Here is a 72,089-nt window from a genome sequence, read left to right on the forward strand (position 1 = left end):
TTGGGAGTGAGCATTGTGGATATAGAACATTTTAGTCTAAGCTTACCGTTTCCTGGCAGTACAATCTCCTCGTAACGTAATAGGCTGCAATTCCATTTGTTAACTGTCAGTACCCTTGTCAGCTACTACAGCAAAAGTTCTTTCCTCGATATAATTCTCAAGCTGATGCTGACCAACAATAGAAATGACATGGCTTTCTTGCCTCTTACTTTTTCACCTCTAGTAAACAATAGCCAACTGAAAACAAGTTGACAAAATAGGCTTGGGGATAAAAATCATATTCTTAATCTGATCAAAGCTTCAGGGCTCAATCATAATGGCCCTATGTCCCTCAAAGCCTTTTTAAATTTTATCTCATACCATTTGGTATCTAGAAACAATGGTCTTCCAAATGAACTTCTGGGTTCTTTCTATGCCTTCCATCCTGCTTATAAATCAACTGATTCTTTCTGGAGCCCCTCTTTTCTCTTTTAGTACTTTATCAAACACAGCCAATAACAACATACACACCACACTTCTATATTCTAATACTTGAACTAAAGAGCCTCTTGATGAAGGTGAAAAAGGAGAGTGAAAAAGCAGGCTTAAAACTCAACATTCAAAAAACTAAGATTATGGCATCTGGTGCCATCACCTCATGGCATATAGATGGGGAAACAATGGAAACAGTGAAAGACTATTTTCTTGGGCTCCAAAATCACTGCAGATGGTAACTGCAGCCATGAAATTAAAAGACACTTGCTCCTTGGAAGAAAAGCTATGACAAACCTAGACAGTGTATTAAAAAGCAGAGACATTACTTTGCCTACAAATATCTGTATAGTCAAAGCTGTGCCTTTTCCAGTAGTCATGTATGGATGTGAGAGTTGGACCATAAGGAAGGCTGAACACTGAAGAATTGATGTTTTTGAACTGTGGTGTTGGAGAAGACTCTTGAGAGTCCCTTGGACTGCAAGGAGATCCAACCAGTCAATCCTAAAGGAAATCAACTTGGAATATTCATTGGAAGGACTGATGCTGAAGCTTCAATACTTTGGCCACTTGATGAGAAGAGCCAACTCATTTGAATAGACCTTGATGATGGGAAAGATAGAAGGCAGGAGGAGAAGGGGACAACAGAAGACAAGATGGTTAGATGGCATCACCAACTCAATGGACATGAGTTTGAGCAAGCTCCAGGAGATGGTGAAGGACAGAGAAGCCTGCTGTGCAGTCCATGGGGTCTCAAAGAGTCAGACACAACTGAGAGACTGAACAACAGCAACATGAATTCTTTAGCAATAAGTCTGCCTCCCAACATATCACAGAAAATGTTTTAACCACATGTTTTTCTTCATTACACAGAAACCATCATTGCTGCCTGCCATGCAACCACCAAGGAGTGCCACATGTTCTAGGTTCCTGTTACAGCTACACCCATTCCAAATACCAACTTCTGTCTCAGTAAAGGTAATTCTAGCTATCGTAACAGCCAAATCCTAAATTCTTAGTGGCTTAATGCAATCAAAGTTCAAGCTAATGTTCTTGCTTGATGATCACCCTTTTACCTAATTACTCTGGGATCCATGCTCTTCCCATTTGTGACTCTTATCAATGGAGTTCTCTGCCTCCAGTCAGCAAAAGGGAAGAATGAATTGAAGAGCAAGAGTGGGTGATGTTTACAGGCCTTGTTGCTGTTGTTCAGCCACTCAGTTGTGCCTGACTCTGCGACTCCATGCACTGCAGCACACTGTCTCCCAGAGTTTGCTCAAACTCACGTCCACTGAGTCGGTGATGCCATCGAACCATCTCATCCTCTGTTGCCCCCTTCTCCTCCTTCCTTCTGCCTTTCCCAGCATCAGGGTCTTTTCCAATGAATTGGTTTTTTGCATCAGGTGGCCAAAGTATTGAAGCTTCAGCATCAGTTTTTCCAATGAACATTCAGGCTTAATTTTCTTTAGGATTGACTGGTTGGATCTCCTTGCAGTCCAAGGGACTCTCAAGAGTCTTCTCCAGCACCATGATTTACAGGCTAGGCTGGGAAATAGTACATGTCACTTCTCACAGCCCTTTGCCTGCAGCTCAATCAAATGGCTATATTTAAATGTAAATACTAGAAGTGCAGTCTAATTGTGCCCCCTGGATGAAGAGGGACAGGTTCTAAGAGCAGCTGTCCCGTCTCTGACACAGAAATAATCAGCATACGAATGCATATTTAAAAGCAGAAGATCTGATGAGATCATGTGGCAATAATTACAGATTAAGAAGACATCTGAAGACTGAACCCCGGGGCACTCCAGAATTTACAAGTCAGGAAGCTAAAGAGGAATTGGCAAATGAGCCCTAAAAGAAACAAAGGTGAGCTAGGAGGAAACCAAGGAAGTTAAGGACTCTCAGAAGTCAAGTGAAGACAGCTTTTCAAGGCAAACAGAGATCAGCAGTTACAAAATGCTGCCAGTAGGTCAGGTAAGATGATGAACGAAAGCTCAGCACTGAATATAACAACACGGAGATAGCCACTGCACTTGACCAAAGCATTTTCCAAGAAGGAAGATGAAAGCCTGGGTGAGGAGGGACTGGGACAGTGAGCATGGATAAGTCTTCCAGAGAATTCTGCAGTGAAAGAGAGAACATAAACGGGATGGGAATGAAGCAGGAGGTAGACATTTACAAGTAGCCTCCTGCTTATGCTTTGAGACAAGGATAATAACAGGATCAGGACAAGCAGTTGGACTTTGTCTCCTGTGGACGCGTCTAGATAACTGTAATGGCAGGAGCAGAGACAGGCTAATCCCTGCTTAGGTAAAAACAAGGAGGCCACATATTTCTCATTCTTATGGTCAAGGAGAACCCCTCCCCAGGCTACACACCTTTCTAGTGTGTAGAAAGGTTCTGAGGAATCTTTCTCAGCAGAGGGGGCACTGGCCCATAATACGGCCTGTCAACCTCCCAGAGACCCTTGCACTGAAACCCATCTTGGCTAAAAGATGCATGTGCACACAGGGTAGGGCCTTGAGTCAGATCAGATATAGGAGTGAAGCAAGATGGCTGGCCAGAGGAAAACAAAGACCCAGAAAACTCCCTACATTAGCAATCTAAGCCACCCCCATGGCATGTAACTTCCTCTGAGTCCTGCCCACGTGTCTGTCTGCACGTACTTTTCTAATAAACACTTCACCTGTTTCACTGTTTTCCACCTCTCTACTAAAATGCTTTTCACAAAGAAGACAAGAGCCAGGGTCCTGCTTCTAGCCACTCGTCCCTGGTGGTCTAATGGTTAGGAGGCAGCACTCTCACTTCCTGGAATCAATTCCCAGACAGGGAACTAAAATCAAGCTCCTAAACACCATGGTCATCCTAGATCTGTAGCAGGATTAAGAGTGTGTGGTCAAGTGAAGGTGTGGGGTTTGTTTTGTGTATTTGTTTTATCTGTTTATTAAGATAGGAACTATTACAGCATTTTTCAATTGATGCAAATGTCACAGGAAAAGGCAAATGTTATGATGTAGGAGAAAGAGGGGACTCTCACTGGAGTAATGTCATCTGATAGTGGAAACGGGACGAGATGTAATGCACAAGAGAAGAGGGCCCCTTAGGTAGATTACAGCAGCAAAAGGGAAGGCAGAGTATGTGAGACAGATTCAGGGACTTCTGGTTCCCAGTGCAGCATGGAAGGAGCTTGGAAGTCGTCACTCCTGTCCTCAATGTGGGAAAAGAGCTGAAAAAAACTGAAAACCAACAACTCTTCTTGGGTCGATCAGAGAACTGAGGTCAGAGGGCAAATCACTGTCCCCCGAACTGGGGAGACAGATAGGTAGATACAAAGAATCACAGCTTACCAGAGCAGAACCCAGGAGCAGAAATCACCACCGGAACTAGTAACAGGATTGGAAAACTTAAACTGTAAATGACAAAATGCTCGTGACTCTGTGTGGACAAAGTTGGGAGTTAAAAACCCCAGAAGGGCCCAGATTTATGGTGCTCCCATCTTTTATGTGATTTGCCTATAGAAGCCCTGTGAGGTCCTGTGCTTCTGGCCATGGTAAGGGAAAAGTAACCATTTCAAAATATACTCAGAACATTATTTTCTTAACAAGGCTCTTCCTCAAGGGAAATGAGGGAAGGGAAATACCCAACTTCAGCACCTTCCATCCTTCCTGACTCAGCTAAGGGAGAAAAAAAAAACAAACTGGGAAGCACTTGTGAAGATGACAGCCTAAGGACACAGCTCACTAAAAGACATACCTAACCACAGAACTCCTTGGAAGAAAGGCTATGACCAACCTAGATAGCATATTAAAAAGCAGAGACATTACTTTGTCAATGAAGGTCCTTCTAGTCAAGGCTATGGTTTTTCCGGTAATAGTGTATGGATGTGAGAGTTGGACTATAAAGAAAGCTGAGCACCGAAGAATTGATGCTTTTGAACTGTGGTGTTGGAGAAGACTCTTGAGAGTCCCTTGGACTGCAAGGAGATCCAACCAGTCCATCCTAAAGGAGATCAGTCCTGGGTGTTCATTGGAAGGACTGATGTTGAAGCTGAAATTCCAATACTTTGGCCACCTGACACGAAGAGCTGACTCATTTGAAAAGACCCTGATGCTGGGAAAGATTGAGGGCAGGAGGAGAACGGGACAACAGAGGATGAGATGGTTGGATGGCATCAGCGACTCAATGGACATGCGTTTGGGTAAACTATGGGAGTTGGTGATGGACAGGGAGGCCTGGCGTGCTGCAGTCCATGTGGCTGCAAAGAGTCGGACATGACTGAGCAACTGAACTGAACCACAGAACTATGGAACATGTCTCCTAACCTCACACCTTACTGCAACATCAACAGGGCTCCTGGATAAAACAAAGAAATACAGCAGAAAGAATTGCACATCTGTTCTCATTTAAGAAGAAGGTACTAGGAAAACTCAACGACACTAGGAGAGACAAAAACAAGGACATCAAAGGACATTTTACCTGTGATGCCTATAGCCACAGCCACAGTGAACACAGTCTAACTCTTAGCCAGATAAACAAAAAACTTCATGTTAAAGGTGGAGCCACCTCAGTTCTTTGGCCCAGTAAATATGCCCAGCTCACAACAAAAAATCACAAGTAATACTAAAAGACAAAAACACATCTGAGGAGACAGAGTAGGCGTCAGAACCAAACTCAGACACTGTAGACATTTTGGAATTGCCAACTGAAGAAAAATGCACTGCGTAAGAGCTGTGACTTAAGTTTTATGTGGGGCAAAATTAGGACTATAGCCCAGAAGGCAGCCTTTCAGAGAGCTCTAAGAAACTGCTCCAAAGTGCCAGAAAGGGAGGCCAGTATATGTGTGATTTTGGTGAAGGGAGAGTACATACAATCTAGCATGTGTTTTTTTTACAAAAGGCTTCTGCTACCCTCATGAAGATTACTGCTAGTCATGAGGAGCAGACATCACCACGAGAGATTTTAGTGCTTTTCTAGATATGAGATGTAAAAAACTGGGCTCATAAAATCATCTTCTGAAAATGTCTAGTATCTGAAGTATCTGAAGACTTGTTCTGCCAGTTTCTTCCAGAGCACAAAGTCTCATTTCTGCTCTCTACTCTGAACTTTCAGGGGGTGTTGAAGGTCAGCAGCTGTGGCAGCTCATAATTTAATCCTGTAGAGGTAGATGGCAAGTGCCAATTCATAGGTGACAAAATTATCAGACCAAGAATTTAAAACAACTATGATTGTTTAATATGCTAAGGGCTATAATGGGAAAAAGTGGAAAACGTGCAAGAACAGAGAGGCAATGTAAAGACAGAAATGGAACATTAGGAAAGAATCCAAAGAACATGCTGTTTTCTTTTTCTTTTTTTTTATTTAGAAATAAAAACACTAACAAAAATGAAGAATGCCTTTAGTAGGCTTATCAATGGACTGGAATGGACACAGTTAAAGAAAGATCAGTGATCTTGAACAGGTTAATAGAAACTTCCAAACTGAAAACACAAAGAAAAAAAAAAAAGAATGAAAATGGTAGAACTGTGAGATAATTACAAAAAGTATAACATAAGCATAATGGGAATACCAGAAGGAGAAGAAAGAAAGGAACAGATGCAAAGAATTTATTCACAGTGAGAGAGAGTGAATACATTCTCTTTTAATTTCTTCCATTCTCTCAGGGAAATATGCAGCAAGGTCATCATCTGGGAGTGAGGACAGAAAAGGTTTAGAGATATGAGGAGGAAGTGAGGCAAGTAGGGGAGGGAGGAGGGGAGAAAGAGAGAGACTTGGAGAGAGAGAGACTTGGAGAGGACGTACCACACATAAATAACCCAGAATCAAAATGGCATTCATGTTGCCAACCAGAAACTAGAACTCTTCAGAGAAATCGTTTACAACCTAGAGTTTTTAGCCCAGCTAATCAGAAATCCATCATCAGTAAATATCTTTTATGTACTCCTTCTCAGGAACTTTCTAGAATATATGCTTCAGAAAAATGAAGTAGTCCAAGAAAAAGAAAAATATAGGATCCAGGAAACAGGAGCTTGATGCTCTGTAGTGACCTAGATGGGGCGAATGGTGGGGGGCCGGTGAGGGGTGAGAGGGAGGTCCAAGAGGAGATATATGTATGGATATAGCTGATTCACTTCATTGTATAGCAGAAACTGATGCAACAGTGTAAAGTAATTATACCCCAATAAAAAAAACAAAACACAATGTCAGGTTCTGATACACAGATTTGTAGATAATAAGAATCTGTGGAGACTGGGAGCCACAGAAACCAATTTGAACAATTTTATCCAAAGATTCATGCTCAAAACAATGTCAGCTTTTACCATAGCGTCCTTCTAAAAGGACAGCATAATTAAAAGAACATGGACTTGGAATCAAATGATACTTAATTCAAACCCCAACTCTACCACTTTATAGCTATATGATCTTAAAGAAATGACATTGACATTTGTGAGCTGCAGAAAACTGAGGGAAGACACTTTGAATTAGTATGTGGATACATGAGATATTGTACGTATCACAACTGCCAACAGAGTAATAATAGCTATCTTTTTTTAGTGCTATGTACCAGGTGTTTTTCTAAGTGCTTTGTAAGAATTAACTTATTTAATCCTCGCCACAACCTTATGTGGTAAGGACTATTATCGTATCCATTTTTACAGAAGAATCTAGAAGGGGAGCTGTCCTTCAGAATCAACCCTCATCATCTCTGTGGAACATAAAACTATGTAACATATGTATCGGGCATTCATTACATATCTGAGCTTTACCTAGACCCTAGACACAGTCCGGTTTCTACCTCCCCAGTCTACAAAAAGTCTCACAGAATACTTACCAGCTTTAAAAATTAAGCAAAGGTCCAAACAGGAAGACAGTTATCTCACTCAGTTCTGCCCAAAGGCTCAGCCTCTTCTTGGCACTTTTTCTATATAAGATTTCTCCTACAATTACCATTTTCTCTGGTGTGTGCATGCTCAGTCGTGTCTCTTTGAGACCCCGTGGACTGTAGCTCGCAAGCCTCCTCTGTCCGTGGGATTTTTTAGGCAAGAATGAACGAGTGGGTTGTCATTTCCTACCCCAGGGGATCTTCCCGATCCTGTGATCAAACTCAAATCTCCTGCGTCTCCTGCATTTCAGGCATATTCTTTAACTACTTGATGCTGCATTAATAATATGCTTCCAGAGACAAGGGTCCTAAAAAATGCGTTTATTTGAACTCCTTCCTCAAAGCTTTGGATTTAAGTGGACTACTACCTACCAAAATCCTTGTGAACTCAGGCGCTACAGAAGATAGGAGGCCCAGAAGCAATGTCCCTGCCTACAAGTTATTCACAACCCCAAGGGAAAACAAACACTGAACAATTCGCTAATCTCTGCCAAAGAAGAGATATATAATTATAGGGAAGCAGACAGAGTACTGTAAGAGAAGAGATCAAAGAAAACAGATGAAAGATTCTAAACATAAAGGTTATGGAGACAAGAAACTGGTAGCAGGAAAGAGGGACAGTGGAGTAGAATGTGGGGACGAAGTCCACAAAAACCCACCTGTTGAAACTGAAATTATCAGAAGTTAACACGTAACAATTAAGATCAGCCACCTGGGGAAAAAAACACTGATCCTGAGAAGTGAACTTAATTCTTATCAAAGATCATAGTCCAACGGCTATACCAGATGCTCAGGATGGAAAACAACTGTCTTTTGCCATCGGGAAGTTTGTGGATAAGGAGGGGACATGAACAAGCACATCACAATATAATGCAGCACGTGGCGTGGAAGAGGCAAAAGCACCGGATGCCCTGGAGCACTTGGGTGGGCACCCAACCCAGGCTTGGGGGAGGGGAGAGGTCCTGCGGAGCCTTCTGGAGAGTGTGCCAGCTACCCTTGCATCTTGAAGATGTACAGTTGGCCGTTCATGGGGCCTCAGAGAAAGAGTAGGAGCATGTTCCACTGAAGGGTGTCCGCCAGAGGAGGATCCTAGTTAGATCTGTATTTCAGAAAACTCACCAGCTGCAGTATGAAGGATGAATCAGAGGCATAAAATAGTGCAGACAGGAGAGGTTATGAGACTGTTGTGGGGACAAGTCATCTGAACTAAGATAGTGTCAGTGGGGATGGAACATATGGATGTGAGTGGTGTTAAAGAATAATCATCAACTCTGAATCTCTATTTAAATAAACATATTATCTAACACTGTTTACAAAGTGTTTGTTATATGCTGGGCTCTGTTTCAAGTGCTTTCTGGGTAGCAGTGTGTTTGTCATTTACCGCAACCACACGAAGAGCAAACGGGGACACTGAAATGTCTGCTGGGACTCAGTCTGAGGCACTGGGTCCCGAGTCTAAGTGTATCTCCGCTACCCATATCACCAGGGTTGCACTAAATGAGTGCCTGGAAATGCAGAGAGGGGAACTGTGCCATATCTCGATACTGCCACGGAGACCTCGTGCCCAGTAAAGGAAGAAGCCTGGTCAGGTAGCAAGCTCAGCCCTCTTTCCCTCTGGTCATATTAAGTGGGGCATGCAGGAGTGAGATGATGAGGCAAAGGAAATGACAGAAGGTCGGGATGAGGGGAAAGAAGACTGTCTGTGATGTGATGTGGAGGAGTCAAAGATATGGTCAGACAGATGCAGAGATCCCCCTGGGTCAGAGAAGACCAAACCTGAGGAAGCAAAGATGTGAACCACGTGGGAAGATGGTCCCAAAATGCTGCTGAATAATAACATGTAAATTACAGGGCAGGAGGTGAGGGTGATCCCACGTTGGCTAATGGCAGTCATTTCTGAACTATGAATCTATTTTTTTAATTTTTCTTCCTTTTGGTTGTCCTTTTCCTAAATGACAAACGCATTATTTTGGTGGAGGTAAAATAATCTATACACTAGCTGGAGGTGCGGGAAAGGAAGATTGGGGCAGCTCTGAAGTCAGGGGGGAAAAGGAAGAAAACTGTCCTGGGGGTGAAGAGCTGACATTACTGAGGTCACAAGGAGGATAGTGTAATTAAACATGTGAGATTCAAGAAGGAGTAAAGGGTGAAGACCCAGATGCATGTTATAAACAGGAACTGTACCGACTCAGCCATGTACAGCATGGGAGAGAAATCATGGCAGGGGGCTGTCAAGGATTACAGTATCATCAGGGGAAAGATTATTTTTTTGTTTTTGTTAAGTCCCTTATTTAATGGCAGAAAAGCACATAGGTCTTCCCTTTGGCTCAGATGGTAAAGAATTCACTTGCAATGCAGGAGACCCAGGTTTGATCCCTAGGTCAGGAAGGTCCCCTGGAGAAGGAAATGGCAAACCACTCCAGTATTCTTGCCTGGGAAATCCATGGACAAAGGAGCCTGGTGGGCTACAGTCCATGGAGTCGCAAAAGTCAAGACATGACTTCGTGAAACTTTTCTAATGGCAAAAAAAAAAATCATAACACTATTATTTGCTATCCTAACCATTTCAAGCATACAATTAAGAGGTATTAAATATACTTACATTTCTAAGGAACATATTTCTAAAACTTTATCATCTTAAAAGCTAAAACTCTAAATCTATTAAATACTCATCCCCCTGATCTTGGCAACCACCTTTCTACTTCCTATCTCTATGATTTTGACTACCTTATATACTTCATGTAAGTGGATTCATATCAGTATGAGTAAAAGAATATTTGTCCTTTTGTGACTGGCTTACTTTGTTCATCATAATGTCCTCAAAGGTCATCCACGCTGTAGCATATGACAAGATTCCCTTCCTTTTTAAGGTTGTGTAATAGTACATCATATGTATATACCACATTCTCTCTATCCATTCATCTGTCGATAGACATTTGGGTTACTTCCACCTTTGGGACATTGTAAATAATGTTGCCATGAATATGGGTGTGCAAATGGAGAACACTTTTTTGTAATGCAAAAAAAAAGAAAATTCAAAGTTTGTGATACAAAGAAACTTGTTTTCAAAGGAGTGGTTATGAGTGAGAATCTGGATTCAGATGAAAACAGAACAAGATACCAAAGAGACACATCTACCTGTCCCTACTTGGAAGACTGAAATTTGTGCATCAAAATAATAATTCAAAGGCATCATCCTCATCTCCATCATTCAGGCTCAAAATGAAACTGTTTATTGCCTCCTCCAGCCAGTCAGGAATGATTCTCAAATTTATGAAATCTGGAGGGGGGTAGATAATGAAAAGGATAATGCATTTAGTAACAGAACAACTGTTAGTATAAGCAGACTTCAAAGTGCTTCAGACAAACCATTACTCATGCTGAAATTCGACAATAAAAGACTTAAAAAGGAATCTGTTGGTCCGTGTGCATTAATAACAATTGCATAGGCATTTATTTTAGTTCATTTCTCCAGATCTCTTATTATAAATACCCTAAGCCAGTGAAACAGCTGTTTACTTTCTTTTGATGTTCCGCATACACTATGAGAATGGTATCCGGCCTCCAACAGTGCCTCAAAATAGGAAATCAAAGAATTCCTGTAATGAGGTGTAAGGAGCTAACTCGTTCATCTGTCGGCTTAGATTTCTCTTGATTCTTTCCCTGACTAATTGTCCAAGGATGCAGAGTTAACTTTTTTCCAAGAGCCTCTCTCCATCCTCAGCCTCTGTAACTCGCATTTGGGCATGTTTGTTATGTGATACCTTATCAAGGCCATTTTCTTCCAATCAATACCACATGCCAGGTCTATCCTGTTTACAGCCACTTAGGAAAGTAGAAGAGGAACAGAGTTCCTAGAGAGACGCATTAGAGAGTCCAGTTGCGCCGTCACATAATGATCTTCTCTGCATTACAGCCAGTGTTTTAGGTAATTACTAAGTCACGTGTGAACGCGGCTCTGTCTAGCACTTGACTGAATGACGTACATATTCTAAAGCTGTTAAGGAGTGAAAATTTAAACCCTCTGTGGAAATTATGCTTTGGCGAAGTATCTTAATGGAATAGGATAAGTATTCAGCTCTCAAGTGGAAGAAATCCTATTTTACCATCTGCACCAACTTCCACAGATTTCAATAAAGTTTTTGTGAATTTCTAATGGTATTTCCAGTGACCGAAGAGCTGATGTTTTGGGTTATTGGAGAGATGGGCAAGGTAGACAGAGAAAAAAAGAGTCACAGGAGCAATTGTTATGGAGGAGACATCACAGTAGTAGCATATGACAACTTTGGTGCCCTAATTAACAGCAGGCCAACTCTAGAGGAGATGCAATAGACTCATATAGAGAACAGGAGGCCAGAGATCAAATGATACACTGGCACAGCCCTTAATGTCACAATATCTCAAGAAGCAAGAATGGAAAGAACACATTGACACCTTCAAGCATGTAATTTTCTCTACTCAAAACACCAACATGACCCTATTAATCCAAATCAAACCAACAACTTGTGACATTTTTCTCATTTGAAAGCTTAATATTCAAGCAGGCAACTTAATTTTTGACCCTGAATTCAAAAATTAAGAACTTAACCCTGCAGGGTTCAAGAACTCTGGGTCCTTTGAGGCAGGAAATGCAAGGCAGAATAGATTGCGATTCATTAGTCACCTCGCTACATCATGAATTCTCCCAGGGTGGCTGATCAAACCTAATTTCTCCTGCTAGACTCACCGCCAGGAAGGAAGGCCTGTGGACTCAGGAACTGCCCCGTGTGCTAGTGCTGATTCAGTTCGCCATCTTTCATTTCTCTTAATTCTATATAATGTTGATCTCTCTTTCAGATAAACACTTAATTCCTACTATGTGTTAGAGGGCTCCCAGGTGGCTCAGTGATACAGAACCCGCCTGCCAACACAGGAGACGCAGGTACAATAGCTGGGTCGGGAAGATCACCTGGAGGAGAAAATGGCAACCCACTCCAGTATTTTTGCCTGGAGGGCTACAGTCCGCGGGATCCCAAAAAGTCACAAACGACTAAGCATGCACACACTATGTGTTAGGCACTACCTGATTTCTGTAGATAAAATAAACACTGGGTTTGTTCAGTCACACGTTCTTACTAAGTCTTCCTGGCATGCCTTTGAGACTATGAAGACAAACTTCATAAATCCATTTACATCTCAGTACTCTAGTGCTGAATGCATTAACCGAATGCCCCTACTAAAGAAAATAACTAGTCAGAGACCATACCAATCACACCATTTGTACAGCAATATCCATAAACATATCAAGAAATGACACACTGTTAACTTTTAATTATCCACACTAATGAAGGGGAACAGTGGCATGGTTAATCCAAAAAAGTTTACAATCCAATAATAATGTCTATTAGGATTTGGAATTCATTATGTGACTTTCTTCCCAGAAGATTTGCCTTCTGATTATGTTTTCCATGATAAATATTCAAGTGAGAAACTTAATTTCTATCTTAGAGTTTTACAATTTGTAAGCTTCAGCCTCCATGCCAGGCTTATAAAACTAAGACAAAATGTCTTTCATTCAAGTTTATGATACTACCACAACTTCAGATAATCCCATCCTGAACTTTCCATGAATGATGAGTTATCATGAGGTTCCTAATGTCATGCTTTCCCAAGAAATATATGCACAAGGATTCCACTCATAACATTTGAGCTCTTCTCTCATAATTTTTTTCCCTCTCTCATTCTTTTAACTCATCCTTCTTAGTCTGTTTAGGGACTGGGTCACAATAAACATTTCTTTCTCATGGTTCTGAAGGCTGCTGAGTCCAGGATCAAGGCTCCAGCACGGTCACATTCATTGTGATGAGGGCTGTTTTCCTGGTTCACAGCTGGTACCGTCCAGCTGTCCTCACTTGGTGGAAGCGACTAGGGATTTCTGTGGGGTCTCTTTCATAAGGCACTAATTCCATTCAAGAGGGCTCCACCACCATCTTTGGGGGATTAGGATTTCAACCTATGAAATGGCAACCCCCTCCAGTACTCTTGCCTGGAAAACCCCATGGACAGAGGAGCCTGGTGGGAGACAGTCCATAGACTCACAAAGAGTTGGGTAGGACTGAGCATACATAAAGAATTTTACGAATTTGGAGAGAACACAAACATTCAGGCCATAGAATCATCTTGTTCAACTGTGTATTACTCATCCACATATTGATTTAAACCTTTGAGTCCCTATATTAGTCCATCATCCCTGTAATAATACTTAGTGACAAGCTACCTCAAAGCCCAACAACTTAAAGCAAGGATACTTATTGCTTGCACACAGATCCTCATATTAACTGAAGTCAGATCAAGCTCTAGACCTTGTTCAATTCTGCTCCTTGCGTGCCCCCAGCTGCCCCCAGTTCAACCAGCAGCTCCAGTGGAACACAGGAGCACAGGAAGACAAGACAAGTACCCAGGTGCATTTAAAACCTCTGTTTACATCATGTCTGCTCACACTCCACTGGCTAAGGAAGTCATATTGCCAAGTTCAAAGTCAATGAGGCAAAAAAGCTGTATAACACCCCCCACTCCAGAAGAAAAGAATGAAGGCAAATTATCGCTCAAAAACACTCCAATCTATCATTTAAAGTGTATTAAACTCTCCAGTAGACTCTGGAAATATCAGAATGAATAAGCCATGACTTCTGTCCTCAAGGAACTCACATTTTAGGGGAAGAAAGTACTAAAAAGACAATGTTAAAACTGCTAAGCAAAGACCCATCTGAAATACTATGTGAGAAGGGGGAACAGGATGAAGGAGTCCAGGGCCTCCTGAGTTGAGGGAACCAGCAAAGTCTTCACATCTGAGTGCCTGAGGTGATATTTGAAGATAAACATGAGTGTCCAGGGGAAAAGATAAAGATGCACGAGAGTAAATATTCTCTTCAGTAAACGATGGATCACACGTTATGACTAGAACCCAGTATATGTGAGGGTAGCTGAGGACAAAATCAGTCCTATAAGCTAATAAATTCAGGTTATGAAAGCCCTTATATTGATAAGTTCAGAATTCATCCTATTTGGCAATGAGCAGATAGCTGGACATCAGAGGAGCAAGAGATAGCCCAGATATCATCAGAACTTGATTTTGAGAAGACACCCAGCGGCAGGGCAGAGGCAACACTGGAGGGATGCTGGGGAGAGGAGAGGAGGGAGGGTCAGTGCAGGGGCTATGGCAGCAGTGCAGGCAGACCAACCCTGACCTGAACCAGGACAGCACCAGAAGCAAGGAAGGAGAGAGAGACAAATCGGAAAACATTTTGGATGTAAAATCAGAACCTGATTAGATGAGAGACAGAGAGAAGATGAAGGGGGCGGGAACTATGATTTCCCAAACTCATGCAACGAGTTGAAAGGTTAAGCCAATTCTTCTTTCTGCTTTCCAGAGCACCCTGCAGTACGGCTCCTCCTTTCTACATCCACTCAGGAGACAAAGAAGTCTGCCTCTCAGCCTAATTAAAAGTCCTAGGGCAGCAGAAGAGAAGAGGGGTTTAGGCAGAGGAAGAGTCGTTTGATGAGAAAAGATTGATATAAACCTTTCCACAATCAGTGGAACACAGGTGAGTAGATGGAGCAGGTTCTTTATCGAGTCCCTTTAATCACCTAACTCAGATCAATACCCCTTGAGAGGCACATAAATTAATTCTCCAAACAAATAGCTAATGCCTGTGGAGAGATGGCCACAGTGTTTAAACACTCCAGGTCCCCTGTGATGGGCAGTAATGAAAGAAAGACAGCTATGAACCCAGAGGCAGAACCTGTGCTTGGAAGTGTGCAGCGTCAGAGAGCAAAAATTCCTGACCATACTGACACTTCATCTGAGCTGACGCCGGTGGACAGTTACCCATAGATGATGCAGTCCTCCACTGGCCTTGAGCACTCAGATGCTGGAGAGAATGGCTCTTCTATTTCTCGGCCTTAAGCACTCAGATGCTGGAGAGAATGGCTCTTCTATTTCTCCACTGACCCCTTCCCATCTTTCCACACCCACTAGGTTGGAAGGAGAGGTAGTGAGAAGGGAGGAGCTTAATGTGTCTCCTAGAACTCCAAGCTCCCAACACAGCCTAGTGGAAAAGAGCAGAGAAAGACTGTGCTTCAAGGCCGATTTACCAGCCATGGAATGCTGGACAAGTCTCTTCACCTCTGAGTCCCCGTTAATGAAAGTTAATACCTACTTTTCCAATTATAGTGATGCTAGGATAAGATGATCCCACAGGTCTACACCCTCAGGTACACTGAAAACTGTTAGAATATTTTCTCCCTCATCTCATATATTCCTTTGCTAAACTGGGGCTGATTTACTTCAAGAATTGTCACACAAGATTGCTTACAAAACTTCCCCAAGTAGAAATTCTGCAGAGGCAACATATGGCTTGTATAATACAAACTAGCATGATATTGTTTCCCATCTTCAATCTTTCTCCTGCTACTTCCTCTGACGGGAAGAGCCAAAACAAAATTCTAAAGCTCAGCCATGTGTGCCGAGAGCAAGGCCAAGGGTTAATGCAAGCCTTTCTAAATGATCCTAGTTGTTGTGCTAAATAATGGTAGCCATTATCAGTATTAATAATAAAGGCTATTCCACCAAACTGGTATGTGTATGTCTTGCTTAAATGTGAGGCAAAGAGGTCAAGGCATGAATGATGAGACTGGATTTCTTTTTTCAGAGTGACCTCAGGGCAATTTCTAAGAGGTTCAACCAACACAGGAAATAGGCACACAGCTTCTTCCTGATCTGACATCATTTCTGCAGCCTACAATAATCCCCCGGATTGAGAATTAATATGCAAATTCCCCAATTACATGGCCAAGAATTGTACAGGTCTCACTGGGAGTGGTATATGATTTCTCAGGTCTCTGCCTTCCTCAATAGAGGACTCTGGGAACCTCAAGCTTAGGATTGTCACTGAAACCATTAGTGTCACTAAATTAACCAGCCCTCAGAATTAGCTAAGAGAAAGTGTATATTGATCTGATTTAGCGATGTGAGAACAGAAGCAGTTACTTTATGATTAACCTTTTCAGAGTCTTCTTAGGCTACTCATATTTCTCAGCCAGTAGAAAGATTACTGAGGAATCATTAAAACTTCTCTAGAACCACTGAGTCTTTGTGCCATTATTTCCCTTAAAATAAGCAAATTACTTATACCTTCAACTTGTAAGCCTTGTTTAGGTTATTTAAGGCAAAGATATGGAGACACATAAATGTAAAATAATGGTCCCTAGCCTTGAGGAAACTCAGTATTTGATAGATAAAATTATTATCCTTTTCATTCATGCTGAAGTTAACAAAGTGCCTTTCATATAATTTCATTAAAATGTTCACCACTATGAGAGCTTTATCCCTGATTTATATATTAGGACAAAGACAAGTAACACAACTGCCAGGAGTCTCAAAGTATTAAGAACCCAGACGAAGGAGCAATTAGTTCTGTAAAGATGGAGTGGAAGTATGAGAGATCAGGAAAACCTATGAGCATGGTGAGGTTCTGGGTGTTGAAGGGCCAGCAAAAGTTGGATGGATCATCTAAGTACTGTATAAAATATCTACTATGAACCAAGCATTATGCTTGAGACTGAGACATACAAACACAAGGCAGATGCCATCCCTGCCCTCCAGCAACCTACACTCCCGTAGAAGACAAGACCTGTCTCAAAGACAAGGTCACCTCAAACTCCACCTGTGATCTATGGGTAAAGCACAGCTTAAATCCCCAGTGGGCACTGTATACCTCCACCCTAGCCACCAGTTCTTCTCCATCCATTAAACACGTTAGTAACCAAAAAGGAATGGCCAATAAATCATCTGAAATTTATTACCGTCAGCCTAGATCTGAAACCTAGGTTGATGAAAAGAAAGGAAGGCAGAAAGGTGGCCCACACGCTGCGGGTCAGGAACCGTCCACAGCAACCACGTGCCTAGGCAGTCCTGGGCTCCAGGGATCACGGGCTAGAAGAGAAGACAGCAGAAGAACCATCTTAGAGACAGTACTTATGGATCCGCCCAAGATGGCGGCCTTGCTCTGGAGAGGACAAGAGGCCCCTGAGACGCGCCGGCTTGGGGGAGGGGGAATGATAAACAGCAGCGGCAGAGCACCTGCTGGAGCACCGAACTTTCACTGGTTTGGATCTCAACTCCAGCGAGGGCGTGCATGACCTCGGACAAGTTATTTCGTCTCTCTGACTAAGTTTTCTCTTTGGATCTCAACTCCAGTGAGGGCCTGCATGACCTCGGACAAGTTATTTCGTCTCTCTGACTAAGTTTTCTCTTTGGATCTCAACTCCAGCGAGGGCCTGCATGACCTCGGACAAGTTATTTCGTCTCTCTGACTAAGTTTTCTCTCCTGTAAAATGAGTATGCTTAATAATAAGTAGGCTTAAAAAGCCTACTTCAGAGAGTGCTGTTAAAGATTAAAAGACTTCATTTAAAAATGCCAAGCACTCACAATAATGCCTGGTGCAAAATAAGCACCATTTCAGTGTCAGATGCTTTTATATGTCAAGGCTGAGGGTTAGAGGGACTCAATCACTCTGACCTCCTTGAAAAGCATGTCATATAATCAATTAAATTCCTTATATTTGACTCTTCAAATAATTACTTCCAATATACAATTCAAATGATCACTCCGAAGCCAGTTATTCCTCTCCTTCAAGCCTGCTAAAGCCTAACACCTTAGGAAATATGACAGCTTCCTGGTGGGCATGATAATTTTTAGCAGTATTGTCTGATATTGACTCATGATTTGCTCTGAAACCTTCCATGACCATATGCACCCAGACACACACATTTACACACACACACACACACAGCAATATAGTGTAAGGTCTTTTGTGTCTGATAAACCCAAGTTCAAATCCCCTACCATTTATAAGTGTGTGATAATGGACAAATTGTTGAATTTGCTAGCCTCATTCTCCTCATCTTAAAATGGGAGCAATAAAACCCATTTTAAATAAAATGAGTTTCTGTCTATCAGCATGTAGTCAGGGCCTGTGACAAGGAAACATTCTATAAATGGCAGCTAAAAAGCACCCATAGAGCATTACTCATCTGGAAAGGGGTCTCATAGAAATGATGCAATTTTTCTTTACAATGAGGTTATCGATTCCCTTTAAGGAGACTCTCAGCAGGATAGATGACCCTTCATTATTTCCATGGCAGACTCCTGGCATTTGGGGGTTCCAAACAAATCTGATTTACCACATCTGTGAGTCGCAAAGGTCGATAGACATTTCTTTGTAATGGCAGAAAATTATCGCATCGATAAAAATTGACCATTGTTCACATACAGAAGTTCTCCAAAGAGCATTGTCTGGGGTCTTCTGAAATGCAGAAGGCAAGGTTGATTAGGATCCACCATCTTTATCCAGAGGATTCTTTTTTTTTTTTTTAATAAATTTATTTATTTTAGTTGGGGGCTAATTATTTTACAATATTGTGGTGGTTTTTGCCATACACTGACATGAATCAGCCATGGGTTTACATATGTTCCCCATCCTGAACCCCTCTCCCACCTCCCTCCCCATCCCATCCCTCTGGGTCATCCCATTGCCCCAGCTCTGAGCATTTGTCTCATGCATCGAACATGGAATGGTGTTCTGTTTCACATATGATAATATACATGTTTCAATGCTATTCTCTCAGAATGTCCCACCCTCACCTTCTCCCTCAGAGTCCATAAGACTGTTCTATGCATCTGTGTCTCTTATTCTGTCTCGCATATAGGGTTATCATTACCATCTTTCAAATTCCATATATATGCATTAGTATACTGTATTGGTGTTTTTCTTTCTGGCTTACTTCACTCTGTATAATGGGCTCCAGTTTCACCCATCTCAATAGAACTGATTGAAATGTATTCTTTTTAATGGCTGTGTAATATTCCATTGTGTATATGTACCACAGTTTCCTTATCCATTCGTCTGCTGATGGACATCTAGGTTGCTTCCATGCCCTGGCTATTATAAACAGTGCTGTGACGAACATTGAGGTACACGTGTCTCTTTCAATATAAGGGCAAACCAAACCAGGTACAGTCACAAAATAAACCAGAGTGTAGAAAAGAACAAATGATTCCCTGCCTCTAGAAAATCATCAACCCTCAACACTGCTTCTGCAGGGATCTCTTAAGAGCCATACTTAATTATGTCACTTTCTCTTTAAGATCCTTCAGTGGCGCCCCACTTCCCATAAGCTAAAATCCACCCTAACTCACTGCTCCTCTTCAGCCTCATCCTTTGCCATTCTCCCCGACTATATCCACAACCTATACTCCAGTCCCACCAATTCTCATTGTCAACTCATCAAATCGCTCCTTAGACTCATGAAAGTTTACACGTCACTTCTTTGAGTCACTAATGTTGTTGCCAGCCATTCTGACTGTGATTCAACAGACTCTGTGATGATTTATTATTTTGTTCACCTTTCAGTCATGCCAGATCAACAAGACTCTTATAGTGCGCAATGCTTCCATGTCCTTTTTTAAGTCATAACCAATTTCCCATCAACTCTGATACAGGGCTTATTATTTAACTTTACTGAACTAACACCCAAAAAAGATTCCTTTTCATTATAGAGGACTGGAATGCAAAAGTAGGAAGTCAAGAGATACCTGGAGTAATAGGCAAGTTTGCCCTTGGAGTACAAAATGAAGCAGGGCAAAGGCTAAGAGAGTTTTGCCAAGAGAATGCACTGGTCATAGCAAACACCCTCTTCCAACAACACAAGAGAACACTCTACACACAGACATCACCAGATGGTCAACATCAAAATCAGACTGATTATATTCTTTGCAGCCAAAGACAAAGAAGCTCTATACAGTCAGCAAAAAACAAAACCAGGAGCTGACTGTGGCTCAGATCATGAACTCCTTATTGCCAAATTCAGGCTTAAACTGAAGAAAGTAGGGGAAACCACTAGAACATTCCAGTATGATCTAAATCAAATCCCTTATGATTATACAGTGGAAGTGAGAAATAGATTCAAGGGATCACATCTAATAAACAGAGTGCCTGAAGAACTATGGATGGAGGTTCATGACAATGTACAGGAGACAGTGATCAAGACCATCCCCAAGAAAAAGAAATGCAAAAAAGCAAAATGGTTGTCTGAGGAGGCCTTAAAAATAGCTGAGAAAAGAACAGAAGTAAAAGGCAAAGGAGAAAAGGAAAGATATACCCATTTAAATGCAGAGTTCCAAAGAATAACAAGGAGAGATAAGAAAGCCTTTCTGAGTGATCAATGCAAAGAAATAGAGGAAAACAATAGAATGGGAAAGACTAGAGATCTCTTTAAGAAAATTAGAGATACCAGGGGAATATTTCATGCAAAGATGGGTTCAATAAAGGACAGAAATGATATGGACCTCACAGAAGCAGAAGACATTAAGAAGAGGCGGCAAGAATACACAGAAGAACTGTACAAAAAAGATCTTCATGACCCAGATAACCATGACGGTGTGATCACTCACCTAGAACCAGACATCCTGGAATGTGAAGTCAAGTGGACCTTGGGAAGCATCCCTACGAACAAAGCTACTGGAGGTGATGGAATTCCAGTTGAGCTATTTCAAATCCTAAAAGATGATGCTGTGAAAGTGATGCACTCAATATGCCAGCAAATTTAGAAAACTCAGCAGTGGCCACAGGACTGGAAAAAGTCAGTTTTCATTCCAATCCCAAAGAAAGGCAATGCCAAAGAATGCTCAAACTACCACACAATTGCACTCATCTCACACACTAGCAAAGTAATGCTCAAAATTCTCTAAGTCAGGCTACAATAGTACGTGAACCATGAACTTTCAGATGTTCAAGTTGGATTTAGAAAAAGCAGAGGAACCAGAGATCAAATTGCAAACATCCATTGGATCATCGAAAAAGCAAAAGAGTTCCAGAAAAACATCTACTTCTTCTTTATTGACTATGCCAAAGCCTTTGACTGTGTGGATCACAACAAATTGTGGGAAATTCTCAAAGAGACAGGAATACCAGACCACCTGAGCTGCCTCTTGAGAAATCTGTATGCAGGTCAGGAAGCAACAGTTAGAACTGGACATGGAACAATGGACTGGTTCCAAATCAGGAAAGGAGTATGTCAAGGCTGTATATTGTCACCCATCTTATTTAACTTATATGCAGAATACATTAAGTGAAATGCCAGGCTGCATGAAGCACAAGCTGGAATCAAGATTGCCAGGAGAAATATCAATAACCTCAGATACGCAGATAACTCCACCCTTATGACAGAAAGTAAAGAGGAACTAAAGAGCCTCTTAATGAAAGTGAAAGAGAAGAGTAAAAAAGCTGGCTTAAAACTCAAGATTTAAAGATCATGGCATCCGGTCCCATCAGTTCAGTTCAGTCACTCAGTTGTGTCCGACTCTTTGTGACCCTATGAACCGCAGCACGCCAGGCCTCCCTGTCCATCACCAACTCCCTGAGTCCACCCAAACCCATGTCCATCGAGTCGGTGATGCCATCCAGCCATCTCATCCTCTGTCATCCCCTTCTCCTCCTGCCTTCAATCTTTCCCAGCATCAGGGTCTTTTCAAATGAGTCAGCTCTTCACATCAGGTGGCCAAAGTATTGGAGTTTCAGCTTTAACATCAGTCCTTCCAATGAACACCCAGGACTGATCTCCTTTAGGATGGACTGGTTGGATCTCCTTGTAGTCCAAGGGACTCTCAAGAGTCCTCTCCAATACCACAGTTCAAAAGCATCAATTCTTCTGTGCTCAGCTTTCTTTATAGTCCAGCTCTCATATCCATACATGACCACTGGAAAAACCATAGCCTTGACTAGACAGACCTTTGTTGGCAAAGTAATGTCTCTGCTTTTTAATATGCTGTCTAGGTTGATCATAACTTTCCTTCCAAGGACTAAGCATCTTTTAATTTCATGGCTGCAGTCACCATCTGCAGTGATTTTGGAGCCCAGAAAAATAAAGTCAGCCACTGTTTCCACTGTTTCCCTATCTATCTGCCATGAAGTGATGGGACCGGATGCCATGATCTTGGTTTTCTGAATGTTGAGCTTTAAGCCAACTTTTTCACTCTCCTCTTTCACTTTCATCAAGAGGCTCTTTAGTTCTTCTTCACTTTCTGCCATAAGGGTGGTGTCATCTGCATATGTGAGGTTATTGATATTTCTCCTGGCAATCTTGATTCCAGCTTGTGCTTCCTCCAGCCCAGCATTTCTCATCACTCCTTTGCAAACAGATGGAGACACAATGGAACCAGTGACAGACTTTATTTTCTTGAGTTCCAAAATCACTGCAGATGGTGACTGCAGCCATGAAATTAAAAGATGCTTGCTCCTTGGAAGAAAACCTATGACCAACCTAGACAGCATATTAAAAAGCAGAGACATTACTTTGCCAACAAATGTCCGTCTAGTCAAAGCTATGGTTTTTCCATTAGTCATGTATGGATGTGAGAGCTGGACTATAAAGAAAGCTGAGCACAGAAGAATTGATGCTTTTGAACTGTGGTATTGGAGAGGACCTTTGAGAGTCCCTTGGACTGCAAGGAGATCCAACCAGTCCATTCTAAAGGAAATCAGTCCTGAATATTCATTGGAAGGACTGATGCAAAAGCTGAAACTCTAATACTTTGGCCACCTGATGTGAAGAACTGACTCATTTGAAAAGACCCTGATGTTGGGAAAGATTGAAGGTGGTAGGAAAAGGGGACGACAGAGGATGAGATGGTTGGATGGCATCACCGACTCAATGCACATGGGTTTGTGTGGAATCTGGGAGTTGGTGATGGACAGGGAGGCCTGGAGTGCTGCGGTTCATGGGGTCACAGAGTCGGACAAAACTGAGCGACTGAACTGAACTGAGGTGAGTGCCACTTGGGAAGCCCCACTTTACTGTTACAAGCTGGATATTATTATACGTTCTGATGTCACATAGCTAGTTAATAACTGTTCTAATCAACACAGACATCAGAATCAGACAGAAATGGGCTAAAGTCTGATTGGGGTGTCAGTTCAGTTCAGTCACTCAGTCGTGTCTGACTCTTTGCGACCCCATGAATTGAAGCACACCAAGCCTCTCTGTCCAACACCAACTCCCAGAGTCTACCCAAACCCATGTGCATTGAGTCGGTGATGCCATCCAACCATCTCATCCTCTGTCCTCCCCTTCTCCTCCCGCCTTCAATCTTTCCCAACATCAGGGTCTTTTCCAATGAGTCAGCTCTTCACATCAGGTGGCCAAAGTATTGGAGCTTCAGCTTCAGCATCAGTCCTTCCAATGAATATTCAGGACTGATTTCCTTTACGATGGACTGATTGGACCTCCTTGCAGTCCAAGGGACTCTCAAGAGTCTTCTCCAACACCACAGTTCAAAGGCATCAATTCTGCGGCGCTCAGCTTTCTTCACTGTCCAACTCTCACATCCATACATGACCACTGGAAAAACCATAGCCTGGACTAGACGTACTTTTGTTGGCAAAGTAATGTCTCTGCTTTTAAATATGCTATCTAGGTTGGCCATAACCTTCCTTCCACGGAGTAAGCGTCTTTTAATTTCATGGCTGCAATCACCATCAGCAGTGATTTTGGAGCCCAAAAAAATAAAGTCTGACACTGTTTCCACTGTTTCCCTATCTATTTCCCATGAAGTGATGGGACCAGATGCCATGATCTTAGTTTTCTGAACGTTGAGCTTTAAGCCAACTTTTTCACTCTCCTCTTTCACCTTCATCAAGAGGCTCTTTAGTTCTTCTTCACTTTCTGCCATAAGGGTGGTGTCATCCACATATCTGAGGTTATTGATATTTCTCCTGGAAATCTTGATTCCAGCTTGTGTTTCTTCCAGCCCAGCATTTCTCATGATGTACTCTGCATAGAAGTTAAATAAGCAGGGTGACAATATACAGCCTTGACGTACTCCTTTTCCTATTTGGAACCAGTCTGTTGTTCCATGTCCAGTTCTAACTGTTGCTTCCTGACCTGCATACAGGTTACAGGTTTCTCAAGAGACAGGTCAGATGGTCTGGTATTCCCAGGTTGGGGTGTACCACCACTTATTTGCCATATGACTATTTGAAAGTAACCTGTTCGTGTTTTTACTGCTGTATCATGACTGCCCAGCAGGTGCTTAGCAAATGTTTCAAGGAATTAATCAACCTCAGCTCGCTCTGTAAGATGGGCTTGATAACGGCACCTACTTCTAATGCTGCTGCGAGGATTACATAAGATGATCCAAACACTTAGCATAGTGCCCAACTCCTGGTAGGGGGTCAAAAAATGATAGTTTTTATTATTATGTTACTTGTCCCATTCCAATCTTAACCTCAAACACCACCTCCAGTCGAAACACAATGTTACCTTTACAATACCATAAACCTCCTGCGGAGAAGGTAATGGCACCCCACTCCAGTACTCTTGCCTGGACAATCCCATGGACGGAGGAGCCTGGTAGGCTTCAGTCCATGGGGTCGCTAAGAGTCGGACACGACTGAGAGACTTCACTTTCACTTTTCACTTTCATGCACTGGAGAAGGAAATGGCAACCCACTCCAGTGTTCTTGCCTGGAGAATCCCAGGGACGGGGGAGCCTGGTGGGCTGCTATCTATGGGGTCGCACAGAGTCGGACACGACTGAAGCGACTTAGCAGCAGCAGCAGCAAACCTCCTGCTTTCCAGTGTCCACCTCGCCCAGTCTCTTCCTGGTGAAACCCTCACATCAAGGGTTAATTTCCACTTCATTGAAGCAGATATTTTCTACTCCAGAAAAACTGTTTCATACTATTCTGCACAGACACTGAACCATCTCCAAATCCTCTGCACCAGGAAAACTGGGCCACACCCGTTCCCATAAAGACACTTTACGGTCCCCCCCTCTTCCACACCAGGAGAACTAGACCCCACTCCTTCCCATACACACAGCACATGGCTCCCGCATCCTCTGTACCAGGAAGACTGGACTCTACCTTTTCTTTCATGGGCATCATCTGGTTCCACATTCTCTGCTCCAGGACACTGGGCCCCACCTCTGCCCACAGGAACACTGCAGTGCTATTCTCTGTGCCAAGAAAACAGAGGCCCATCCTTCCAGCATGGATACCACATGGCTCCTGTACCCTCAGCTCTAGGAAAACTAGACACCAGCTTTCTGTACATGGACACTATATGGTTCCTACACTTGCATCACTGCAGAGTTTGGTTATATAGTGACAAACCAACCTGGATTCAACTCTTAGGAAGTCCCTTAACATCTCTGAGCTTTGGCAATAGCTGCACAGTGTAATTCTTAGCAAATGACCCAACGAAACACGATGAACAATTAGAGTGTTCTTGGAGGAAGCCAGCAGAGATGGCTGCCCTGCTTCACTGTACCTTGCCACGGGCTGGACAGGAGCTTCACCTCCAGAATAACACTGCCATCTTTTTGCTTTATTTGGCCTTATTGTTTCTCCATTTGGGAGCCAAGTTATAGCCTCATAAAACAGCAGGAGTGCCAGAGAAATTGCTTAAATACAGTAACCATTAAAACCTCAAACTGCTGTGCTAATTAAATTGCCTTATTGCAACAAATTTTGTAATACAAGGCAAGTAAAAATGCCAGTCTCTCTCTTTGGCAAGAGGAAATAAACCCTTCTAGTTACGCTCACACTTGACTCCAAGGCAGACTGCAGCCCAGGGAAAGAGTGTACTCTCAGATCAGCTGGCTGGATTTCCCTCTACTCCAGGGAGGCTTCTACTCAGTCAGTGGCAGTTACTCAGGGCTGGTGGATGACAACAGAAAAACAACTGCCACTGAGTAAGGATTGGTTGCTGGCTGGATCCAAGAGTTCAACAGAGAAGCTCAGAGGGTTTTGTGCAAACAACTAGTCAGCAATAACTGAGCACCTGGCATCTGCATGTGATATATTAAGTTATTAAGCCCCCTGGTGTCAAGTCCTTGAATAAAACAGAAAGACTGCCCACATGAAAAGGGTACACAATGTAATTCTTAGGTCAGGAAGGTTAATAATGCAGACTCTGGAGCCAGATTGCCTGATAGGCACTCTCGTCTACCACTTACTAGCTGAATGCCCTTGAATTAGTACTTAACCTCTCTATGCCTCATATGTAAGCCAAGGCTAATACTAGTGAGTATTTAAGAAGGCCAGATGAGAATTAAATAAGTTAATATAGGAGAACAGTTTAACATGGGGTCTAGCACGTCTATTTATTTACACTAAATTTGGGGAATATTATTACAGTTACTATCAGTGATCAAAATACTGATCAGGAAATCAGAATTCCAGTCTCAGCTCTTCCTCTTATCTGAGGCCATTCTGGTCTGTGTCTTTAAATTTATTAATTTGTAAACTAGAGGAATTAGAAGGGAGACTTGAATTTTCTCTAAATCTCCTTCCAGCACTAAAATATTATGACCAATTAGAGTTGTACTCAGTGAAGTGTGATATATCATGCCACAGTGCGGCATGGTACAGGACACCAAGGAGAAGATATGAATTCAAGTGTCTACCTCATAGGTGCCAGGCATTGTGCTAGGCACTGACTATTTGCCTGGGTCAGTAAAAGGAGGACAGTGGGTTGAGTCTATGTACATCAAAACATAAGCCCTGGTGGGAGGGACGTTCAATTGGGAGGGAACATAGGTAAACCCATGGCTGATTCATATTGATGTTTGGTAGAAAACAACACAATACTGTAAAGCAATTATCCTTCAATTAAAAATAGATAATTAAAAAAAAAAACCATAATCCCCTGGCTATATGAGCCTGGCTGTCTCCCCTCTGCCTTTCACTGACTCTCAAAGTCAAGAAAACATACACAATACACCCAACAGAGTCAAAGGAGAGAGGCTGCATATCCAATAAGGTAATTCAACAAGGGTTTACTAAAAGGACTGTTTACAACGGGCAGGGCAGTGTGTACAAGGAAACTAAAGAGGCCACTCAAATATTCCTGGGATTTGGGTTTTAGTGAGGTATGGTGACCAGGAGATCATTACCAATGAAAAGATAGTTTGTTACTCAGAGTTCGCAAGGGGAAGGGGCCTGCTGCAACATGGAGGGTCACATGGGGAAGCCCCAGGGCCAGTCAGGAGGCAGAAGGAGCAGAAAGAAAATGCGGGTAAGAGGCTTCATTGTGATTTCCTCAAGAGAGAACAGGCAAGGCAGGGTAAGCAGGTTTGGCAGATTCAGAATGGACTGGTTTGAATAATTTGAATGGCCTCTCACTCCAGAAGTGGGTCCTGGCTGTCTAGCTCCTGGTGCTGGGGTGATTTAGGGCAAGAAGTGTCAGGTCTCTCCCTGCAGGAGTTCTATGTTATAAAAGAAGGCAGTGAGGGTAAGGACTCCTTATTGGTTAGTTTACTTATCAAAGGCATGCTCCAGGCAAGTCCAAGAATTATCTCTAAGAATTAGCTAACTCAGAGAGGGGCAATCTCATCCCCTCCTTGGATTCACTAGGCTCAAATATGTTAAAGCATCATAAATATAGTAAATAAGAAACATGATTAATACACACTTGTTGACCTGAAGGGACAAGAAAGGAAGTGGTTACCGGAACCCCAAAACAGAGAATCACAAGGAGAGGGACCCCCTGAAAAGACCTGCAACCCAGTCAAAGATCAGTCAATCCATGGTGACCAAGCACAGAAAGTCACCAGCAAGAGAAATAAATACCTAGCCCCTCTCCTCCTTTCCTCTGACTTCTTGTCAGGGCTCCACCTTGGCCAAATCCAGCTAAAAGCCAGAAGGCAAGGGAGACCGTTGACATGGTCCACACCGGTCTGCCTGCCACAGACAGCAAGGTGGAGAAGGATGGGGAGTGGAACTGAAGGGGCAAAGAGAAGACATTGGCACACACACGAAATACACATCCAAATCAGGACTGGAACCACACCAGAAAAAAACTGAGAATGGCTTCCAATTCAGAAAGAACCTGCAAATGGCCTACCCAAAACACCTGGGTTGAAGACTGCCTAAGGTAAAGCAACCCAAGATGAAAGGAGACCTTTATTCCTTCATTCCAGCCCTTAGCCTCTTCCTTCGTCTCAGCAGAAAACGTGGAACACCGTGGGAGAAGCAGACATGATTTCATCCATCTCTCGACAGGAATCTTCCATGAGCGCATCCTTCGGGCACTAGAGGATATTTAAAAGCCTGCTGTGCAAGACTGCTGACCTCACCTCTGCTGCCAGGAAACCTGCGGCAGACTCTTGTGCCTGAGCAATCACATCCCTGCTGTCCCCAGATGATCCAGGAGGAAGCAATGGGCCAAAGCCAATGCCTATGGTTGGAGCAGAATGAGCACCTACCAGCACAAGGAAGTATAAAGCCCAGCTCTGACCCTTAAGGAGTGTTAAAAGAAGTGGCCTAGATTGGGCTTCCCTGGTGGCTCAGACGGTAAAGAACCTGCCTGCCAATGCAGGAGACCTGGGTTCAATCCCTGGGCTGGGAAGATCCACTGGAGAAGGGAGTGGCAACCCACTCTAGTATTCTTGCCTGGAGAATTCCATGGACCGAGGAGCCTGGCGGGCTACTGTCCAGGAGGTTGAAGAGAGTCAGACACGACTGAGTGACTAGCACACACACTACAGAAGATAAGGGCTTCAGCTCTACGGGCAGACTAGAGTTTGAACCCAAAACTCACCACCTATCATCAAATCACTTACCTTCACCCAACCTCAGGCCTTCTACGAAGTGGACAGGAATAACACCTACAATGTTGATAGAGGGCCCAGCCTGGGCCAGGAGGTGCTCGTAACAGAAGAGTGAATGAAATAGTCTCCTTCTCTTTGGAACTCAGGCTCTAACAGTATATTGACAATAAATACATAAATTAACAAAAGTGTCCTAGATTGTCAAGGAGTGGTAAGTATAGAAAAGGAAGATAAAGTAGATTTTAGAATGAAGAGTGGTAAGGAGTGCTGTCAGGGTTTCCAGGCAAGGGTTCTTTGAGGAGGTGGGATTTAAGCACAGACTTGAAGTGAAGGAATAAATCCTGCAAACATCTGGGGAAGCAGTCTTCCAGGAAAAGAGAACTAAAGGCAAACATCCTGAGATGGGAACATGCTTGGCATTTGGGGAGTGTTGCCACAGTGAACAAGGGGGAGAGTGGTAGGAAATGAAGTCAGAAAGTGAGCCATGGGCCGGGCTTTTACTTAAAGTAGGACCAGGGACAAGGACAGGAGAATGACATGATCGGACCTGTGTTTCAGGAAGGTACCGCTGGCTGCCGTGTGGGGGGTGGACATGGGGGCAAGGAAAGCTGAGACAGCACTTAGGAGCCTACTGATACAGGTGAAGCACTTAACACTATAGGTGATACAACAAATTTTCAATAAATAGGACCTTAAAACATCCACTGGAAGGCAAAGCAGCATGGAGAATTTTCATATCTCCTCCTGCATTTCCTGCTGCTCACATCAGGGCTGAATTCAGGGCCAAATAAAACCAGCGGTCCCATCCAATGTGATGTCTCATAATTAACATTTTATTCAACACTTGAAAGTTCTAAAATCCTACTCATCATCAGCTTCCCAAACTCCTTTTTTTAAGGCAAGATTTTTCTAAGCCTGTGGCACAGGCACTTACATCCTGGTGGTCTATGGCATCTTTAAAAAAAAAAAAAAAAAAAAACCTTTATTTTAAAATGGTATCAACTTAAAATGACCCTAGCTGATCAAGAAGATATTTGAGAGTTTCAAGAGGTGTCCATCTCACTAAGTTTTAAGCAAATATCAGCTCCACATCCCAGAGCCTGGAATACACAGTAGGTAATAACCTGTTGAATGAATGAATGAATAAATAAATAATCTTGGAACAAACTGCACCGTGGCAACAAAGAGCCTAAAGAAAGATTATTAACGTGTTTCTCTGGGGCTGTTTATCTCACAATTAGTAGAGAGTCTCTTCATGATGGTTTATTTCTAGAATTTAGGAATCAAAGTGATACCACTGGCTATAAAACCAACACTTGGCTATACACCTTTTAAATGAATTTTAATTAATCATAGTTTCATGGATGGAGATAATTATCCAGCAAGAATACTAAGTACAGTAATACCTATACAAGGTCAAGGCCTAGATTATACCAGATGCTCAATAAATATCTGCCATCTTATTTAGAAAGCATATGAATAGAATTTTGTTTAAAAGGATGCTTGTGTCATTTTCCTCAGGTTCCAATAAATTCAACTCCTATGCAATTCCTGGCATGTAGAAAAGACAGTGACTTTTGCTTCACCTGAAACCATTTTAGGAATGTGGTGGGCAAATAAAAGAAGGTTCCTTACCCATACTTTGTTCAGTGCAGTTCAGTTGCACAGTCGTGTCTGACTCTTTGTGACCCCATGGACTGCAGCACAACGGGTTTCCCCATCCATCACCAACTCCCAGAGCTTACTCAAACTCATGTCCATAGAGTCGGTGATGCCATCCCACCATCTCATCCTCTGTCGTTCCCTTCTACCGCCTTCAATCTTTCCCAGCATCAGGGTCTTTTCCAGTGAGTCAGCTCTTTGCATCAGGTAGCCAAAGCATTGGAGTTTTAGCTTCAGCATCAGTCCTTCCAATGAATATTTAAGACTGATTTCCTTTAGGATTGACTGGTTGGTTCTCCTTGCACTCCAAGGGACTCTCAAGTTCAGTTCAGTCGCTCAGTCGTGTCCGACTCTTTGCGAGCCCATGAATTGCAGCACGCCAGGCCTCTCTGTCTCTCCAAAACCACAGTTCAAAACCATCAATTCTTCGGTGCTCAGCTTTCTTTATAGTCCAACTCTCACATCCATACATGACTACTGGAAAAACAATAGCTTTGATGAGATGGACCTTTGTTGGCAAAGTAATGTCTCTGCTTTTTAATATGCTGTGTAGGTTGGTCATAGCTTTTCTTACAAGGAGCGAGTCTCTTTCAATTTCATGGCTGCAGTCACCATCTGCAGTGATTTTGGAGCCCAAGAAAACAAAGTCTGCCACTGTTTCTATTGTTTCCCCATCTATTTGCTATGAAGTGATGGGACTGGATAACATGATTTTAGTTTTTTGAATGTTGAGTTTTAAGCCAGCTTTTCCACTCTCCTCTTTCACTTTCATCAAGAGACTCTTTAGTTCTTTGCTTTCTGCCATAAGAGTGGTGTCATCTGCATATCTGAAGTTATTGATATTTCTCCCAGAAATTCTGATTTCAGCTTGTGCTTCATCCAGCCCAGCATTTCGCATGATGTATTCTATATATAAGTTAAACAAGAAAGGTGACAATATACAGCCTTGATGTACTCCTTTCCTAATTTGGAACAAGTCCGTTGTTCCATGTCCAGATCTAACTGTTGCTTCTTGACCTGCATACAGATTCCTCAGGAGGCAGGTCAGATGGTCTGGTGTTTCCATCTCTTGAAGAATGTTCTACAGTTTGTTGTGATCCATACAGTCAAAGGCTTTGCATAGTCAATAAAGCAGAAGTAGATGTTTTTCTGGAACTCTCTTGCTTTTTCGATGATCCAACGGATGTTGGCAATTTGATCTCTGGTTCCTCTGTCTTTTCTAAATCCAGCTTGAACATCTGGAAGTTCACAGTTCACGTACTGCTGAAACCTGGCTTGGAGAATTGTGAGCATTACTTTGCTAGCGTGTGAGATGAGTGCAATTGTGTGACAGTTTGAGCATTCTTTGGCATTGCCTTTCTTTGAGATTGGAATGAAAACTGACCTTTTCCAGTCCTGTGGCCACTGCTGAGTTTTCCATATTTGCTGGCATATTGAGTGCGGCATTTTCACAGCATCATCTTTTAGGATTTGAAATAGCTCCACTGGAATTTCATCACCTCCACTAGCTTTGTTCGTAGGGATGCTTCCCAAGGTCCACTTTACTTTGCATTCCAGGATGTCTGGCTCTAGGTGAGTGATCACACCATCATGGTTATCTGGGTCATGAAGATCTTTTTTGTATAGTTCTTCTGTGTATTCTTGCCACCTCTTCTTAATATCTTCTGCTTCTATTAGGTCCACACCAGTTCTGTCCTTTATTGTGCCCATCTTTGCATGAAATGTTCCCTTGGTATCTCTAATTTTCTTAAAGAGATCTCTAGTCTTTCCCATTCTATTGTTTTCCTCTATTTCTGTGCACCGATCACTGAGGAAGGCTTTCTTATCCTTCCTTGCTATTCTTTGGAACTCTGCATTTAAATGGGTATATCTTTCCTTTTCTCTTTTGCCTTTCACTTCTCTTCTTTTCACAGCTATTTGTAAGGACTCCTCAGAGAGCCACTTTGTCTTTTTGCATTTCTTTTTCTTGGGGAGGGTCTTGATCACTGCCTCCTGTACAATGTCACAAACCTCCATCCATAGTTCATCAGGCACTCTATCTATCAGGTCTAATCCCTTGAATCTACTTCTCACTTCCACTGTATAATTTTAAGGGATTTGATTTAAGTCATACTGGAATGGTCTAGTGGTTTTCCCTACTTTCCTCAATTTAAGCCTGAATTTGGCAATAAGGACTTCATGATCTGAGCCACAGTCAGCTCCCAGTCTTGTTTTTGCTGACTGTATAGAGCTTCTCCATCTTTGGCTGCAAAGAATATAATCAATCTGATTTTGGTATTGACCATCTGGTGATGTCCATGTGTAGTCTTCTCTTGTGTTGTTGGAAGAGGGTGTTATCTATGACCAGTGCATTCTCTTGGCAAAACTCTATTAGCCTTTGCCCTGCTTCATTCTGTACTCCAAGGGCAAATTTGCCTGTTACTCCAGGTATCTCTTGCCTTCCTACTTTTGCATTCCAGTCCCCTATAATGAAAAGGACATCTTTTTTGGGTGTTAGTTCCAAAATGTCTTGAGGGCTTCATAGAACCATTCAACTTCAGTTTCTTCAGCGTTACTGTTCAGGGCATAGACTTGGATTACTGTAATAATGAATGGTTTGCCTTGAAAACGAACTGAGATCATTCTGTCGTTTTTGAGATTGCATCCAAGTATTGCATTTTGGACTCTTTTGTTGAGTATGATGACTACTCCATTTCTTCTAAGGGATTCTTGCCCACAGTAGTAGATATAATGGTCATCTGGTCATATCTACAGTAGTAGATATAATGGTCACAGTAGTAGATATAACGGTCATCATACCTTGTTCACCAGGAGTCAATTCAAAAGGTTAATTGTGAGTACATTGGCAAGCCAAGAAATTCAATAATGCCCAATGGAAAAGCCTCCTGGAGTCATTCTTATTACTCTTAATAAAGGCAGTCAATTCCAGCCCTCTCTTCCCATCACAGAGGAAGGAACAAGGATTGATGAGACAGTACCTCGGCAGAACTCTTAACCATAAAGCAACAGGCTAAAAATGGAAGAAAGACTTTTAGATACATCTGTCTTTGAGAGACATCCCGTTTCCCACTTTTTCAAACCGAAACCAGATTAACTGCCTGGGATTAGCTAATTGGGGAGTTCCCAGACATCAAGGCCATTCCAATTTACATGCCCTTCCTTGACCCTACAGTCTGCCCTCCACTGTCACCCATCTTAAGAAGAGAATGCCTTCCCCAGTCTCCAACCAGTGGAAAATGAAAAAACATCTGACTTTCACCCCATATCTTTTTCATATTTCATCTTCATTATCACCACCAAAAGTACAGAAATCATTATCTTTACCATGATGAACATCCAATTAGCATTTCCCATATAAATTTCATATTATAAAGGAGCTTGTAATGGATAATGCAAATTGCTAATAGCCTTTTTCTCCTGAGCTGAAAAATTGAGGTGCTTAACAAAGTGAAATTAAATCTGAGCCATTTTCAAACAAGTCAAGAACTTTAATTACTTGACGGCAAAAGAGAAGGAGAGACAAACTAAATTTTTAAATAGTCATATTTTAAAGCAGCAGTTTCCCTTTCCACCACACTGCTCAAGCTATCCCTCTGTATAGCTAAATGCTTGTCTTGTTGTGCTCAATAGGTTTTAAGCTATTGTGAAAATTGTTAAATGTGACTTTTTTCATTAGCAGTACTATTCAGTAAGTCGGAAACTTATTCCAAATATGCATTCTGTTTGCTCGATGACATTTTAATGGGTTTCCATCCACCATCGTTCCTCAAAAGACAGATCTCATAAGTGACACCATTCCCCCCTCTAATTAGAACATGTTGATTTAAGCAACAACAGAAGACACTGTGGTTTAATGAAGCAGAATCCTAGCATTATCCAGTCAGATCAAGCTGGCCTATGTGTTAGGCAAGATGACAGTGGTTGAACATCCGTGCTCTGAAGCCACAAACCTAGATTCAAAACTTGGCATCACCACTTATCTCTGTTAATTAATCTCCCTGAAGTGAAATGAAAGCAACCTCTGAGAAATATTGTGAGAATTATCCACACACACACACACATATTTATATATGTATGAAACACTTAGAACAATGGCTGAAAAATAATATGCTCAATAAACAGTAGAGAGAAAAGGAAACTTAATTCTGACTTTAAAACTGAGAATGAACTATCTAGCCATTCAATAAATACGCATTGAGTTCAATATGTACCAGTCACTTGAGATATATCAGAGAAGAAAAAAGACCTACCAAAAAATCTCTGGGGAAATAAACAATAAATAATAAATATAATAAAGAGGCAAATCATGTAGTAAGTATCCCTCAAAGGAAATAAAAATAGAACCAGGTAAGGGAGATTAGGAATGGGGGAGATGGAGATGGTTTGCTAGTTGCAATTTTAAAATATGGTAACCAGATTTAGTTAGGGCAATTTTAAATAGGGTAACCAGAAATAGTTCTAACCAGAACTCTAGATTTTGAAGGTAGAATCAAAAAGATTTACTGAAGGACTGAATGTGGGATGTGAGAGAAAAAGAAGTGTTAAGGATGACTCCCAAGATTTTGGCCTGACCAACGGCAAGGATTGAGTTGCCACCAGCTGAGATGGTAAGGACTGAATGCATACTGCCAATCGACGGTGAGTGTCTATGTGTGTAGATATGAGATGTGAGAAAAAGAAGAGTTAAGAATGACTCAAAGTTTTTGGCCTGAGCAACTGCAAGGATGGAGTTGCCCTCGAGATGGGAAAGCCTAGAAGTGGTACCAGTTGAATGGTGAGTGTCTGTGTGTGCTATACCACCTCCCAAGCATCCAGAGATGGCAACTGCCTTGATAAGATGTTAGGGAAACTTCCAGATCTTCCATTCTATGATGTTTTTATTTGGCTCTGAGGAATGTCTCATTTTATTACCTCAGTAAAGGTTGTGGTTTCACAAAACTTCCTACTTCTGCTTTATAATGAAGGAAGGTAAATAGGCAGGGGGTACATATGCATTAAAAATAGTCAAATATATACAGGTATCTAAAAATGTGCCTGTATTACTAACTGGCTATTGGCAGTAATAAGTACTCAATACTTTTTATTTTAATAAGTATGACCACATGATGTGAACAATGAGCAGACATTAGCAGAGGGCCTTGAATGGTGCTCTGATGAGACAATATGGTACAGCAGAAGTTACACCCCAGGGCAGTTAGGGTGCAGCCATCCTGCTTCACATGAGACTCTCCTGGGTTTAGTACCGAAAGTTTCATGGTCCATAGAACTCCCCTGTGCTGTGCTTAGTCACTCAGTCGTATCCAACTCTTTGCAACCTCATGGACTGTAGCCCACCAGGCTCCTTTGTCCATGGGGATTCTCCAGGCAAGAATATTGGAGTGGGTTGCCATGCCCTCCTCCAGGGGACCTTCCCAACCGAGGGATCAAACCCAGGTCTGCCACACTGCAGGCAAATTCTTTACCAACTGAGCTACCAGGGAAGCCCAAGAATACTGCAGTGGGTAGCCTATCCCTTCTCCAGGGGATCTTCCCAACCCAGGAATTGAACCAGGATCCTGCATTACAGGCAGATTTTTACCAGCTGAGCTACCAAGGAAGCCCACAGAACTCCCCAGCTCCAGGCAAAGTAGGACAGCTAGTTATCCTAGCATGGGATGTCAGGTACATAATGTCTATTTGACGTTCAAGTGTTGATGTCAAGTAAACAGATGAATACGTGAAACTGGAGTTAAAGAGTGAGGAGAAATAAATCTGGTTGTTGCCAGCATAAAAACGGTATTTAAAATAATGAAAATGTATCATATCACTATGAGATTTTACAGTCAGTAAAAAGTATTCTCCAGTACAGATTTGTTCAGTACATACTGAATGCCAAGTACTAGGAATACAGGTAATAGTTCAAGCCCTTTCAACAGCCACAGACAAATAACCAACCAGTTCTAGCGCATTTTGATGTGTACAATGTCAGTGGTGGTCCCAGCAGGAACAGGATGATAGTGCAAAGGCTTTGAAGAATGAATAGGAGCTTTAAAAGGCAGATGAAGTGGTAGAAAGAGGGGAAGTGAATTCAGAGCAAAAACTACAGTACATATGATAACATGGAGAAGTGAAACAGCATGGAAGGTTTCAGAAAACTCAAGTTTGATGGTTTGGGCTCATGAAATGAAAAGACAGAAGTGGTAAGAAATGAGGTTAAAAATTCCCCATTTATCACCAGCAGGTAGGCACTTGAATTTCAGCACGACCAGAAGTAGTGCAGAAACACAGGGCACACTGACCAGAAACATGGCTACTTCAAAGACCTACTAAGTAAATGCAGCATGGCATTGCTGTTCAAACTTCACAAATCATTAAAAATATAAATGTGGGAAAGTAGTTTTCTCAATTTTTAGTTCTTTCATCTAAAAACAGAGCTAACAATAATCATGAAATATTTAGCCAAGTTTCTTCATGGATTCATAGAGGTAAGCAAACTGACAGATTTACAAGGATAACAATTCTTTTGTAAAAGTGTTGACTTTACCATTCTAAACAACGATACAAATCAACCATGCCCAATAGAGAAAGGAAAGTCATAACACAAGTGCATCTGTGGAAGTAAGGGCAGGTGGAGGCCCACATGAGCTCTGTCAACCACAGTCTGGGTAACATAAATCTGTAACATTTTAGAACTAGAAGAACACGTGAATTATGAGTTTGGCAGTTTTTAAACTTATTTTAGCAATAGAACCTGTGTGTCATACAGAATCCTATAGATAATCTCAGTTTATAAGTTTACTAAAAATAGAACTGTCCCAAGTGAGTCCTGGACTGGGAGAAGGGAAGACAGTTCTTTCTGTTCAACTTCCAAGGCTCTCCTCCTAGGCCACGAAGACATCACCCAGAAACTTGGAGCTCCACAGAACAGTTTAAGACAACTGCTGTAGATAATCTAACACAATCCCCTCATTCTGTAAGACCAACAGCCAAGAGAAGATTGTCATTTACCCAGAGTCACAGAGTTCGTCAACCTCCACTGCACCATATATTTCCCCACAGCACCATGCCTAAGGGCAAACATCGGAATTCTTTTTTTTTTTTTTATAAATTTATTTATTTTAGTTGGGGGCTAATTACTTTACAATATTGTAATAGTTTTTGCCATACATTGACATGAATCAGCCATGGGTTTACATGTGTTCCCCTTCCTGGACCCCCCACCCACCTCCCTCCCCATCCCATCCCTCTGGGTCATCCCATTGCCCCGGCCCTGAGCCCTTGTCTCATGCATCGAACATGGAATGGTGCTCTGTTTCACATATGATAATATACATGTTTCAATGCTATTCTCCCAGAACGTCCCACCCTCACCTTCTCCCTCAGAGTCCATAAAATTGTTCCATGCCTCTGTGTCTCTTATTCTGTCTCGCATATAGGGTTATCGTTACCATCTTTCAAATTCCATATATATGCAAGTGAATTCTTTACCACTGAGCCACCTGGGAAGTCAATGAACCCTAGGACTTCCAGCTAAAAGAGGATTGGCCACATAACTTTAATTACTATCTCTCTCCAGACTCTCAATATTACAGTATAAGGATCAAAAAATATAAATTCATAGTGACAAAGAGAATAAGAGAGATAGCAGGAAACGTAACAGTGTAATCCATTTCTGGAAGACAGAAAGAGGAAGAGACAGGGAAGTGAGAAGCGGAAGAGGTCACAGCTTAAGCACATGCAGAAGGGAAAGGGAAGGCTAAAAGGGCTTATTTTTCACTGAAGCTCAGAGAGGCTCAGTCAGGGATGAGAGTCACAGATACAGGTGATGTTAGCAAGGGGTTGCAGGCCTGAAAACAGGAAGATTGGCTAAATGTCAGCATTTGGAATAGTCTCCCTACCACACACCCACACACCCACACACACACCCTTGCAAAGAAGATTTGTGTTTTCATATTGAAAGGGCACACTGAGTACACACAGTAATAAGTGACAGAAGACTTCCTCATGGCACGTTCATGTGAAATTTCAAAATGTCAGTCATGAAGAAATGACCCTACAAGTTTCCAGAAATATAGAGAGGAATGAAAATCAGGAAGGCATCGAACTTTCCAACAGCACAACAGATTGGTAGATGACAAGACATATTTAAGACCCTCAAGGTAAAACATTGGGTCAAAAATTGATTTTTATGTGCAGTAAAATAATTTAAGTATAAAGGTAGATAGAGAATTATTTGAACATGCAATAATTAAGAGAACATTGTTTCTGTGATCCTTTCCTGAAGAACCTCTCATGGACCAAATGACTAGAAATAAATCCAAGGTCTAAAGGTGAACACAAATTTGTATTTACCTGTAAAACTAAGATTAAATGATGTTTACACAGGAGACAATATAATGGGTATATCCCCTTACAAAGTAGACATAGTACAACTATCAAAAAGTAGGATAGGATGGAGAGAGTGTCTGAAAATAGATTAAATTCACTTATTGTCTTATAGATATTAAGCGAGAATAAAAGAATACTACTTCAAATTAGGGGCTTCCCAGGTGGCGCTAGTGGTAAAAACCCTGCCTGCCAATGCCGGAGACCCAGGAGATACAAGTTCAATCCTGGGTCGGGAAGATGCCCTGGAGGAGGGCATGTCAGGCCACTCCAGTATTCTTGCCTGGAGAATCTCATGGACAGAGGAACCTGGCGGGCTCCAGTCCATGGGGTCGCACAGAGTGGACCTGAGTGCAGTGACACAGAACACCCACAAGCTCTTCAAATTAGATGCTTGATATAAAGAGGGAGTGGAGACAAAAGTCTGCCAGCTGATTTCAATACTGCTTATAGTTGGGAACAAACCAGAAACAGACCAAAGATAAGGAGACTAAGAGTACCACAAAAATGTCTTTGAGTAAAGGTTTCCACTCAAACAAAAATACAAATCTCCCAAAATAAATGAAAAAACATAGCCCCAAGAAGAGATAAATGAGATCAAGTAAATAAAGTAGATAATAAATCACTTTATGTGTGTGTGTACTTGTTTATGTACTTACATATATGCTTATGTTAAAAATTTTACATATATGCTTATGTTAAAAAAGTTAACATTTGTAAGTAGATACAGTTTTTAAAAAATTACCTACAGAGTTGAGAAGGAACAGACTGGAAGAGATAAGATTTGAAGCTAGAATTCTTAGAAAATATCTTGTGCTATAGATTATACTTTAGAATATTGTAAAAATTTTACATAATTATAAACATAAAATTAAACTAGGAGCAATTCCTAAACTTTAATTAAATAAATTAGCCTAACTATACACGATTAGTGGCATACCCACTAAAAAATAATAAGTGACTTTATAGTAACTTGGCTGTGCATTCCTAGTAGAAACACACAAAAATAATTTTAAAAATTATTTTGAGTCTTCCTATCATTGATGGTAGTTGTGGTACCATTACTCTGAGGCTGATTTCTGTGTAGTGCAGGATAAAGCAAATAAGTTATTGTTGTTACTGAGCATCAGGATTTGCACACTGGATGATAACATACAGACACAAGATTAACAAGATTAAGCAAATACCCTGTAATCCTAAATTTGAATTAAAAGAATCAATTATAAGACTATGAAACACTTTTTCACTGAAAATTTAAAATATATACTCCTTAAGCTTCTATAAATGCCTAGAAATAATAATCCGACCAGTAGTAATGAGCACTCCTAGTACCTACATGGGCTTCCCCGATAGCTCAGTTGGTAAAGAATCCGCCTGCAATGCAGGAGACCCCAGTTCAACTCCTGGGTCAGGAAGATCCGCTGGAAAACGGATAGGCTAGCCACTCCCTATTCTTGGGCTTCCCTTGTGGCTCAGCTGGTAAAGAATCCGCCTGCAATGCGGGAGACCTAGGTTTGATCCCTGGGTTGGGAAGATCCCCTGGAGAAGAGAAAGGCTACCCACTCCACCTGGTAGCTCAGTCAGTAAAGAATCTGCCTGCAGTGCAGGAGATGCGAGTTCTATCCCTGGTTTTGGAAGATCCCCTGGAGAAGGAAATGGCAAACCACTTCAGTATCCTTGCCTGGAAAATACCACGGACAGAGGAGCCCATGTGATCGCAAAGAGTTGGGCAAGACTGAGCAACTAACACTTCACAGTAACCACACAGAGGCCCCCCAAATTTTTTCCCACTAAAAGGAAACAGGTGCCCTTGCAGAAATGGCTGAATCTAGATCTAGGACTAAAACTGCTATCTCATCATTGAAAACAAAAATCTCCATATGGAAACATGGATTTTGTCATGGACCATGTCAAAAAGATTACAGAACCAAATGTGAATAAGCTTCCACTGGCCAAAGCTGGGACCATCTGAGTATCAACAAAGATAACTGCAATTATTTTAGACACATCATACCCATTTAAATGCATCAGATATTAATTCATTGGAAGGACTGATGTTGAAGCTGAAACTCCAATACTTTGGCCACCTCATGTGACAAGCTGACTCATTGGAAAAGACTCTGATGCTGGCAAGGATTGGGGGCAGGAGGAAAAGGGGACAACAGAGGATGAGATGGCTGGATGGCATCACCAACTCGATGGACACGGGTTTGGGTAAACTCCGGGAGTTGGTGATGGACAGGGAGGCCTGGCGTGCTATGATTCATGGGGTCGCAAAGAGTCAGACACGACTGAGCGACTGAACTGAACTGAACTGAAACACACAAAAAAGTTCATGGGTAACTTTCAGAGAATGGAAGGGACCCAACTCATTCTGTTAAAAACTGGTAAATAAAAGGAAAATACTAGGCAGCTATCCTGCCTTTTCTATATAAGTCTGTGGGGAAGTTGTCAAGTTGGGAGAAGAAAACCAGTACAGAAAGAGCAACATGACTAAGACCAAGATCCAGTAAAGCTGAGAAACAGAACCAGGGATAGAGTGACCAGCTCAAACTTTTCCTTGGTTATTGATGAAAGTTCCACACCTCAGGAAACCCCTGGGTCCTAGGCATTCCGGAACAGTTGCTCACGCCACCTACAGAAAAACTCCCATGGTCAAAACCTCACATGGATAGAGCAGCTAGGTTATAACCAAACTAGCCTAACACTTGCTTGAAGGCCTAGCTTCTGCACTTAGAAATACGACTTTGTTCATTTTAAAGGGGTTACTGGTACTGTTATAACTGGTACATAATGGTCCCTTTTGATCCATAATGATAACAATAACTTCTAATTACTGAGAACCTATCTTTTGCCAGGCATAATATAAGCACTTTACAAGGAATTTCTCACTGAGTATTAATGCTAACCATATGAAATTAGTACCACTTTTATTTCCATTTACAGATGAGAAAACTCAAGTTTCCATGGTTTAAGGTATTTTTCCTAACGTGGCCCCTCTCCTAAGTGGCAGCACCTGGATTAGACCATAGGTCAGTCTTGCTCCAAAATCTTTCCTCTTTATCATTACTCCACATTATCTCTTGCTTATTCTCTCTACCAAGCAAATATTCCAATCATCAATGATCAAGAATTAGATACAGGATCTTAAAGTCACCCATCCACTTTAAGATCAAGAAATGTTTTGGATAAGCTCAAATACAGAATATTTTAATAACTCAAGAGTATTATTCTCCTAACTACCAAATCTAGGTCTAGGCTAGCCAATTTCAATTTAATTTTGCTTTATGGAAGAATCAAAGTAGGGTCTTAATAGCCTACAAATCTAATTGGTATTTGACTCATCAAAGCCCATGCGATCATATGGGAGAGGACCAAAGTTTTACTACCATACCAGATAAATAACCCCAAAATTTTAAACTCCCTGACGGAACAAAAAAGACAACTGACAAGTGAGAATCAGCAGCGAAGTAGTAATAGATTCTCTAAATTCATTCATTGTGTTGTCTTAATGGTGACTGGCAAGTCACTGCATTTATGGAGGAAGAGATGTGAGCAAGGAAACCTCTTTCAAGTTCCTGACTGACAGCTAAGGATCCAGTTTCTTAAAATACAGCCTTTACAGGAATTAATAAAATCTACCCATCATAAAACTAGAGACCATCTGCAATGAGGGAAATCAAACTCTGAGCCTAGGGCTCAACTGAGGCTCTACTACTACCAGGGTTATAGCTGTAGATAAATATGCAGAGAACACAGCCAGGATAAGATTAAAAGAAACCATTAGAAAGAAATTAGGGGGAATCCTAATTTTACAAGTATTTAAGCATCCTTTAACAAATATGTGGGAATCAGAGTATGATACATAGTATACAAAAGTATACAAACGTTAGACCCACACAGACCCAATATCTCATCTTACTCTTCCAGTTAGCAGTAATAATTACAATTTTACTATTGCTAGCATGTATTAATTGTTTAGTATATCAAGCTTCGTAATAAGTATCTGACTTATGTTCAAATTAAGGACACACAGGAAGTGAGACCTGCATTTTAATCGGTCCATTTGACTTTAAAATCTACTCCACAAGGAAGTGAGACCTGCATTTTAATCGGTCCATTTGACTTTAAAATCTACTCTTCACACCACAAAGACCTTCGAACAGACAGATGCCTGGAAGATGCCAGCACTTCCAGAGAGGCTGGATTTCTTCCTCTCTATCCTTCCCACACACAGCCCTCATCCTCACCCAATGTACTTAACAGATATGGGAATTGGGGGAATTGCTATGGACCCTCAACTTCATCTTCCAAGTGTGAATAAGCACTTGCCTCTTTGGGCTGTTAAGAGAATTACATGAAACCATAGCTCAATAGCGGAGAAGGAAATGGCAGCCCACTCCAGTATTCTTGCCTGGAGAATTCCATGCCCATAGGGTCACAAGAATCGGACACGACTTAGAGACTAAACTTCATTAGCACCACCATAGCCCAATAGAGGCTTATCTCACCATAGGATTAGCTCACCCAATAGAGGCTTATCTCACTGCAGGACTTTAGTTAAGTGTGAGCTCCCATTGTATACAGCTGTGCTAGGTAGTAATGTGAAACTCCAAAATTATAAAACCCAGCCCTTGCCCTTAAAATATTTACAATCAATTTCATGTCATCCATAAAGTGGAGCAACTATTCTCAACTTACTAGTGGTGACTTGATATCCACCTTAGGGCAATGTTCCGGGCCAGATGATGTACTGATTTGATTCGATGTAACATTTCATTTGCCCTTAGTTCTTTAGCTTGTACAATGCCCTCCCTTCAAAGGTTTCCTACCTATGAAGATGAAAAGACTGTCCAAAATCTTGCTCTAAGACTTAGTTTCGATCAATGGAAATGCAGCAAACTTCCTGTCACAACCATGACCCCCACTAGATACTGTGTGGGCTTTAAAATGCTGATAGCAGAAGTCCTGAATGCAGTATGTCCTCATTCTTGTGGGGACACAGTCACAATCCATTATCAATAACAGTTAAAATACCAAAATCATCACTGCTTTTTTTAACTAATATGAACATCATCACAACAATTAATATAGTATAACTCTTATTGTTAACTTTCTAATACATCTCGCTGAGTGAGAAAAGGGTGGGATTATGGCTGACCCACTAGAAATTATTCACATGACGATCATCCAACATAGACATTATGTCAGAAAATTAGTTTGAGAATTACTGATCTTTGGGGGTGAAAATGAAAGGGATATTTATCTTGAACAAGGATATCACGATATACATAATAGATATGACATCATTGGATATCACTAAGCACTTTTCTAACGGATTGATTCAAATTAACACATAATATTAATGGGGTGGATGCCGTGACTCATGAAAAAGGAGCAAACACCAAGTGCTGCCAATTTCCAAGCAGGGACAGGTTCATTCCGTTGAGGCGATCAAGAGGGGCCTCATGGAGAATGTGACATTCCAGCTTGGCCTGGAGACATGAGTGATGATGGACAAGGAGAAAGACCAGGAAAGGAGCACTGCAGGCAAAAGACACATCATGAATAGAAGCAAAGTAAAGGGAACGTCAGTCTTCCCTGGTGGCTCAGACGGTAAAGAATCTGCCTGCCAATGCAGGAGACACAGGAGACGTGGGTTCCGTCCCTGGGTGGGGAAGATCCCCTAGAGAAGAGAAAGGCAACCCACTCCAGGATTCTTGCCTGGGAAAGCCCATGGACAGAAGAGCCTGGCAGGTTCCAGTCCATGGGGTCGCCAAGAGTCGGACATGACCGAGCGACTAACACACACACAACACACAATAAAGGGGGTGTGAGAAGTACATTCTGGAAACACAAGCAGTGCGTCCTGACTAAAGGACAGAGACAGAAATACAGTTGGAAAGGAAGGTGCAGGTTAGCTTGTGGAGAATTTTAAACTTCAGACAAGCTAAGGGATTTAGACTTTAATTAGCAAGGACATTCAGAAGAAGCCTTGGAGTGCTTCTTAAGCGGAAGTAATCTTGTGAGTAAGGCAGAGGTCCCAGTCAAGGGTGATAGTTTAATAAATTTCTATTACTATTATCACAGAAAAATCAATAACCCTACAGTGTATTCCACGCTGGAATCATGTCTGCTACCTGTCAACAGGCCCAAGAGAAATGACTTCTGGCAACTCGAGTTGAAGGAAAATGTGTTTATCGATGCTTAGTTTAATTTATTGCTGCTTCAAGGGGTTGACAAAAAGAGAAGGCAAGCTCAGAGGAAAATTGCAAGGGTGGTAACGTTGCCCAGATCATTTTAAGGAAATACAGAAATATTGTATTCTCTCAAACTATCAAGACACAACATCGAGTTACTATTGAAGCCCTTCAAGGATTCACAAACTGAAAGGGATACATGAAATCCATCCAGAGGTTCCCAAATCAGGCTCCCCAGGAGCAGTTATTCACTCTTTCATATCACAGCTAATTAAATAAAAATATTTGAGGGTACAAAGTCAAAGAAATCTAAGACTTCATAAAGCACTGAAATTACATACAACTCTCACTTAGCTTCTTGTAATATTAGTCAGGGCTCTTGCAGCTATTAAGTGACAGAAACTTAACTCAAGCTAGCTTAAATAGAAAGAAACTAACTCACGCAGCCGCAAAGCCTAGGAATTTAGACAAACATAATTCCAGGTGTGCAAACGGTTTAACTGTCCACTTTTACCATCACTCATCTTTGCTTTTCTCTAGGTTGGCTTTATTATCTTCATAAGGAATAGGAATAGCCACAGCAATTCCAGTTTATGTTAATAATATTAACATATTACCTTTATAACTTACGATTCTCTCCAAATTAAAATACCATATCTCTGTGTCACACATCAAGTTTCCCAGAATGCTCAGATTAGTCTGCTTAAAACACATGATCACTCCTTAAATTAATCACAATGGTCAGTTAGAATATGTCCAGCCTGCCCACCTTTATTATTAAAGGTAACACCCTTGTACCAGGGTATCATAACAACCCTGAAATCTCAAAAACATGAGAAGCTTATTTCTTGACCAAGCATGAGTTCAGAGTGAAAGAAAGTGAAAGTGACTCAGTGGTCTCCAACTCTTTGTGACCCCATGGACTGTACAGTCCATGGAATTCTCTAGGTCAGAATACTAGAGTGGGTAGCCTTTCCCTTCTTCAGGGGATATTCCCAGCCCAGGGGTTGAACCCAGGTCTCCCACATTGCAGGCAGATTCTTTACCAGCTAAGTCACAAGGGAAGCCCAAGAATACTGGAGTGGGTAGCCTATCGCTTCTCCAGGGGATCTTCCTGACCCAGGAATCGAACCAGGGTCTCCTGCATTGCAGGCGGATTCTTTACCAATTGAGCTACCAGGGAAGCCCAGAATGGATGTTCCTAATTAGCACGACCCAGATAATCACGATGGTGTGATCAATCACCTAGAGCCAGACATCCTGGGATGTGAAGTCAAGTGGGCCTTAAAAACCATCACTACAAACAAAGCTACTGGAGATGATGGAATTCCAGTTGAGCTATTTCAAATCCTCAAAGATGATGCTGTGAAAGTGCTGCACTCGATATGCCAGCAAATCTGGAAAACTCAGCAGTGGCCACAGGACTGGAAAAGGTCAGTTTTCATTCCAATCTCAAAGAGAGGCAGTGCCAAAGAATGCTCAAACTACCACACAATTGCACTCATCTCACACACTAGTAAAGTAATGCTCAAAATTCTCCAAGCCAGGCTTCAGCAATACGTGAACCGTGAACTTCCAGATGTTCAAGCTGGTTTTAGAAAAGGCCAAGGAACCAGAGATCAAATTGCCAATATCCGCTGGATCATCGAAAAAGCAAGAGAGTTCCAGAAAAACATCTATTTCTGCTTTATTGACTATGCCAAAGCCTTTGACTGTGTGGATCACAATAAACTGTGGAAAATTCTGAAAGAGATGGGAATACCAGACCATCTGACCTGTTTCTTGAGAAACCTGTATGCAGGTCAGGAAGCAACAGTTAGAAGTGGATATGGAACAATAGACTGGTTCCAAATAGGAAAAGGAGTACGTCAAGGCTGTATATCGTCACCCTGCTTATTTAACTTATATGCAGAGTACATCATGAGAAATGCTAGGCTGGAAGAAACACAAGCTGGAATCAAGATTGCCAGGAGAAATATCAATAACCTCAGATACGCAGATGACACCACTCTTATGGCAGAAAGTGAAGAAGAACTAAAGAGCCTCTTGATGAAAGTGAGAGAGGAGAGTGAAAAAGTTGGCTTAAAGCTCAATGTTCAGAAAACTAAGATCATGGCATCTGGTCCCATCACTTCATGGCAAATAGATAGGGAAACAGTGGATACAGTGTCAGACTTTATTTTTGGGGGCTCCAAAATCACTGCTAATGGTGATTGCAGCCATGAAATTAAAAGACGCTTACTCCTTGGAAGGAAGGTTATGACCAACCTAGATAGCATATTTAAAAGCAGAGACATTACTTTGTCAACAAAGGTCCGTCTAGTCAAGGCTATGGCTTTTCCAGTGGTCATGTATGGATGTGAGAGGTGGACGGTGAAGAAAGCTGAGTGCAGCATATTTAAAAGCAGAGACATTACTTTGTCAACAAAGGTCCGTCTAGTCAAGGCTATGGCTTTTCCAGTGGTCATGTATGGATGTGAGAGGTGGACGGTGAAGAAAGCTGAGTGCCAAAGAATTGATGCTTTTGAACTGTGGTGTTGGAGAAGACTCTTGAGAGTCCCCTGGACTGCAAGGAGATCAAACCAGTCCATCCTAAAGGAGATCAGTCCTGGGTGTTCATTGGAAGGACTGATGTTGAAGCTGAAACTCCAATACCTTGGCCACCTCATGTGAAGAGTTGACTCATTGGAAAAGACCCTAAATGCTGGGAAGGATTAGGGGCAGGAGGAGAAGGGGACGACAGAGGATGAGATGGTTGGATGGCATCACCGACTCGATGGACATGGGTTTGGGTAAACTCTGGGAGTTGGTGATGGACAGGGAGGCCTGGCGTGCTGCAGTCCATGGGGTCACAAAGAGTCAGACACGACTGAGCAACTGAACTGAACTGAATTAGGAGAAGGGATCCCTGTTCCATGAAGTCAGTCAAGTACATGTGTATGGACTTTACATATATTGGAAAAGAAACAAGATCTGATGTCTTTGTTGTACAAATAAGGAAGGTATATCGTATGTCTCAAGGATCACAGTTCCAGACCCAGAACAGCAACTTGTTCACTGGGTACCCTAGAATACCTCTCTTCATTTGATCTGAGAGTCGCCTCTCTCATTTGTAAAATGAAAGCATCAGGCCATGTCACTACTTTGCTCCAAATCTTTAGTTTTTAAATATCAACACAGTGTATGTATACAGTACTCAGTTCTTCTTATAAAAATTAATGCATCTCTTCATAATATAAATAGTTGAGACTCACTATGACACAGTGAAGGGGATGGAGGGAGTGAAAAGACTGTGGGAGTTTGATCCTAGCCAACCTGGTATCAAAAACAGAGATGATGCTGTTCTCACAAGATAGAAATAATGTTTCCTACACCCACATCTTGACATATGGATGTGGATGTGTATGGTGTTGTGATGGGAGTGTGATAAGTTATTGTAATTTTAAAGTTTATATAATCTTGTGAAAGCCTTATTCTCTGAGTCAATCTTGGATGAAAAAATGTTACCAATAAGATCTCTTAAGATTCTATCTGCCAGAAAAGTACCTTACTCATCTTATGACTCCAATGAACTATAAATACTGGTAACAACAAGGGCTCCTGGGGCTTGAAACATCTAGACTCTAAACCAGTACATTCTATTACCTAGCATAGATGACGCGTCAATAAATGTTCAGGAAAGGAAGGAAGGCGTCAAAGGGAAGGGGGAGGGGGAAGACAGAAGGAGAGGAGGGAAAGGTTGGTGAGGTGAAGGTTATATAATGGTTGGAAAGGCTTACTTCAGTGCTCACCACACACACACTCATAGGTACTCACTCACCCTTCGCTGCAACCATAAAACATTGCCATGTGCCCAAAGAAACCGCTTTCAGCACCCTTCCCCCATCAACTGCTCTCAGAAACCTTTCCCATCAGAGATGAAAGGGAATTGTGGTGGGAAATAAAAAGGCCCATTAAATATATTCTTGTCTGGCTGTGGTGGTTTAATCCCTAAGTCATGTCCAATTATTGTGACCCCATGGACTGCAGCCCTCCAGGCTCCTCTGTCCATGGGATTTCCTAGGCAAGAATACTGGAGTGGGTTGCCATTTCCTTCTCCAGAGGATCTTCCCTACCCAGGGATCGAACTGGGTCTCCCACATTGTAGGCAGACACTTTACTGTCTGAACCACCAGGAAGCCCATAATCTTGCCTGCGTGCACCCATTTTGTGCAGATTACGTTCCCATGTGTGTCTATTATGGAGATCAGTCAGGAGGGAAATATTTTGTTTTTGATGAGCACCCCTGTAACGTTTAAATATCAGTCAAAGGGGGTTAAATGCTATAACAACTTCAAATGTAAACAACTTAACATAGTAACAGGCAAGTTTTCATATCACAGTCTAGACTGGGAGATGGCTCATTCAGCGACTCAAGCTCCTTCCATCGTGGGGATCCACAGTCCTCTAAGTCCTTGGAATCCTCCCAGTTCAGCTATAAACTTGGGACAAAGAATGGGGAATGACTCATAGGAGGTGGGCCAAGCCTAGAACTGCCCGCTGCTGCTAAATCGCTTCAGTCGTGTCTGACTCTTCGCGACCCCATGGACTGCAGCCCACCAGGCTCCCCCATCCATGCGATTTTCCAGGCAAGAGTACTGCAGTGGGTTGCCATTGCCTTCTCCCTAGAACTGCCTAGAATCTGCCAACAGTCAATTGGCCAAAACTCAGTCCCATGGCCCCACTTACCCGCAAGGAAGGCTGGGGATGTGATCCAGCTGTGCTTTGGAGAAAACAGAAAATGGTTTCACAATAGTCAGTCTCTGACACAAATTACACGTCACTTCACCACTAATTCCAGATTTGTGCTGCATTTCCATGACTTTCAAAGCCAACAGATTTTTTTTTTTATAATTTTGATGCTGGCTACAGTCAGCACTTCCACCATCCAACTCCCAATTCAGCAGGATTGTTACAAAAAACAGTAAAGAAAAGAAAACTTTTGGGTTGCCAAGGTGCACATCCCACATTGGCCAACTGGTAGATCCTGGTCTCCAACCCCATCTCCAGCCACAGTCTAGGTGGGGGCTCCAGAAACGTGAGTAGCCTTTATAACTGAGTAGCTGTTTATTTCATATTTCACAGAGCTTACGTGACTCCTCCCAGGTATTTCTGCTTGGGAGTAAAACCAACTGTCCTACCTGTCATACCTATGAGTTTGAGCAAACTCTGGGAAATACTGAAGGACAGAGAAGCCTGGCGGGCTGCTGCAGTCCATGCGGTCAGAGAGAGTCAGAAAGGACTTAGCGACTGAACAACAATCTATACTACAAAGTAAAGTCCATTTACCTGTAAGACCTCTTCAGAGAACCCGTCCAGTTATAAAGAAAAAAAATATCCTCTTGGACCAACTCAAGTAAAAGGGTAGTTGGTGGTAAATATCCTGTGATATCTCATGGAAATCCAGGGAAAGTTGAGCAACCATACCTCAAAAATAGCAGAAATTTAAGAAGCTGCAAGGAGCAGCTACTCTTGGTCTCCATCATTCCTTCACCTTCCTGTTTCCCTCTTTCTAGCCTGAAGTCTTCTCACTTCTTTCTCGATCACATTTCCCTGAGCACCATTCTCTAAATAATTGGTGTTCTTGCCTGGAGAATCCCAGGGACAGGGGAGCCTGGTGGGCTACCGTCTATGGGGTCGCAGAGAGTCAGACACGACTGAAGCGACTTAGTAGCAGCAGCAGCATACGTTCCCGTAATGACTGTCCCAACACAAATATTATGTGACCTTTAAGTACAAATGCTACTGGCAAGCCTCCCGCAGCCCTTTTTCAAATTTCCAGAGCGTAAATATTTTTTAAAGCTATTACACATACATCATGAGTCATTAGCTATATACTATAGGTTTCCCTACCTACCCCAAGAGTTTCCCACTCCTAGCTGTATTCACGGTGGCTGAGGGGTGAGGCCTTGGAGCTGGCTGTCCATTATCTGAGACACGAGAGAATCAAATCATTCCATTTCCCAAGTTCTAACCAGCTGAGACCAGCACAAGGGACAAAATCACCATTAAGTTAGAGTGTCCTCCTTATTACTGGTACACCTAGGCTGCAAATCACAGCTGGGCTTCCCCACGTCCACCTGGTCTCTAAACTTAACCACCCAATTACAAAATCAGAGAGCCTAAAGCAGAGAAAGTACAGGCCTAGGTAGAAGCATGGAGAAGGCAATGGCAACCCACTCCAGTACTTTTGCCTGAAGAATCCCATGGACGGAAGAGCCTGGTGGGCTGCAGTCCATGGGGTCGCAAACAGTCAGAGACGACTGAGCAACTTCACTTTCACACATTGGAGAAGGCAATGGCAACCCACTGCAAGGCAATGGCAACCCACTGCAGTGTTGTTGCCTGGAGAATCCCAGGAATGGCAGAGCCTGGAGGCTGCTGTCTATGGGCTCGCACAGAGTCGGACACAACTGAAGCGACTTAGCAGCAGCAGGTAGAAGCAGGCTCCTTCTGGCTAATTACCAAGTGGAGACCAGAAGGGAAACTAGCCCACCCCCTTGAGCACATGCTCTCCAAAGAAAGAGCAAAAGTGAAGTGCCTGGTTCTGGCAAACTCTTGGAGACCACACTGGCCACCGGGAACAATCTTATTAGCCATTTCTCCTCCCAAGAAGAGGGCCAAGTAAGGAAGTGAAGGAAATGAAGCAAACAAACAAACAGATTCCTCTCCAGACTTCAGAAGAACAGACGTGCTGGTTGGTAATGTGGACTGAAAAAGGGAAGAGCTCCCCTACCGACTGATCGGGGCCTGGAGGCAGGAGCTCCCTGGCTTTTGGGCTTTTTCTGCCCTGCCTTGGGCAGGCTGCAGGGTTCTCAGCAAAAGAGTTCAATTCCCTGAACACCCCCCTGCAAAAGAATTCCTTCTCTACTTATGGCCTGAGTGATTTGTCCTGGCATTTGCCCACAGTGGTGATATTACTAGTTCTAAACAGCCTCTTAACACACAGGGAGCTCTGCCTGAACAGATCACCCATGTCCACAGACGGGAGGGGTAAGGAAGTGCACCATTCAGGGTCAATATTCTCCTCCTGTACTCTGGGGTCCACTCCAGTGCACGTGTAAAGGAACAGCACACACCCCAAAATCATATGCTAAAAAGAGCACTGTGGGTCTCCGACAATGTGGGAAAAATGAAGTAATTCAGTCATTCTTTTATTTGTTCTTCATTCAACTAGTAGTTATCAAGTGTCTACTACGTGCCTCCAGATATTATAAAGTTCATATACACACCAAAAATCCTTTGTAGACTGAATAATATATTCCTTTGCATATTCATGAATGACTATTTTTAAAGTATTTAGTGGAAACAAGAGGCCACTCTTCTGCTGTCTTTTCAACTCCATCCTGCTCCAAGTCTCACATATCTTCTCTTGACATCTGTCTATTCCTTGGGTGATGTCACCTAATTTCATTGCTTTCAAAGCCATCTGTTTCAGATGCTTCCAAAATTTCTATCTCTAGCTAGGACCTCTCACTGAACTGGAGCCTCGAATATTCCATTCCCTGATTGGTATCTACATGCTTATGTCTCTGGACTAAACATGCCCCAAACTAAGCTGCTGATCATCTTCCACCAAGCATGTTCCTTCCATGGTTCTTCTTATTTGACGAATGGTTACATCATCTCTCAAAGTGCTCATCCAAAAGCTTAGGACATCTGTATACCATTTCTCTCTTAAGTTACCAGAAGTAACCAATCAACAAATTCCACCAGTATTACATTCAAACTTTTAGAAACTCCAACCACTTCCTACCCCTTTCACCACCAAACATCCCTGGACCAAGCCACCTTCAACTCTCACATGGATTATCCTGTCTCCCAACTTACCTCCCCAGGTCCTATCCTTGGTTCCAAGACAATGACCAGAGAGATCCTTTAAAAACATCAATCAGATCAGTTCACTCCTCTGTTTCAACCCTTGCAAGAGCTTCCTCTTTCATGTAGAGTTTTGGTTTCCCCAGATGTGCATAACAGATACAAACATCTCTACACAATGAGAGATACAAATAAGACCATAAATCCTTTCAGTGACCCTTAAGGCTCTCCTTGATATGAATTACAGCTGTCACACTCCACCCGACTCCTATACATTTGCTTTAATAAAGCCACAGCAGTCTCTGCTCTTCCTTGAAACAGCTAAGCAGACTTCTATCTCCAGGCCTCCACGCTTAATGTTTCCCCCTCCAGGAACACTCTCCTCTAAACCAGCAGTATGGCTCACTTCCTCACTTCCTTCTGATATGTCAGACTGCATATAACATTTTGTATGAAATAACTACTCTCCTTCAAGACTCCTTACTCCCTTCCCTTGCTTTATTCTTCCCTTTGTCGTATTTTTTCCTTATACTTTCACTATATTACGTAACAAAGTACTCTTGTTTATTTCTCTCCATAAAAGCATAACTTTGTTTCATTAACTGGTATATTCCTAGCACCTAGGACAGTCCCTGAAAAAGTGCAAGTGTTAACCACTCAGTCATGTCTGACTCTTTTCGAGCCAGGCTCCTCTGTCTATGGAATTCTCCAGGCAAGAATACTGCAGTGGGTTGCCATTTCCTTCTCCAGGGGTTCTTCCCAGCCCAGGGATCGAACCCGAGCCAACAAGAACAGTCCCTGACACATAGTAATTCCTCCGTAAGGAAAATGGTTGCATTACTTGATGCATGAATAAACTGTTTTAGGAGCTGGTAACAGTATTTCTCTTAGAAAGAGAAATGACTTTATTGGTAACCCTGATAAGTCTTTGAGACAGAAGGTGAAGCCTTGGGGTCATGGGTGTAAGTAAGAGCCAAGAGAACAAAGAAGAAACTCATGAAATAAGAAGAATCTGGTTTTTCTTCTTGAGAGAAATGGAGAGATAAAAGAAGGGACAGATAAAGTAGGGGGAGCTACAGAAATGGTGTGTATATGAGGACTAAGAGAGGTAAAACAACCAGCGGAAAAACTCTACAAAGTGAAAAACAAAACCTGTTATAAACAGAGGTATCCAATGTTCAGTTTGAAGTTGTTTCGATCAACTTCTCATGTTTCCTCAATGCACAAATCTTGTTACACGTGTATATTGCCTTATGTGCATCTTACATAGGCATGGCAACAACTCGTAACACTGAGCTCTTTCACCTGGACAGATTGAGGGAACCAGGCAAAAGGGGCAGGAGGTACAATCAAAAGACTAGAATCTGAGTCCTGGTGCCATCACTTCTTAACTATAACTCTGTGGGCATGGCTCCAAGCTTTGGTTTTTCCAGACAATAGAACTACATACACTGGAGATACAAATACAGTCACATCACTTCTATCAGCTTTATGAGCAACAAAGCCAGTATCTCCCTCTTGAATCTCCTCATTCCCATGAATTATCCAAGAAACTCAAGGGGTTTAGAAGCCCATAAAAATGTTTTTCTTACCCAGGGGAATAGAAAATAGAGTCTGATCAGCCAAAAGGCCTGCCTTCGTTTCTTTGCTGGAGCTGGTGCTTTACCAAAATTGCCGTGGATCCACTGCTGTGATATCAGCAGGGAAACACTGCTCCAGATTCCAGCACAGCCTGCAGTCATTCTTCGAAAGAAGTGAGTCTCAGTCCCTTTAAAGTTAGGCTCAACCACCAAAGCTGCAAAGTTGGAATCCTGCCAGTTACAGATCTAATGACCAACACTTGTAGTTCCCATATTTAGCCACTTTCCAAGGAACTATCCAGCCCCAGGATCACTGGATCACTCTTGTTTGTTTATCTCTGTCTCTCCAACCCAGAACCACCTGTTCACTTTCTTTCCTCACCCAGGAAACAGGATGCTTTTCTTCTGACGCTCTCAAAACTAAAAAGGTCTGATTACAGTCACTGCCTCCAAAATACGGAACTGCTCGTCTACCCGTTTTTTTAACTTGTTTTTGATGAGAAAAATACTATAATTTGAATGTGAAAATAGGCATACCTGAATCAGACAATTAACAGAGGAAATATAAGTGAAAAACAACATGGGAAAAGGTTTCAAATCATTAAAAACCAAACAAATTCAAAGTATAAAAATAACACCAAATTTTTCTCATATTACACTAATGAAAAGTAGAACAGTTAATATTCACAAGCATACAATAGTCCCATGTATTACTGGCTCAAATGTAACTTGACAAAACTCTTTTGAAAAACATTGGTTTATATGTTTGAAAGTTTTAAATATTCTTAAATTTACAACCTCCTTACATTTACAACCCCCTAGGTTTACTATTGGAGAAGGCAATGGCACCCCACTCCAGTACTCTTGCCTGGGAAACCCCATGGACGGAGGAGCCTGGTAGGCTGCAGCCCATGGGGTTGTGAAGAGTCGGACACGACTGAGTGACTTCACTTTCACTTTTCACTTTCATGCACTGGAGGAGGAAATGGCAACCCACTCCAGTATTCTTGCCTGGAGAATCCCTTGGACGGACGAGCCTGGTGGGCTGCCGTCTACGGGGTCGCACAGAGTCGAACACGACTGAAGCGACTTAGCAGCAGCAGCAGGTTTACTATTAAACAACAATTAACATTTGACTATATTTAGCTAAGAATATATCCATCAATTTATTCTTCCTCTATACATCCATCAACAAACTTTGATGCATTTTGGAATTAACTTCAAGTCTCATCTCTAAACGTTTCAGCACATATATAATTAACTAGCTTGTCTACCCTTTTAAGAGGGGCTTCCCAGGTGGCACTAATGGTAAAGTGCCTCCCAAAGCAGGAGACGTAAGAGACATGGGTTTTATCCCTGGGTCAGGAAGATACCCAGGAGGAGGGCATGGCAACCCACTCCAGCATTCGTGCCTGGAGAATCCCATGGACAGAAGAGTCTGGCGGGCTACAGTCCATGGGGTTGCAAAGAGTTGGACACAACTGAACCAACTTAGCACACACGTATGCACTCAGGTACTTGAGAAACACAAGCCCCACCATCCTAAGTAGAATAAGCCTTTATGGCTTTAAACACATCACATATGAATGTGAGAGGTGGACTATAAAGAAAGCTGAGTGCCAAAGAACTGATGTTTCTGAACTGTGGTGTTGGAGAAGACTCTAGAGAGTCCCTTGGACTGCAAGGAGATCCAACCAGTCAATCCTAAAGGAAATCAGTCCCGAATATTCATTGGAAGGACTGATGCTGAAGCTGAAACTCCAATACTTTGGCCACCTGATGCGAAGAGCTGACTCACTGGAAAAGACCCTGATGCTGGGAAAGATTGAAGGCAGTAAGTGAAGGGGACAGAGGATGAGATGATTAGATGGCATCACGGACTCTATGTACATGAATCTGACCAAGCTCAAGGAGTCAGTGATGGACAGGGAAGCCTGGCGTGCTGCAGTCCATGCGGTCACAAAGAGTTGGACACAACCGAGTGACTGAACTGGACCCTTCTAAAAGGATGCTCCCTATGTGATATTAAAGTGATCACACTGAACCAGAGGGATCTGCATGTGTTGATTCCAAACTGATTTGCTAGAAGCCAGAAAAAAAGTCTCTTGGGGGCCACAGCACTGTATGTCCAACTTTGTTTTTGGAAGGATTATATGTGATTAATGTTAAAGTGCCTCATTAACCATGGTGCATTATACTGACATTAGTTGTAGTCATAAACTCGGATGAAAAAGTCTAGCATAGAGCAAAGAATATAAGCCGCAGAGGAAAGCAGACTAGAAGAACCCAACTCTGCCATTTACTATCTGTGCAACTTTGCACAAGTTACCTACCCTCTCTGAGCATTCATTTGTGAAATGGGAATATTATATGAATATTATGGTAATAATATTCATATATAACAAATACTATAGTAATAATATTACTATATTACATCAAAAGTATTATATTGATAATTGTCTCTTGTAGTTATAAGAAATATCAATCAGAATATAAAAGAGGCAAACTATCTACATTAGATTCAGGCAGGGAGTAACAAGTTCTCAGTAAATTGTAGCCATGATTATTATATTTATAGCTCCAAATGATAACGTTCATTAAATACAAGATATAATGAAACATACTTATGCCCATACTGGGTGTGTGCACGGGAGCTAGATCACTTCAGTTGTGTTGGACTCTTTGTGACCCTATGGACCGTAGCCCACCAGGCTCCTCTGTCCATGGGATTATCCCAGGGAAGAACACTAGAGTGAGTTACCACGCCCTACTCCAGGGGATCCTCCCTACTTAGGGATCGAACTCGAGTCTCTTACGTCTCCTGCATTGACAGGTGGGTCTTTACCACTAGCACCTGGGAATCCCCCAGCTGCCGGTAACACAACTAAGGCTTGGATAACACAACTAAGGCTTGGATAACACAATTAAATAGGGTGGTATGTTGCCAGAACTGTACTAAAAGAAGGCAGCAGGGTGGATATTTGTATTCAAGTGTTCACACCAGCGACATAACAAACTACTTCCAAGCTCAGCAACTTACAACATCAGCGTTTATGCCAAAGCTCAGGAATGTGCAGGTTGGTCGACTTTGATTCAGCTGATATGCTACCCTCAGCTGCAGACCATAGATCAGCTGCATTGTCTTACTCTGGATCCCAGGCTGAAAGGAGAGTGGCTACCAGAACCATGTCCTTCTTATAATGGGTAACCAAAGCACAAGGGGGCAGACCCAAGCACACAAGCATATTTCAAGCCTCTGCTCCCATCGCCTCTGTTCCCATCATCCCTGCTACCATCCCAAAGCAGGTCACACGCAGCTAAGTTCAACACCAGTGTAGAAGGAAGTATAGAACTCTACAGAGATATACAACAAGAGAGGAATATTTTCAGAACAATAATTCAAACTGTCACATCAGGTCTCACCAGCTCCAGAATCTGAGCTCTCATTGTCCTGCAAATACCTCTCTACTGTTCTGAGCCACTACCAATCTAACCAAATAATCATTATTAAACTTCTCACGATTGATCTGCACGGATTCCCAGGTTGTTCCTTTTACTTATTACGTACAGTCACCTGGCTTGGCTCTTCCCAACAGCTGAGAGAGCCCAGCTGGAGGGTAAATGTAAAGTTGATAGCCCATCACTCCATGCTCATAGCAGAAGCCAGACTGTGCAGCCCCAATAAGCAACCTGCTGGGTCTACAAATTTGCCATGCTTCGCTCTGTTAAAACTTTATTGGGCACAGTATGGTAACTCAATTAATAGTGAGAATGACACAGGGAAGTGTCACTGGAATTGCAACCAATTATTTTTTCCTTAATATCTTTTTAAATCACAAGCTGACCAAGCTCAACAGGAGCCATGTCCTTCCACAGGGCATATTTAGTCTGTCTCTGCCTTCCTCATTAGCCTCCATTGCCAGGGTCCATCCACTATGTCACCAGCTACAAGCCTCTCTCTTCTCCCAACAGCAGTACAGCTTCCCCCCAAAGGAGCTAATTGAAAACACAAATCAGGCTGTTTGGCAGGATTTTTGTGTTGCTGGTAGATTTTTGTTTTGTTTCCTATAAATCAAAAATTTGCTGATTTTATTCCTCCTTCTTACAGTGGTCCCGATTTAGAAAACACAAACAGAAATGAACCCTGAAGTCAACCTGAATTACCACCTAAAGAAATGCATGAGGACGCATTTAAAACCACCAACATCTGCCCTGAAAAACCCATAGGTACCTTGCCTTCCTGGACTCCAGCTGTTCCATCAGACTTGACATCTTCAGTCCAGATTTGGAACTTGTTTGGCTCACAGTAGTCAGCTGGGCTGCATATCCTCATGGCTAAAGGTCAAATGATGACTAATTTTATGCATAAGCAATTGGCTTGCCCATTTATGAATTTTTTTAAAAAAATTCTACCATACATAAAGTTCAATCTAGACAAGTCTCATGACTGGGAGTTGTTCCAAACCTTTTAAGCTAAAGTCCAGATAGGCAGGGGATGACTCTATATCAAACACATATTTGCCAAGGTTGAACAAGCCCATGTCATCAGAAAAGAGAAGATATATGTACATACGAGTTTCTCCCAGAAACAAACATTCCATCTTGTCTCTTGGGATTGGATTCTGAACATTATAGACTGAAGAACAGCCACCTGAATGGATGCTGGTACACTCGTTGAAATACTGCAGGATCACCCATCCCCAATCCTGGTATTCCTTGTCCCCACTCAACAGTACAGATAGACACTCTCTGGTCAAAGCAGATTGAAACTGTCTTCCGGCCATGATCCCAATATCCTTATGGCTAGCTTTGGGGTTAATGCTGAAGTACAAAATCTCTGGACTCAGCTCACTCCTAAGCTGATGATACATCTGGTAACAGGTCACCATAAAAGCTTCAGGGAGCTCCACGTGGTCAGCAGTCAGTCCATAATCGTATACCCAGAGCCAGGGTTCCCAAGCAAAAAACACATGAAGTCATCCACCTTGGCTCGGAATTTGCCACGCACAACTTCAACCGCAAAACTCAGCTTGCTGGGCTCAGACTGCTGAAGCGGGTGCCCTTTTTATTCCTCGGTGGCTTCACGGTCTTGTAGCAACTGAATTTCTTTCCTTTCTCCTCAGCTTCACTGCGTCAGCAGCGCTCTAGTTCCAAGAAAGAAGATCCACTGGAGGGAAGACGCCACTGTTGGTCTAAATGAATATGGGCACTAACCCATCACTCTTCCCCGGCAGGGAATGCGTACACTTTGCCACTTTCATCCTTACCTCCTGAAATTTCTCACCTGTGGTGAGATGAGAGAGAGGAACTCAAACTGAAAACGCTTGTCACTTTTGACACCATATTGACATCTAAGGAGGCCTCACGAGTGACAGTGTTTATAGTCTTGGAAGCGGGGGTGGGGGTGGGCCGCTGTGTCTACATGCTATGAGGAAAATAATCATTTACCTTAACAGTCATTTCTCTTTCCCCACACTAACGCTTCCTTCTGCGGCAGCTGCCCCAACGGGGCTGGGGGCTCGGAGAAGAGAACGCTCAGCTTCCGTTTCCGTTTTTCCCTTGCAGGGAGGGGTAGGGGTGTTAAAGGCACCGCCCCAAGTCCGCCCCGCTCAGCAATGCGCCTGCGGCTCAGTTTAGCCAATGTTTAAACGGCGGCCTTCCCAGGTGGTTTCCCAGGTGGCACTGGTGGTAAAGAATCCGCCTGCAATGCAGGAGATGTGGGTTCGATTGGGGAGATACCCTGGAGGCAGGCATGGCAACACACTCCAGTATTCCTGCCTGGAGAATCCCATGGACTACAGTCCATAGGACTGCAAAGAGTTGGATAGGACTGAAGCGACTTAGCAGGCAAACTGATGGCAAAGTTTAGTTACTTGGGACTTCCCAGGTGGCTCAGTGGTAATGAATCTGCCTGCCAGTGCAGGAGACTTAAGAGACACCAGTTTGATCCCTGGGTTAGGAAGATACCCTGGAAGCAGGCATGGCTACCCACTCCAGTATTCCTGCCTGGAAAATTCTATGGACAGAGGAGCTTGGAGGGCTACAGTCCATGGGGTTGCTAAGAGTCGGACACGACTGGGCAACTAAGCACAGCACAGGGAAGAGAAGAGCCTGCATTTCTAATAGATTGCCAAGTTCTGCAGGTGCTGCTAGTTTACAGACCGCGCTTTAGGAACCACTGCTCTGATTTCGGGCAGTTCAAGAAGAAACAGGGCAAGGGAAATGGAGAATGTCAAGACTTAGGACCATCCCCCACCTCCTTCTCCTAAACAAGAACTCTGTTTTACGCATCCTGCTTTAGGATGAGATTTTGTTTGGGTGAAGTTTTCTGCACTAAAAGTGGTTGGAAAACCACTTCGTTAGGTAAAATCGACGTGTGAGATTGTGCAAACTAAAGGCAGAGAGTGACATACCTCAAGAAAATTATAAGCAGGAAAGCAAAAACTCTCTTTTCATTTATTCAGCAAAATCTGAGGGTTACTATTAATACATGCTGAAAGGTTGTGCTTGTTGCTGAGGTGAAAAGACAAACCAGAGCCTTACTCAGGGGGGACTCACGTGTATAGCAAGGTTAATATGCAAAGCCAATGAATGCAACTAATGTTACATAGGGCTTCCCTGGTGGCTCAGCTGGTAAAGAATCCGCGTGCCATGCAGGACACCCCAGTTCAATTTCTGGGTTGGGAAGATCCACTGGAGAAGGGAAAGGCTATCCACTCCAGTATTCTTGCCTGGAGAATTCCATCGACTGTATAGTCCATGGGGTCACAGAGTCAGACACAACTGAGCAACTTTCACTTTCACTGTTACATAATTGCTAGGACAGAGGTCTGTTTATGGGAAACAAAATAGTTTACATGTGGCTCACAAAGAATCTTCTCCCTTTTCATTAGGGAAAACTTTATGGATTGCTCACAGTATGCCTCCCCCAAATCCCAGATTTGACCTCAGAATCCTTGTCAGCCTATTATTCTAGCACTGAACCACAAGCAATTGATTGAAGTTAGTATTCAAATGGAAATAAGTGAGATATTACTGATTCAAGTTCCAGGTGGGAACAGTCTCACAATTCAGCCTATACAGGTGCCATAGACTGAATGTTTGCATTCCCTCAAAATCCTCATGTTGAAACCTAATCCCCAATGTGATGGTATTTGAATGACGTCTTTGGGAGGTGATTAGGTCATTAATGGGGACCCCTCATGAATAGGATTAGGGCTTGCCAGCCGGTGCTAGTCGTAAAGAATCTGCCTGCCAACAAAGGAGATGCAAGGATTGCAGGTTCGATCCCTGGGTTAGGACAATCCCCTGGGGTAGAAAATGGCAACCCACTCAGTATTTTTGTCTGGAAAATTCCTTGAACAGAGGAGCCTGGCAGGCTATAGTCCATGGGGCCACAAAGAGTCAGACACCACTGAGCACACGAATAGGATTAGTGCCCTTATAACAGAGGCTCCAGAAAGCTGTCACACCCTTTCCACCATCTGAGGACAGAAGGAACCAGGAAACTAGTCTTTATCAGTCACTGAATCCACCAGGGTCTCAATCTTGGAGTTCTCAGCCTCCAGAATGCTGAGAAATGAGTGTGTGCTCTTTCTAAGCCACCCAATCTGTGGTGTTTTGTTAGAGCAGCCTGAATCAACTAAGACAATAGGTTTAGGAAATAATTCATAGGGAAGGTGGTGCTTGATAAGATCATGAAAGATGAATATAAGATACACAGGAGGTGGTGATGGGATATTCCAGCTGGCAGAAAGGGATGAAACTCATTAAGAGGATTAAGAAGTGGATGATGGGATTTAAAACTCAATACAAATGAAAACGTCTACAAGACAGTAACAGACTCACAGACATAGAGAACAGGCTTATGGTTGCCAGGCGGAGGGGCTTGGGGAAGGGAAGGATTGGAAGTTCAGGATTAACAGATGCAAACTATTATATTTAGGATGGATAAACAGCAAGATACTACTGTGGAGCACAGGGAACTATATTCATATAGTTCAATATCCCGTGATAAACCATAATGAAAAAGAATATATATATATAACTGAATCAATTTTCTGTACAGCAGAAATTAACATGACATTGTAAATCTACTATTCTTCAATAATTTTTTTTTAAAAAGAAGAAGATGGTAAGTGGAGCCAGCATCTATAGACCATGCCTGCATAGAGCTCGTATTGGAAAGAAAACAGATTATTAGAGGTGCCTAGAAGTGCACGCAGGGTCAAGGGACAATTTTTTTCAACTTAACCAGGTCATGTTTATGAGCTATGGAGAAGGACGTAGAGAGAGAGAGAGTTTTAAAAACAGAAAAGAAAAAAAAAATAGACAAGAAAGAGAGTAACATATGGAGCATGTCCTCAGAGGATACCTGAGGCTGGTACTTCCTCCCAGCATAGCCTTGAAGTTGTCTATTCCCACTCTTAATAGGGAGGCTGTAATGAAAGCAGGACTCCACAGCCACAGAGGTGGAATACCAGCGATCATATCTGGGGGAAACCGAGGCTGGACCACAAAAACATGCCAGGAATGGCCTGGGGATGGAGTGTCCAGGGACTAGTGAAGTCAAGAATAAGAAGTATCTCCTTTGAGCTGGCAAAAAAAAAAAAAAAAAAATAGTGGTCTGGAGGATTTCTAAAATAAAGAGGGAACATGGCCATTGGAATTTTCACTGCCCCCCAACAAAGGTTTGTATAGGAAGACCAAAGAATTTTTAAAAAGCTGGGATGACACAGAAGCTTTGTTTTAAGATTGTGACCAGTCCTTAAGGAAACAAATTGCCCAACCATTTTTTAAGGTTATTTTTTTTCCTATAATGAAAGTAACTAAAATGCACCAGGCAATGTGCTAAATGCTTTATATGTGTCATCTCTTTTAACTTATTCCTTATGAGATATGAACTATCATTACTTTCATTTTACCTCCGAGGAAACAAGTTTGCAGCAGTTAAAGCACTTGACAAGCTTTTCTGAGACAGAGAGCTAGGATCTGAACCCAGATTGTTAGCTCCCAGGGCGCAGACTTCTATTCACTCTATACACTTTTATCAAAAGCACCTTCTTCCTCCACAAAAACATGACCACTTTTCACTGAACAGAGATTGTTTTAATTTTTTTCCCCTAATCATCCTTCAAGGCCCATCGACGTTGAAGGAAGCTTTAAGGTCAGTTAGTGGTACCCTGCTCTGTCCATCCCTAGAGTCCCCAAACACTTCATACTTATCTCTCTTGGAGCTCTCAAGCGTTTGATGATAGTCACATGTGAGTTTGCATCTGTCATTAGCTTGAAGCAAGGGATAGAAGAGCAGACATGGGCTTTGAAGCTAGTTAGAACTGGTTCAACGGAGAAGGCAATGGCACCCCACTCCAGTACTCTTGCCTGGAAAATCCCATGGATGGAGGAGCCTGGTAGGCTGCAGTCCATGGGGTCGCTAAGAGTCGGACGACTGAGCGACTTCACTTTCACTTTTCCCTTTCATGCACTGGAGAAGGAAATGGCAACCCACTCCGGTATTCTTGCCTGGAGAATCCCAGGGATAGCGGAGCCTGGTGGGCTGCCGTCTATGGGGTCACACAGAGTCGGACACGACTGAAGCGACTTAGCAGCAGCAGCAGCAGCAGAACTGGTTCAAATTCCCATTCTTCCATAGATATATGAACTTAGGCAAATATATTAATTTTTTTAGTGGGTTTTTTTTTTTTTTTGGCTGCACTGGGTCTTTGTTGCTATGTGTCGGCTTTCTCTAGTTGTGGAGAGCGGGATCTTCTCTTCGTTGTGGTGGACAGACTTCTCATTGCAGTGGCTACTCTTGTTGCAGAGTGATGCCTGTAGGCACGTGACCTTCAGTAATTGCAGCGCTGGCTCACTAACTGTGATGCACAGACTTTAGCTGCTCTGAGGCATGTGGCATCTTCCCAGATCAGGGATCAAACCCACATCCCCTGCATTGGTACGAGGATTCTTAACCACTAGACCACCAGGGAAGCTCCTCTATGAGTTTAAAATAAGGATAATGCCACGAGGAAATGGCGGTGAAAATTTAAATGAAATAAGATTAGGTTAAGACCTGACAGAGGGTAGATACTCAATAGATAATAGAAATTTTTATAACTACTTGCATAACTGTATAGTGAATGAAAGGCAATTTTATCTTGACCCATCATTGGCTCTACTCTGAAATTTTCAGATAGCAATATTTCCTTAAAAGATAAATTCCAAGGAGCATATTTAACCTCCTCATTCAGTTAGTAAAGCATCTGCCTGCAATGTGGGAGACCTGGGTTCGATCCCTGCTTGGGAAGATCCCCTGGAGAAGGAAATAGCAACCCACTCCAGTATTCTTGCCTGGAGAATCCCATAGATGGAGGAGCCTGGTAGGCTACAGTCCTTGGGGTCGCAAAGAGTAGGACATGACTGAGCAACTTCACTTTAAGAAAAAGGAGCTTTTTATAAGCACGTGTTTACAAACAATTAAAATATTCCTTTAAACATCTCTCTAATAGCCATCAAGATAGATCCCCTAAGACCTTGGCTTTCCAGCAGTTAACTTGAGTTACTATAAGGTTTTTAAAATCATAAAACTACAATTGTCTTGAAATGGCTGAGAAGTTCTTAACTAAATTAGATTTCAACCTCTTTCCTCTAATTTATCTCAGTGAGTAAGGTTTTATCACAATGCCAATAGAGCAAGAGTAAAACCAGGAAGACACAGAAATCTCAAATCCAAATGTTGTTGGAGAACCATAGCAAGAGTTTCTTTCAGATTAACTGTAGGATGAAGGGTTTCTAAAGGAGCCTGAGAACAATCTCTGTCTCCAGTAAACACATCATCCTCTGAGGGTATATGGAGAGTGAGACTGGCCACATGAGTGATGGGTATGTGGGGCTTCATTATATTCTCTCTATGTGTATAGGATTGTTTGAAATTTTGCATGATAAAAAAAACGTTTAACAAGAAGCCAAAAATAGCATCATTATCATCATCCTATCATTATTTGCTAAATGTATTGAGCTTTCTAGGTTCAACCTCTCTCTTAATTCATGAAATTACTATTAATACTTCCTTTTGAAGAGAAGGAAACTTAAGCTTAAAGAGATTTACATACATTTCTCAAATTCACATTCCTAGTAAGCTGCAGATTTCAGGACCCCAAATTTTAAGCAGTTCATGATATTCAAAAGGAGAAAGGGGGAAAATTGGTATTCTCCAGGGGAAAGAAATGTCTCCTTCTTCTCTGTGAAAACTGTAAGCAGCTTTCAAATAAAGATGAACCACCTCCCCCCACCCCACCACACCCCGCTTGCAGGCTAGAAGTAATGTGACAGCTGGAGATACATATGAGGCCCATGGACTCCTGGGGAGTGGAACCAGTAAAGCAGACCCCAGCAATAACTGGAAATGGAGCTGGCAGAAGTGAGAAAACAGCCCTTCCACAGGGATCTATCCGAAAGGTAGATGAATCAGAAAATTTGTTGAATCAGAAAATTAAGAATATGCTGTGGGCAAAAACTGGAAAAGGAATGAATAAGCCACCCTAATGGAGACTCATCCAGATGTTTCTTCTCCAAGAAAAAGTGTGAAGTGAGTACTTTTCTCTGAGTTTCAAGAAATGCCAACAGCAGACCCAGCTGAAGCGTGTATCCCAAGGTCTCACAGATAGAACAGGGTATCCATGTGAGTAGAGGAAGAGAGTGGCCACGTAGAGCCCCAAGTCAACCAGGAATTGTCAGCAACAAAGTGAGATACTCACATCCGTGTCTTCTGTCAATGTGCAACAAATATTTACCAAGGAAACATTATGTTCAGCTCTGTGCTAGATGCTGAAATACAATAGTGAAGAAGACAGATTCAATCCTCCCAAGTCAGTGGGGGAAGCGAACAAAATGAGTAAAAGAAAAATTAAATAAAATTTTAAAATTCTAAGTACCACTGTGTTTGTTTTCTAGGGCCGTCTTAACAAAATATCGCAAACCCTATAGATCAGTTCAGTTCAGTTCAGTTGCTCAGTCATGTCCTACTCTTTGCGACGCCATAGACTGCAGCACACCAGGCCTCCCTGTCCATCACCAACTCCCAGAGCTTGCTCAAACTTCTATCCATTGAGTCGGTGATGCCATCCAACCATCTCATCCTCTGTCATCCCCTTCTCCTCCCACCTTCAATCTTTCCCAGCATCAGTGTCTTTTCAAATGAGTCAGTTCTTAGCATCAGGTGGCCAAAGTATTGGAGCTTCAGCTTCAGCATCAGTTCTTCCAATAAATATTCAGGATTGATTTCCTTTCGGATGGACTGGTTGGATCTCCTTGCTGTCCAAGGGACTCACAATTCTGGAAGATAAAAGTCCCAAATCAAGATGTCAACAGGTGTGGTTTCTGAGGCCTCTGTCCTTGGTTTGCAGAGTGCCTTCTCTCTGTGTCCTGTGCGGTGTCCCCTTCCTCTGCGTCCCACGGCTGGCTGTGTGTTGTCTGTGTTCTAATCGCCTCCTACTAGGACATCAGCTGTATAGGATTAGAGCCCACCCATATGACTTCATTTTACCTTAATTACCTTTTTAATTACCTTTATTACCTTTGGCCCTATCTCCAAATACAGTCACATTTTGAGGAAGTAGGGTTTGGGACATGAACACACAAATTGTGCAGGAGGGGGACACAATTAAATCCATAACAGCCATGAGGCTGAAAAACAAGGTGCTGTTCTCACCTCTTTGGGGAAGTCCTGTCTATCCAGCCTGGAGGGTTAGACTCTGATTCTCTCTCATAGCACGGGACACTTCCTCTTCATGGCGCCTTCACAGTTGCAACTTTATGTTTCCCTGCATGGCTACTCCTTCGTCTTCTTTCAGCTCCTCACAGTAGGCCCCAAGAGGGCAAGAATCTTTTCTGCTTCTGCCTATCATTGTATCCTAACACTTACAAGTTAACAGTGCCTGGCATATAACAGTTGAGATATCTATGAATGCGTTCAATAAAAAGGATGAATGAATGAAGATCAAGATTGAAAGCAGTGTTGGGATGGGAGGTAGGCTCAAAACGGAGACCTGAAGCATGAGATGCACAGCTATCTCTGGGGAGAGTAAGCGGGAGAAAGACAACTCCAGCCCGAGAAGAGTATGCGTGAAAGGCCTGAAAAAAGAAAGAACCTGATGTGTCATGAAATATATGTTTGACACTGCTGGATGTTAAACAATGTGACACTGATGTAAGATTGTCTTGTGTTTCAGATATTCTTATATATGCTGAGAAAGTTTGGAAGAAAGGACCAGCAAAATCCTATAAAGCTAATCACTTTAGGGAACTCAAGCAAAATGAACCAGTGAGGAAATAGCAGGGATCAATAATTTCTAGTTTTTTCCCAATCTCAACCTAGGAAAGTATCTCTCTTAATCAGAAGTGAGCCCTCCCAGATTGCAAAACATAGCGATCATCAATCTGTAGAAATCCAACTACCATGAATACCCTGTAAGTATGAGACTTTATTATAATTTTGCAGCTAAATTTTGTGTGACTTTGGACTCAATTTATTGTTAATGTACTTTGGCTTTTTTAGAGCACTGAATCTGTTCCAGGAATTCAAATGTTGCTCCAGTGATTCTGAAACTCCTGCAGAGGAATAATTCTTTCTGTGTGTGCACGTAACTTTGAAAGACTGCTTACACAAAGCTTTATGAGTCTTCATGGAGAGCTGCAGTTGGTAAGATAAGCAATAAACATGTTTAAGCTTCTGCTCCTAAATTACACATTACTGGAAATACATAAATGTATGCATCTTTCATCAAACACATATACAATGCACTGATCACTAGGGTAGGAACAGAGTCTAATGGTCAAAATATCCCATATTTGAGTCCTAACCTTGACAGTAGTCAGCTGTATGACCTCATTACAACATCATCGTGATCTATTCATGTGTGTGTGTTTGCCTCCATTACTAGATTATGTTAATAATTCCTTAAGAGCAGAGGTTGTATTTCATTTTTTAAAATTCTATACCAGCTCTGGCACTCATCAAATGAATGTTGGGTGGCTAGATGGAATAAACAGTGCCTGTAATAGACAAGATAGCTATTATCCTGTTTTGTTGTTGTTTAATCGCTAAGTTGTGTCTGACTCTTTTGCAACTCCATGGACTGTAGCCCTCCAGGCTCCTGCATCCATGGGACTTCCCAGGTCAGAATACTGGAGTGTTCTGAATACTGGAGATCTCCAGGGGATCTTCCTGACCCAGGGATCGAAACCGCATCTCTTGCACCGCAGGGGAATTCTTCACTGCTGAACCACCAGGGACGCCCTATTTTTACCAGTGAGTTAACTGCAATAAAACAAGTGCAAAACGTATCTAATTAAGGTGAAATGATAAGATATTGATGATAAATTCAATAGAGGGGAGAGAGTAAGACAAGCTAACTTGCCTCTAACTTAGCCAAGGTGGTAGTCGACTCACTTAAGAGCACCTCCAGTTGGTGCATGTAAGTTGCCTGGCCAAGAGGCAACAAAGAATGAGTAGCCGTGTGGTCCTCCTCTCCTCCCCACTCAATCTCTTTAGAACATACCCATACCCAGATTCTGCTGTAAAAGGAAGTGATGGTGTCTCTTTTTTTTCAACTGTTACATTTTTTTCAAACCTGTTATTTTCACTTGGTTCCATCTTGGAAGATTACTAATATCTTCCTTTATTTCCATTAGTATATTTATCATACTTATGTTAAATTTTCTATCTGTTCAAATAATTTTGCTTCAGATGGTAACTGTTAACTGTCAGGACCGGCCGACGAGTCAACGTAGGCACAAACGCGGGATTCCTCGGCTGAGAAATAAGTAGATAGAGACGCAGCGGGGTTGAGAGGATCACTGCAGTCAGTGATGCTAGTGATGCTTGTTTATTTTTACGCACAGATTTTATACCCTTCTACCAGGAAATTCTTATACAATACATTCTTTGCACCAAAGATCACATAAGGAACATAAAGCGATCAATCAAGATCTTAAGACTTTGTTTCGCAGGACTTAGGTCGTAAAAGCCATTTGTCCTGCGTCAGATGCGCTCCAGGGGCTGCAAGATGTTTCCTTAAGGTTAATGAATAATAAGGGGTGGCGGGACAGAGAGCTGTGTCTGGAATTAGACCCTTGAGTCAACAAGGCAGCTCCCAAAGCAGATCCTGTTTGTTCTCAGGCTGCCCCCCACAGTTAACCAGATTTGTGTCATCTCTTTTTGGGGGAAATTCTTCTACTCTGGTGTCTGGTTATTTTGGCTGGTGAATTCATGTTCTCCTGGGGGTATCAAGCGAGTTTTTCTGGCCACACATTTTGAGAAAGGCCCAGAGACGAAGCCTTGTCTTTGTCACAATAAAGATTAAGGATGGCAAGATGTTGAGTCACAGGGTAGAGAACCCCAGCACTAGAATCACTATTATTTTTTTTTCTAAGTGAAAAGTGAAAGTCTCTCAGTTGTGTCCCACACTTTGCCACTCCATGGACTGTATAGTCCATGGAATTCTCTAGGCCAGAATACTGGAGTGGGTAGTCTTTCCCTTCTCCAGGGGATCTTCCCAACCCAAAGACTGAACCCAGGTCTTCCGCATTGCAGGCGGATTCTTTACCAACTGAGCTCTCAGGGAAGCCCCAAGGGTAAAGAATACACCTACAATGCAGAAGACCTGGGTTCAATCCCTGGGTTGGGAAGATCCACTGGAGGAAGGATAGGCTACCCACTCCAATATTCTTGCCTGGAGAATCCCATGGAGATAGGAACCTGGCGGGCTACAGTCCAAGGGGTCACAAAGAGTCAGACATGACTGAGTGACTGTGCATACATGGTTTTTTTCCCTTACTTTTTATTTTATATTGGAATATAGCCAATTAACAATTTTGTGATAGTTTTAGGTGTACAGCAGAGCTACTCAGCCATACATATACACATGTATCCATTCTCCCCTAAACTCCCCTCCCATCCAGGGTGCCACATAACACCGAGCCGAGTTCCCTGTGCCATACAGTCGATCCTTGTTGGTTATCCATTTCAAGTATAGCAGTGTGTACATAAGAAGAACCACCATTCTTGATTGCTGCCACCTCACCAGAGAACTCTGGCCAGAATTTCACCCTTAAATCCTTATTTAGGGATATTTAGTTATTTTGAAATAACTCCACCTACCCCACCCCGCCACATGCCACTTTTGGATCACCTAGAGCAGAAGTCAGTGAAAGCCCACAAGACTCTGGGAGAGATTTTTACCATAATCGTGCAGAAGAATTTAGACGAGGTCTTGTCCAGGAAGAGAACCATCACCAGAGATAATGACAAAGACTATGGCTAGGTGTAGTAAAATGTGGGGAAGCTTGGCAGGGCCTAAAGATCAGAGTCTTGGTGTCCCAATATCTCTGCCTGGCAACAGCAAACCTTAGCCCAGCACTAGAAGAATTGGACATCAATTTGTCTTAAGGCAGAGGTGGGGAGAGGGGTGTGGGGAGTTGAACCTGTCGCAGTAAAAAGGAAAAAAAGAGGAATTTTTTTCTTTCCCTTTCTTAAGAACAAAGAAGGCAAAGAGAACAGTGAGCAGGCCTGAACATCCCCAGTTTTTTAACTTTAACTGCTCCTAACCCTGTATGTCTCTAACTAAGTTTGCTTTTCTGCCCTGTAACTGTGCAGGGGCTACACTTCGCACCTATTTTCCTTTGACTTGATGCTAAATGCATCCTATATCTGGTGTTCACCCTTACAACATCCTTCCCCTTGTAGTTACATATTAGAAAGAAGGCCACAGAGCCACCAAACTGCCAGATTCAATTACCTGGTTACTGATGCCAGGCTGACTGCCTTTGAAACAATTCAAGGGAAAGAAATCAAGATCCTATCACCTTTGTTCCTCATCACCGACTCCTGACTGCAAGTGCTCATCTTGTATCAGCTCCTAGACTCCTCATGGGCGGTGGGGGTGGCGGGCATGGTTCCCGAGGCATAAGCCAACTGTGTTCCCCCTCCTCTCCGCCAGCTGAGAATTAAAGCCACTTTCTATTTCCTCCAAACTCTGTCCCCGTATTTTTTATTCAGCTTTGGGCAGAGAAAGTCAAGATTTTGGCCAGTAACAATCCCCAAGGATTTTCTCCAGTCTCCAGACCCAGTCTGGCTTCCCTGTGTCTCTGTGCACAGTCAGCTACTTCTAGCGCTCATCACTCAAGACAGTCCTCAGTCCCCTAGGGCTTCTCACACTTTGTTTCACTTGTTCCTAGATTCCACTATCCTGGATCCTTATATCTATAGATTCTCTAAGATTGATTTTGGAGTGGGCTGCTGGAAGCCCAAGCTGTTCTGCTTATTTTTAGGACCTGGAAGCCCGTTTTCTCACTGGGTTGTGTATAACAGACGTTTTGGCTAGCTTTCAGGTATGGTTAGTCAACATGCAAATTGTGTTTGAGAAGC

The 72,089-nt window shown here is 42.4% G+C and overlaps 1 long non-coding RNA gene across 1 annotated transcript; it reads right to left on the minus strand.

Moving 5' to 3' along the window:
* Nucleotides 1-9,615: 9,615 nt before the first annotated feature.
* LOC145527276 (uncharacterized) lies at nt 9,616-60,185 on the minus strand. The gene is made up of 3 exons (XR_014069625.1): nt 58,899-60,185; nt 17,195-17,324; nt 9,616-10,631 (listed from the first exon to the last, which is right to left on the minus strand). It is a non-coding gene; the product is annotated as an uncharacterized LOC145527276 (long non-coding RNA).
* Nucleotides 60,186-72,089: the final 11,904 nt, after the last annotated feature.

Source organism: Giraffa tippelskirchi, chromosome 11 (genome assembly GCF_054371585.1).
Source record: "Giraffa tippelskirchi isolate mGirTip1 chromosome 11, T2T-mGirTip1v1.2.pri, whole genome shotgun sequence".
In the NCBI taxonomy this organism is placed as follows: Eukaryota; Metazoa; Chordata; class Mammalia; order Artiodactyla; family Giraffidae; genus Giraffa; species Giraffa tippelskirchi.